Source organism: Macaca fascicularis, chromosome 4 (genome assembly GCF_037993035.2).
Source record: "Macaca fascicularis isolate 582-1 chromosome 4, T2T-MFA8v1.1".
NCBI classification, from domain to species: Eukaryota; Metazoa; Chordata; class Mammalia; order Primates; family Cercopithecidae; genus Macaca; species Macaca fascicularis.
The window spans coordinates 164,173,514-164,245,602 of record NC_088378.1 but is presented as its reverse complement, the minus strand read 5'-3'; the positions used below and the strand labels follow the sequence as shown (position 1 = coordinate 164,245,602).

The 72,089-nt window shown below is 36.7% G+C and overlaps 2 long non-coding RNA genes across 2 annotated transcripts; both read left to right on the top strand.

Moving 5' to 3' along the window:
- The first annotated feature begins 32,414 nt into the window (after positions 1–32,414).
- Positions 32,415–34,011, top strand: LOC141410233 (uncharacterized). Its single transcript, XR_012434497.1, has 2 exons — positions 32,415–32,604; positions 32,947–34,011. It is a non-coding gene; the product is annotated as an uncharacterized lncRNA (long non-coding RNA).
- Positions 34,012–47,070: 13,059 nt separating this feature from the next.
- LOC141410234 (uncharacterized) lies at positions 47,071–54,484 on the top strand. The gene is made up of 3 exons (XR_012434498.1): positions 47,071–47,189; positions 47,432–47,532; positions 54,351–54,484. It is a non-coding gene; the product is annotated as an uncharacterized lncRNA (long non-coding RNA).
- The last annotated feature ends 17,605 nt before the right edge of the window (positions 54,485–72,089 follow it).

The window sequence follows — 72,089 nt, the reverse complement described above, 5'->3', positions numbered from 1 at the left end:
GTCAGTTGTCCCTTTAAGCCAATGAAATTCCACCACAGGGAGATGCCTCTCTGTGCTCCCAGATGCTTGCACTGTGTGTTCGTTCATCAACACAGAGCTCTTCATTTTGCCATTTCATATGACATCAATGGGGAAACCACAAGTCATTTAACTGTTAATGTAGCTGCCGTAGCATTTCAAGTACAGACCACACATTATTATTATGTATATACTAAATCAACCAATATTGATCTATTCTGGAGCATGTATGGACAGAACATCATGCAGACACTGGGGAAAGTACAAAAGAAGATCTTAAAGTCTACTGTGTCCCCTAGGAACCTATGCATGCTCTGCATTCATACCCTATCTTGGCTCCTAAGACTCTTAGGGAAATTACAACTTAAAATTGAGATTTGAATACTTGGTTCTACCTGTCCTTTCTCTCCAACATATGACACCATTTTCCATTGCCAAACAGAAGCAGAGCGCTGAGGTCATTAACTTCAATCGTATCTAAATCGCACAGTCTGATAAATCACAGGGCCCAGTTTTTTTGCCTCATATGTTCATTAAAGGTATGACCACAAGGCGATGTTTAGAAGAGTGGCAGGAATGAGTTTCTTTTCTTTCTCTTTCTTTTTTTTTAAATTTCTTTGCAAAATTGCTATATATATAGTTGGATTCAATTTTATATATAATGGGCAGCTGAGGCTTATCACAGGAATGCAAGGTTGATGAAACCTTTGAAAATTAATTTATGTAATTGACCATGACAGACTTAAAGAAATAAAATGAAAAACAAAACATATGACCATTTTGATAGATGCAGAACAAGTGTTTGACAAAATCTAATATACATTTCTCATGAAAACTCTATGACTAGAGGACAACTTTTTCAATTTGATCAAGGGCATCTACAGCTAACATTAAGCTTCTAGGTAATTAGTTAACATGTTTCCCTAAAATCAGGAAGAAAGCAAGGATGTCTGCTCCCACTACTTCTATTCGACATAAAGCTGGAGGTTCTAGTCATGCAGTACAGCAAAGAGAAGATATAAAAGACGCCTAGTTTGGAAAGAAAAAAAAAACTGTCTCTATTCACAGTTGATATAATCATCTATCTTAGGAATCTACATAAAAATATTAGAACTAATAAGTGTATGTATAAGATCAATATTCAAAAATCAATTGTATTTCTTTTTTTTTTTTTTTGAAGTTGCATCTCTATTTATTACTTTGCACACTATCACAGACCTTTTTTCTCAGTTCATTACAAGCAAGTAGCTTGTTCCCACTCGCACTGAAAGGGAGAAAAATTAGACTCCACCTCTTTAAAAATTTTTTTTAAATTGTATTTTAAGTTCTGGGATACATGTGCAGAACGTGCAGGATTTTTGCATAGGTATACACATGCCTTGGTGGTTTGCTGCACTCTGATCAAAAGGAGAAAATGAGGCTTTATAAGACCTTTCACTTTGTAAACAGATATGTACATGATGCAGTTTACTGACCTCCTCCATGACTGCTGCTCTGTATAGATTTCCACTGATCACAAAGGGAAAAAATAGACTTCCTGTTTGGAAAGCTACTTTAGCTATTGTAAAAGTGTGGTCCGACTACGCAAAAATTAGAAACACCAGAGGATGAGTTTCCTGAGCAGTAAGGAGGAGAGGCTTTTCTTGTCTCATGCATCTTATAGCACATCTAACTTCAGGATGAGCTGTGGCTGCAACCACTGGAGAGGTGCAGAAATCAATCTCGTAATCAGCTCTTCCTTCTAATGCCTGCACAAGCCCTACTCATAACAGTCTGCATAGCCATCCTCTACCCTTACTTTCCTCTCAACACCCACCCCTTATACTTGTCCAGAGTCTCTGGGCATCACTGGGAGAGGGCTTTGGCCTGGGGGACCGCAGCTAGAAGGATTTCCGTGAAAGCAATGCTATGTTCTATACTGATGCTTAAGAAGAGACAATGGTCTAGAAATAAGGGCCTGGAAAAGTAAATAATGAAGTTCAAGAATAGCATACTCACGTATGAGGCAGTTTGTGAGTCTGACATGACACATTAGGTAAATGAAATTTGCATGAGTTTAGATTGTTTTCTTTGTTAATTTAAGTTGCTGGTGGATGGCCAGCAATTACGTAGAAGTGTTAGGCAGAGGGCAAGCTAGTTCAGGAAGTTTCTGTGGCAGGTGATTTGTAATAGACTGAACATTTGTGTTCCCCCCAAATTCACAGGTTGAAATCCTAACTCCCAGTGTGATGGCACTAGGAGGTGGGGCCTCTGGGAGATGACTAGGTCATGAGGACGGATTCCTCATGAATGAATATAATGCCCTTATTATAAAAGGGGCCACAGAGAGCTTCCTTTCACCATGGGAGGACATAGGAGGAGGATGTCATCTATGAACCAGGAAGCCCTCCCCAGACACTGGATCTTCAGGTGCCTTGATCTTGGACTTCTTAGCCTCCAAGACGGTGAGAAATGAATGTTGTGGTTTAACCTATCTACTCTGTGGTATTTTTGTCATAGCAACCCAAACGAAGTAAGACAGAGATATTTTTTAGAGACAGGGTCTCTCTATGTTCCCCAGACTCATCTTGAATCAAACTCCTGGTCTTAAGATGCTTTCACTGCAGCCTGTTGAGTAGCTGGCAATGTAGATGAGTGTCTGCAACATCATTTAAGATCAAATATTTACTGATTATTTTTTTAATAAACACTTGAATGGAGTTTAATTGGTGCCATACTCTGTCATAAAAACAAAAAATATTAACTAATAACTCTAGGGGTTTGGTTCTGTTACTGTCCCTGTACTATACAGGGAGGAAACTGATAAAATCAAGAGGTTGAGTGACTTTGCTCAGGCCCGTGACCAAAAAGTTGCAGGGCAGGGTCTGCACTAGGCAGGCTGCTACCCTCCTGGTGCCCTGAAGCACTGTGTGCTGCACCTCAAGAAGGGTCACTTAACCAAAAATTAGGGGACAGGTTTTGCCTTCAATGAGAACAGAGACAACTTCTCCAAAGACTAGCGATTTTGGGAGCATTAGCTCAGCTTTGGGCTTGGGAGTGGAAAAAAGGATGGAATCCTAAAAGAGAAATCTCAAGCATCGGATTTAGAAGGGGAAGGGTGAAAAGAGATGTGGCTGAAAAGGGAGCCCACTAATGGAGTGACATGATTCAGAGAACCCATCACTGATGGAATTTGTAGAAAACTGGAGTCCCTGGCATTGTGACCTTGGGCTGACCTAAAGGTGGCTCTCGTGGGAGAGGCACTGCAAGGCAAGTGGAATTACAGGGTAAAACATTTTAAGCCAAAAAAGCAAAATTTGGGGGGGAGGAAAAAGGCAGCCCTGAATGACCTAGAAGAAAAGGTGTGGGGCAGGAGCTGATGGGAGGCTCTAGGATTCTTACTGTAGCAGGCTCCCTCAGGCACCCTTCGCTGCCACCACCTCCTTTTTCCCTATCCCTGCTCCTCTCCGGCCTCATATGTTCAAACCACTCATGTAGCTACTGCAGCTCCTCCCTGGGGCAACTCCCCTGCAAATACTCCTCCAACCCCCATGACTTCTCCCATCCACACAGCCTAAACTTAGCTTCATGCCCCAATGGTTACTTTTCAGACAAATAGAGTCATGCGTCACCTGACAGCAGGGATACGTTCTGAGGGACATGTCAGGCGATTCCATCATTGTGTGAACATGAACACCATAGAGTGTACTCACACAGACCTGGATTATGTAGCCTACTGCACACCCAGGCTATGTGGTAGAGCTACAAACTGTAGCTCTCCTAGGCTACAAACCTGTACAGCATGTGGCTGTTCTGAATATTGCAAGAAATTGTAACACAATGGCAAGGATTTATGTATCTAACATAGAAAATCTACAGTAAAAACACAGCATATAATTTTATGGGACCACACTATCTTGTTTGTGGTTAGTCATTGACCGAAATGTTATGTTATGAATGTATATGGATACTTAAGTGCGCCTTTTCTAATTTCTTAGGAAGGCAAGAATTAAATTTAATTCAGTGAATATAAAAGAACAATTCTATGGCAGTTAGATTCATAAATAATAACAAAATAGCAATGTCATTTACATTATCGTTCTTATTGTTATTAATAGATAACTTCACTAATACTTGCTAAAAAGAGTCAGACACGTCACAGTTAATCTTTACAATAACCCTGGGTAATAGGCACACTTCCTATATTTAAATGAGGATACTAAAACTTAAGGAGTTTAAATAATTTGCCAAGGGTGGTAAGTAGGCGAGCTGGATTTGAACTCAGACTTATCATTACAAAGCCTTTGGTCTCAACCCCTAGGTTATATCAGTTCAGATATAAATTTAAACTGGGACTCACAAGGGTACATATATGCAGGAGATATATGTAGTTAGGTGAAATTGTTAATTATTTCTACTTATATGAACCTAGTTTTTACCATTGATAAAATGGAGATGAGAATTACCTAGCTCATCGGGTTTAAGCTAAACACTGTTAATGAAAATGCCTTATAAACTATTAAGTGTAAATAATTACAAAATGCTCCTCCAATGGATTGATAATGGCTGTGGGAGGCAGACATGCACATATGTATCCTTACACATACATGAGGTTACAGCTTGCTTGAGTGACTGGGCAAGCCATATGTAACCAGTCAGTGAGTACACTGAAAATCCATGTGCCATTCATATATCATAGGGACTATCGTAGAGACAGCAAACAACAGAAAAAATTGTCCATGAAGTGTCAGATTAAGAATGAACAGCTAATGAACTGGAGGAAAAGTCAAGAGGGAACAAACTTACAGAAAGTTTCCTAACCATCTAGTTTAATGAACTCACCAAAACGTTGAAAAGAAAGTGGCAACTGAATTAACTACTTCATAAGAAAACATTTGAGACATATTTTGAATTCTTATCAGATTTAATGAATGTGAAACCCTGGGATCTCATAGTTTTCTTGCTAGCAGTTGACATTAACGAACTTTGGACAACTCAAGGCATCACTAAATAATTTGCCTTTTCCTCCAATGTAGAAAACTTTTAGATGAGTCCATTTTAATTCAAACTTTGTGTATCCAGTGCTTTTTGTTTATTTATTTAGATTTCCAGGGTCAAACTTCTACCACTGAAAGTAAAAACATGTAACATCCAATAAGACCTTTAATAAAGATAATTCCTATTTATACCTTTAGTGTTTTGGAGCAGAATTTGAAGTTTCTAGTCAGCATATTTCAGAGACCTCTCACTAAAGATGGTTTACCTGTGTCCAGCTCAACACCTCTGCAAGTAAATCACTCACCAATAAACTTGACTTCCCGGACTGAAGGCTGTAGGGAATGGGTTACAGGCGATGTGAGGCCACAACAGCAAATGTCGTGGATGTTTGCTTGTTGCAGCTTGCCAAGCTGACCCAAATCCAGTGGAGCCTTTGCTGTCCTGCTAACCATTTTTCCTTGCCACTTTCCTCTCCTCTCCCCTTTTTTTGGATAGTGTACAATGTCTCTCAAAGCAAAAGTTAGTACTCAAATTGTTTTCTGCCAAATCCAGTAAATCTAACAAATTTTGACTGATGCCTGCTAAGTACAAATGGTAAGAGCAGCATGTGAATCTGAAGATTTTCAAAAAGGGATTCTGCAATTAGCATGTGGTCCTGTATTCTTCCAGCAGGTAGTAAAAAAGAGAAACATCTAACAGTAGGGTTTACATCTCAACAAATATCAAGCAGACCTAAACTATGCATTAGGATCTTGGCTTCCGTTTATGTCTGGGGGTGATCTTGTAAGTTTCCTTCCTGGGCATGGAAGAGAAAAATGCTTCTCTTCCCAGGGAGACATGAAGGCCCCAGTGACGGCGGCATTGCCAGGGGCTGGCTGTGAGGCAGGCAGGAGCCAGCCCTCATTTGGTGCACACTGTCTATGTGCACAATGCTGCAGGAACATGCAGTGAATAGACAGGGAAGGACAGATTTGCAAGCTGCATGTGGAACTTTATGCCTTGTAATTCTGAACTGTGCCTCTTTGATTCTTAAAATCCCCTTCTGAAAATATGGTGAGTCACTGCCTCTGACCGTGGCCTGTCTGCTGCTACACTGTGAAACTGTTTGAATATTGGAGGAGCAGAGGAATACGTGCCATGTTGGTTTTAATTAAATTTTGAAAAAGGCTCAACCATATCCTGCTTTTTCCTTCCATCAGGGATTCTACAATTATTAAATTAGGCTGGTGGTGTCTACTTTCAGAATCATGAATTTTTACCAGCAGATAATTTCTCTTTTTATTGTTGGATATTTTCTTGGTGCATTTTACGGCTCTCATCTTTGGCAGAGCTAATCTGGTTTTCGTCAGCCACAGTTCTGCTTGTTAATCCATTTATGGATTTTTACATAGTTTCTCCTTGGATGGTAAGTGTATTACCTCCAAGGATTCCTTTCAAGGCACTTAGTAGAACTTGCTCCTCTTTTCCTCTGTCCATAGTGTGTGTTCATATCATCCCTGCCATGCTAGCCGTTTGAACATTTCATTTCAGGGCCTGGCTGGAATGCTGTTAGAGGAACGTATTCATAAAGCGGGCGTATTTCTAAAAAGCTTTGTATAAGTTGATTTACCTATATTTTTTAAATGAATGTTTTTATTTGTCTAGAAATTTACCCAAGCATTTATAGATCTTTTTTTCTATGTCTGGTACACTGCTAAGCACAGTGAGGGATACAAACAAATACACACACTCACCTCCCCCCTCACACACACATACCCTCAAACTGAAAAATATAATACCATTTTTGAATTCTACTGAATGTTGAAAAGAGAATTCACCTCAATCCTTTTCAAATCCCTCCAAGAAACGGAAGCAGAGGAAATATTCCTAACTCTTCGTATTAGGCCACTACCCTGATACCAAAGCCAGACAAACATCACAAGAAAAGAAACTACTGCCTATATCCCTTATGAATAGAGATGCAAAAAAGTTCAACAATAGTGAGCAAACTGATTTTAACAGCATATTAAAAGGATTACACAACGTGTGCAAGTAGGATTTCTCCTAGGAATGTGTGGGTGGTTCCACACACAAACATCCACCAAGGTAACATACCAAAGTAATAGAATGGAGGGAAAGAAATGTGTGATCATCTTAATTGATGCAGGAAAAGCATCTGATAAAATATAACACTGTTTCATGATTAAAAAAACCTAAACATGGTAAAGGGCATTAATAAAAAACCCACAGCCAACTTCCTACTTACTGATGAAAGATGGAAAGCGGTGCCCCCATGATCAGGAATGAAACAAAGATGTCTGCTGTCACCACTTCTATTCAATGTTGTACTAGAAGTTCTAACCAGAGAAATTAGGAAAGAAAAAAATAGAGGCCATTCATTCGAAAGGAAGAAGTAAAACTATCCCTATCCACAGATGATATGATCTTACAGAAAATTCGAATGAATTCACCAATAAAACTATTTAGATAATAAATAAAATCAAAAAAGTCTCAGGATACAAGACTAATGTATAAAAAATCAGTTGTGTTTCTTTACACTAGCAATGACCCATCAAAAATAAACTTCAGCACATTCCGTTTACAATATCTTCAAAAGAGTAAAGTGTTCAGAAACAAATTTAACCAAATAAGTACAAAATTTGCCCACCGAAAACTCTAAAATATTATTGAAAGAAATTAAGGGAGACAAAAATAACTATAAATAGATCCTGTGTTAATGGAATAAAAGACTTCATATCATTAAGGTGGTAGTACTTCCCAAATTGATCTATAGAGTCAGTGTAATCCCAGTCAAAATGACAACATTGCAAGGAACCCCAAATATCCAAAACAATCTTGAAAAAGAACAAAGTTGGCTCACAGTTCTTAATTTCAAAACTCAATACAAAGCTATAGTAATAAAAACAGCATTGTATAGGGATAAGGATAGAAATGCAGATAAATGGAAGAGACTTGTGAGTCCATAAGTAAACCATACATTTAAGGCCACTTAAGTTTTTTACATGGAAGCCAAGATTATTCAATGGGAAATAATAGTCTCTTCAACAAATGGTGCTGGGACAACTGGACATCCACATGCCGAAGAATGAATTTAGATTCTTACCTTATAGCACATACAAAAATTAACTCAAAATAGATCAATGGCTTAAATATAAGAGCTAAAATTATAAAAGCCTTAGAAGAAAGCATAAGGGTACATCTTTATTACCTTGGATTTGGCGATGGTCCTTAGATAATAACACTAAAAGTACAAACAATAACAAAAATATATAAACTGGACTTCATCAAAATTAAAATATTTTGTGCATCAAGTGACATTTTCAATCAAGTGGAAAGATAGCCAACGGGATGACCAAAAACATTTGCAAATTATATATCTGATAAGGACCTATCATCCAGAATATATAAATAGCTTTTAGAATTCAATAACAAAAAGGCAAATGATCCAGTTAAAAATGGGCAAAGGGCTTGAAAAGCTATTTCTTCAAAGAAGATAAGAATATCCAAAAAGCACAGGAAAAATGCTCAACATCGTTAGTCATTAGAGAAATGCAAATCAATACCATCATCAGATACCACATCACACCCACTAGGATGACTAGGGTGAAAACACTTCAAAAGTGTTGTCAATGATGTGGAGAAATTTGGACCCTCATATGTTGTTGGTGGGAAGGTAAAATGATGCAGCTGCAGTAGAAAAGGTTTTGGTGAGTCCTCGAAAAGTTAGACACAGTATTACTGTACGACACAAAAATTCCATTCCCAGGTATATACCTAAGAAGGTTGAAAACATATATTCAACCAAAAATATGTGTACATACATTGATAGCAGCACTATTTACAAGACCCCAAAGGTGGGAATGATATCCAGGATCTAATGAATGGATAAACAAAAAAATGATAGATTCATACAAGAAAATATTATTCAACCATAAAAATGAATGTGCCGCAACATGGATGACTCTTCAACACATGTTAAGCGAGAGAAGCCAGACAGAAACAACACATGTTGCATAATTCCATTTAGCTGAAACTTCTAGAAAGTAAATCCATATATACATAAAGTAGATTAGTGGTTGGCAGCGGCAAAGAGGAGGGGAAAAGGTGGAGTGACTGGTTAATGGTTATGGGATTTTCTTTAGGGAAGATGAAAATGTTACAGAACTCGATAGTGGTAGTGGTTACACAACATTATGACTGTATTAACAGCCGTAAATTGTACTCTTTAAAATGGTGAAGTTGTATTATGTGAATTTTACCTTAATAAAAAGATTATAAAAAGCATACCATTTCCAAGTAGTTCTAAACCTAGCTGAGATGGAACTAACATTCATGAAAAATCAAGTAGAGGCAGTTCTCAGCACAGCAGTGTGAAACCATAAAATTGTTATGCAAGCTGAAATCATGCAAAGAGAGCTAACAATCAGTAGAAAAAGTTAATGGTGCTCTTGCTTAAAAATTTGTTAAAACATTAAGAAATTTTATAGTGCAATCAGAAATGACAATAATGACATTACAACTGATCGTGTAGAAATACAAAAGAGACTACGTTGAACAATGCTGGGAACAAAAGTTGGAAAATTTAGAGGAGATATGTATAAATTCCTGGAAACACACAACCTTCCAAGATTGAATCAGGAAGAGGTTGAAACCCTGAATAAACCAGTATTGAGTTCTGAAATCGAATCAGTAATAAAAACCTACCAATCAAAAAAGCCCTGGACCAGATGAATTCACAGCCAAATTCTACCAGATATACAAAGAGGAACCCATACCAATCCTACTGAAACTCTTCCAAAAAATCGAGGGATGAGGGAGCTGGCTCCTTCCTAACTCATTCCATGAAGCCTGATACCAAAATCTGGCAGAGACGCAATGAAAAAAGAAAACTTCAGGCCAACATCCCTGATGAACGCTGATGCAAAAAAACTTCCACAAAATACTAGCAAACCATATTCAGCAGCATATCAAAAAGTTAATTCACTGCAATCAAGTAGGCTTTATTCCTTGGATGCAAGGTTGGGATTGGTTCAGCATATACAAATCAATAAATAATGTGATTCACTACATAAGCAGAATTAAAAACAAAAAACATATGATCATCTCAATACATGCAGAAAAAAGCTTTTGAGAAAATACAACACTCCTTCATGATAAAAATCCTTAACAGACAAAGAGTCATCTACGACTTAAGTGCCATCTGTGACAAACCCACAGCAAACATCATACTGAATGGACAAAAGCTGAAACCATTCCCCTTGAAAACTGGAACAAGACAAAAATGTCCACGCTATCCACTCATATTCAACATAATACTGGAAGTCCTAGCCAGAGCAATTGGGAAAGAGAAATAAATAAAAGGCAGCTAAATAGGAAAAGAAGAAGTCAAACTATCTCTCTTCACTGATGATATGATTCCACACCTAGAAAACCCTAAAGACTCCACTAAAAGGCTCCTAGAACTGATAAATGTCTTTAATAAAGTTTGAGGATGAAAATCAATGCACAAAAATTAGTAGCATTTGTATACAGCAATAACGTCCAGGCTGAGAGTCAAATTAAGAACACAATTCCATTTACAATAGACACAAAGAAAATGAAATGCCTAGGTATACAGCTAACCAAGGAGGTGAAAGATCTCTACAAGGAAAACTAGATAACATCACTTGAGGGAATTGGAGATGACACAAATAAATAAATAAATAAATTCCATGATCACGAGTTGGAAGACTCAATATCATTAAAATGGCCATATTTCCCAAAGCAGTTTACAGATTCAACATTAGTTCTATCAAACTACCAACATTATTTTTCACAGACCTAGAAAAAATTAGTCTAAAATTCATACAGAACCACAAAAGAGCCCAAATAGCCAAAGCAGTTTTAAGCAAAAAGAAAGAAGCTAGAACATCACACTACCTGACTTCAAACTATACTGTAAGCCTACAGTAATCAAAACAGCATGTTACTGGTACAAAAGAGACACATGGATCCAATGGAACGGAATACAAAACTCAGAAATAAAGCTGCACATCTACAACCATCTGATCTTCAATAAGGCTGACAAAAACAAGCAATGGGGAAAGGACTCTCTACTCAATAAATCATACTGGAATAACTAGCTAGCCATATGCAAAATGAAACTGGACCTTGCCTCTCACCATATACAAAAATATACTCAACATGGGTTAAAGATTTAAATGTAAGACCCAAAACTATAAAAATCCTAGAAAACACCCTAGGAAATACCGTTCTCAATTTTGGCCTTGGTAAAGAATTTTTGGCTAAGTCTCCAAAAGCAATTGGAACAAAAACAAAAATTGACAAGTGGGAGCTAATTAAACTAGAGAACTTCTGCACAGCAAAAGAAATGATCAACAGAGTAAACAGAGAATCTACAGAATGGGAGAAAATATTTACAAACTATTCATCCAGCAAAGGTCTAATATCCAGGATCTAAAAGCAGCTTAAGAATTCAACAAGCAAAAACTAAATAACCTCATTAAAAAATGGACAAAGGACATGAACAGAAACTTCTCAAAAGAAGACATTTGAATGGCCAACAGACATATGAAAAAATGCTCATCATTACTAATCATCAGAGAAATGCAAATCAAAACCACATTGAGATACCATCTTACGCCAGTCAAAATGGCTATTACTAAAAAGTTAAAAAAAAAAAAAAAAGGGTGCTGATAAGGCTGTGGAGAAAAGGGGATGCTTATATACTGTTGATGGGAATGTAAATTAGTTCAACCACTGTGGAAAGCAATTTGGAGACTTCTCAAAGAGCTTGAAACAGAGCTACCATTCAACCCAGCAATCCCATTGGAAAAGAAATTATCCTGCCAAAAAGGCAAATGTATTCACATGTATTTTGCTGTGCAATTCACAAAAGCAAAGACATGGAATCAACCTAGGCATCCATCAATGGTGGATTAGAAAAAGAAAATGTGGTATGTATGCACCATGGAATACTATGCAGCCATAAAGAAGAATAAACTCATGTCCTTTGAAGTAACATGGATGGAGCTGGAAGTCATAATCCTAAAATTAATACGGGAACAGAAAACCAAATATTGCACATTCACACATATGAGTGGAAGTTAAATATTGAGCACATGTGGAAACAAATATGGAAACAATAGACACTGTGGACTAATAGAGAGGGGAGGGAGTGAGTAGACGTGGGTTGGAAAACTGCCTATTGGGTACCATGTTTGCTACCTGGGTGACAGGATCCATACCCCAAACCCTAGTGTCACACAATATACCATGTAACTAACCTGTATATGTACACCCTGAATCTAAAATAAAAGTTGAAATTAAAAAAAAAATCATTGTGTTGTTGATTATCAGTGTAAAAGCATTTGCAAATGAAATAAAAATAGTAAAACTAATATTTATTTACTTACTGTGGTATAATTTAAATATTAAAACCACTAAGAATTAAAGATTTTTAATCAAAAATGTATCTACAGTTGCTTGAACAGTGTTTGCCTTTGTTCTTTTTGTATAGCTTCTGCTATGGAGAACTTATGTTCTCTACGCCTTTGCAAATTTTCATGCTCTTTTCTCAGTTTGGATCAGCTTCTGACGTTTTATCCTTTGCATTTTCAATGCCATGAATTATCTGTGAAGTTGTTTTCTTTTGTTTTGTTTTGTCAGCATGTTCATCCTTTTCATAACAACCACATTCGTCTTTGGTCAGTAAATTTGCCTTCACTAAGTTCCTCTGGCTGCACATCTAGAATCTCAAGAAGAGTGGCAGCATCAACATTCCATGGTCAGCTATTTCTTCTAGGACTCTGTTACATCTGATCCTACTTTCATTTTCAGTATTACCACTTTTCATTTTTTGTTACATTGTCACCTAGGTTGACTAATTTTCTCTTTGGATAATCTACATTTGTAAAATGTTACTTGGGTTGATTGGTGAGAGATTAAGAGTCAACACAGCTACCCACCTTGCTGTCTCTATGTGAACTGGTAACAGAGGCACAGTGACCAATTCCCAACAGAATCTGGAGGAAGTGACATGGTTGCTCACTGATCGTTATGTAGATCTTTGACTGTAAACTTGAACTAGAGTTAGCAGCGTGGTTTTTCTTTGTGCAATTACTCACAGTTAATATGCCATGGTAGCTAAAATTTGAACCGTGTTGTTGGGGAAATTGATGTTATTTAACTAAATCAAGATAATTGTAATTTCTGCAAATTGAAGCTATGCAAAATTATGCAGTATGGAGTAACACTGAAACAGAATTTTAGAGATTGTATTAACTAACTTGTAAATGATGAATTGGATTTATTTAGGATTAAAGCATTTCTCATAGAACAACTGAATTAACAAAGGCATTGAGGAAGGAAGAAACATGAGGTGAGTGGGTTGGTGAGCAGATTTACCTGAATATGAAAGAGAAAGTGCACTCTTACCAGTCGATGAACAAGAAAAGGTGGATTGTGGCAAGACTTAAAATGTAAAATTGGCAAACATTCTACTAAATTATTTTGAGAACTTTGAACAGGAAAAGCATCCTACTAAAATGAAAATCCATGCATAAATGCTTAATGGAAGCAGAAAACTTGAGTTTTTACCTACCTTGAATGTGTTCCCTACGAAGCAAGTATTGGAAACTTAAGCCCTAACGCAACAGTGTTGGGAGGAGTTTAGGTGAAGTGGAACTCTCGTGAGTAGATTAATGTCATTATAAAAGGGCTTGAGGCTACAATTTAGATCTCTTTCTCTTACCTTCTCTTTGTCCTTCTTTCATGGGATGACATAGAAGGAACTTGTGAGATGCTGGCCCCTTGATCTTGGACTTCTCAGCCTCTTGAACTGTGAGGCAGTAAATACCTGTTCAGTGTAAATTATTCAGTCTCAGGCATTCTGCTATAGCATCGCAGAATGGTTGAAGACAACTTTATTGCTCATCTCCATTTCTAATCTTTGGATTTTTGGCAAGTCATGGCCATGAGTTTCCTCATGCAAAATGAAGGTACTCTTATTTAGTCCAAATGGCTGTGTGTGAAGGTTCTTGAAAGCTGAGAAAAACCTTCTGACAGTGTCTATTCTTCAACCAATATTTACTATGTGCCTGCTTTGAGATAGGAACGGGGCTAGTCATTTATGTCACAGAGATGATAGGGAATCATCTCACACGTTGTGAGGGCTGGAGAATGGGAGGAGTGAATCCACATCGAAACACAAAAATTACCAAACAATCTGGCAGGTGCTATTAAAGGGGTCATTGTAAATAGTTGAAGAGAAAGTAATTATGATAAAATATCACAGCATTTACAAAGAATTCTTTGGTAGCTCTTTACAGAATAAGTTAAAGAGGGAGGGATGTCTAGTGTTAGGAAAGAGTTTGTAGCTCTATGTGCTGATCTCAGGTCTGGAGTCAAACCCTTGAAATGAGGCACGGAAGTGGGCTGAAAGAAAATTTGTAACTGAAAAGGTCAAGATACCGGAAGTCCAGAGAGTTCCATGGATCATTACATACACAGTAAAATTCCCAAGAACAATGGCAAGACCAATCCTCATTTTAAAAGATATATCACATGTAGAAATTAGTTCTTGCTAATTAAGAGGACTGCCTTCAATCCTTGAGTAGTGATCCTAGCCTGAAAGATAGATTTCACTAGGCAGCAGGTGTGTTCATCACCTGCAGTGCGCTGTGTCAGTGCTTCTCAAACTCTAACACGCAGAGACCACCTGGAGTCTTGTTAACATGCAGATGATGATGAAGTCATTCTGGAGTGGGTCTTGGGGTTCTACATAGCTAAAAATCTCACAGGCAATGGCCATGTTGCTAGTCCAACAGCTTGGCTGCACGGTTGCAAGGTGCTTTGTTTCTCAGTGGTACTTGCAAGTTTAATAACTTCTCAAAGTCCAGTAAAGTGCTGAAAACAATGTTTTACAATCTTTGTAGTAATTATAATGGAAATAAAATAAACTAAAATACTTTTCATTTATTATTTTCTAATAATAAACCAGATATAAGAATCTTAGTTTCTTAAAATGTTTAAAATTATTCTGTTCCTCTGTTATTTTATTTTTTTTATTTTTAAGACAGAGTCTTGTTCTGTCTCCCAGACTGAAGTGCAGTGTTGCAATCTTGGCTTACTGTAACCTCTGCTTCCAGGGTTCAAGTGATTTTCCCACCTCAGCCTCCCGAGTAGCTGGGATTACAGGCATGAGCCACCATGCTCAGCTAATTTTTGTATTTTTAGTAGAGACAGGGTTTCCCCATGTTGGCCAGGCTGGTCTCAAACTTCTGACCTCAAGTGATCCACCCACCTCAACCTCCCGAAGTGCTGCGATTACAGGCTCGAGCCACAATGCTGGCCTATTTTTTTTTTTCATTACAAATATGGAGATAGTGGTTTCTTATACTCAGTTCGCTAACAATCTTTATTGAATATCAATAAAAGGGATAGTTGCAGTGTAACAGGCTACTAATACATGATTTCCCTTTTCTTGTAATAACTTAATTTGCCAGAGCATTTGAAGTAACAGACAAAAAAAGTTATAGGTAGTAAATTGAGTAAATTTAACTTTAAAATGATGAAAATAAACAAAAAGAGAATACTTAAAATTTTTAGTCTTGTAAGAAATTGGTTCTTACTAGAACTGTTGGGGTGGAATAATGAGCCACCTAGCATTCAAAAAACACTTCCATGCATCTTAAATGCAATCTTGACCCTGAAAGTGATTTTATGAATCACCTGATTTTCATATTATTAGATGCATGTAGACTAATATAAATAGAATATCAGTAGTAAGAGTGAAGTGCTATAAAAATTCAAAAGACGGAGCTGATCAATTCATTTGAAGAAATCAAAAAGCAATATGTGAGCAAGGTTACTTTAGAAATAGACCTCAAACGATGGGAACAATTTTCTTACGATATTTCAAAAGGTCTTTATAAACTCATGACTTTTTAATAAATTCAGTGTGTTGCAACACTTTTTAGATATTACCCTTTTTGGCAAGCAGAGCCCAATCTTTGGCAAGTGGGAATTTTTCCAGTTGCTTCCATTCCCTGCTAATGGGACCCTAGTAATCTCTCACAGCTTTGTTGCTCTCTGATCAAGATGTCTGGTCTGTGTTCATCTCAAATATTTCTTGTCCTAGACTTGGAATCATCATGGCAACATGCCAAAAATTTTTTTTTTTTCAAATTTAGATAGTCAAGGAAAGCTTTGAAAGGCAGAGGAAAGAACATAAGTAAATAGTGAAGATGTTTATAAATATGATTGGTTGAGGTAGGGAAATGCTTCTGTGAGTCTGGTTGTAATTGGAGTAAGGAGGTGGAGAGTAGGCGATTGAAGGCAGAGTATAAGGATGGGAAATTGGTTCTAAACATTGTTGGCAATAATGAATTATCTTATAATTGTTGTCTAACTTTTTTAAACACATGGAAGACTTGATTGCAATTAAGTTTTAGCAAGGAAGATTTAAAGATAGTGTGTTTGATGAGAAGATGTTGCAAATAAATCAATTACAGATTATTGCAACAAATTTGAAAGTTACCAAAAATTGCAGGAGAACTGGGCAAGATTGGTTAGATGCATGAGATTTTTTAGAGGTAAAAGACACAATATTTGGCTACTTGGTAAAAATTAGTAGTCAAAAATACTAATGAAACTTTGGAGTCTGAGAAAATAGTTTTCAATGGACTTTTGAAAGACCAGGAAGAATAACTGGACTTGTGGGGACACTTTCATTTGGAAGATATTAAGGTAGGTAGGCATCCAAATGTTAATGGCCAAAGGCCAATGGGAGACTTAAGTCTGAAGCTGAAGAGGGAAAAGAGAGGGAGGTTTGGTAGTTTTTGATATTGAGACTGCAACAAATCCATAGAACAGCATATTAATTTGAGAGATTATACACAAAGAGACAAAGATGGCTTATTAGATAATCTTGCATAATCCTTATCATTTAAGGGGAAGAAAGACTATGAGGTATTGCTGAACAGGACTAAATGAGAGATTTCATAGAGTTAGAAACAATCAAAATGGTTTGGTAACATGCAAACTAAGAAGAGAGGTTCTCGAGGATGAACCAGTACTCAATTGAAAGGTTGAATAAAAGAGGAAATTGGGAAACAATAAATCTTATGTTGCAATTATGCACTTATTAACTCAATAAAGGATGTGATATGGATAGAATACCTTAATCATGGGACTGACCACTGACCAGAAACTCTGTACCTGAGTTAACAGAGTTAAGATGTTGAAGCTGGAAATACTTGTAGCCAAACAGGACCTGAGAGATGATGCATCTGGAATGGTTTATCATAGGGGAGCCGTTAACTAGGATGAGAAGCGCCCAAAGGCCAGATTCAGGATGCTAACAGGTGGCCAAGAGCTATAGACAAGGCAGACACAAGCAGATTCCCAGGACATGGAATGAATAAGCTAAACCATGTCCAGAGTGGAGAGAGATCATGACACGGCTGGATATTCTTTAGTCATCCTTGGGTGCCACTTTTCAATAGGAGCTTGAGGTTCTTAAGCACAGTTTGGAAGTGATGGAGAGGTAGTCAGCTGAGCAGATGAGAAACTAGAATTAGAAGAACAGGTAGTTTTGCAAGATTTTTTTTTTTTTTTCAGTGAAGGAAAGGAAGAAATATAGACCTTAGGATGAAGTAGTTTCAAGGAAAGACTTTTACATTTGGTTACAGGAGAATTGAGCATATTTGTAGGCAGAGGAAAAGGATTCTGGAAAGCAGAGGGGATATGAGGATGGAAGTAGGAGGAAGTAAGTATCAAAAGAGACAGAAGAAAAAACAGACAACAGAAAAATATAGGCCAAACCAATTAAATTTTCCAAATATTTGGCCCATTTTCTCATATGGTTTTCAAGATGCTCTGGCGTTCGTTATCACACAGGACCTGATTAATGAGTAGTCTCAAGTTTATTTAAGTCTATTGGGTTGGCAGCTGGCTTGGATTCTAGGTAACATACAGGAAGATTTTTATTTACAAAGCTGGCACCACTTCTTCTTTATTCTGAGGGAAGGCATGTGGGCTGGTTGTACCACAGTGATGCTGGATTTGCAATGAGGCAACAGTAATTTCTCAACTCAATTTTCCTTTAGACCATGGCCATGCATTTGTCATATAGTTGCCAGAAAATGTTGGTACACTCCATAGCTATGGAAGAGAGAAAGGGGAACTGTCCTTGTGAGAGGCTGAGTATGAACACCGATCTTAGGAGCAAGATGTCTTAACCACCAGGCCGTTTCTCATTGGGAAATGGGAAGGTATATTTTCAGGATCACACTTTAATGACTCTTGAATATATCAGGTAGAATGATTATTTAGCTAGTACATAATTTCCAGTTAAACTAATTAATTAAATGTCATACTCATTTCTATGAATCATATATCCTGCAGGCAACTGTTCAGATCATTCCTCTTGACATTGGATTTTAACTTAACCACTCGAGAAATGGCCGTCTCCAATCAGGTTGCAATATTTACCTATCCAGTTAGAATGGATAGTTTATCTGGCGAGAATAAACATACTATTGAAAAACAATTTCACAAACAACAGTTATCTCTTTCCCCTAAATTTGACTTTCTATATACAAGATGTTTCCATTCTGAATTTGTGAGAGAGGAAAACTCTTTTTATTTTATTTGTTTTTCCACCAGCTTGATGAGATGTATTTCATGTGCATCCTGGTGTCAGAAATTACTCATTCGAAAAATAGCAGTTGTATATGTTCACTCTAGCAAGTGTATAAAATCCATTGAGGAAGGCGGAGACCTCAGACACCTTTTAAACTATCTGGTGATCTATAGGAACTCACTAAGGATACAAAAATAAAAGATTGAATAGGGTAGTCTTCTTCTTTCACTCACTTTGCTCATTTCTCTTCAGTCAGTTGGAGCTGAAGCTGCTAGTGGGGTTAATTCCCTGACTGTTCTGTCAAATGTTAGGCTCCAGTACACATACTTGTGTATATATGAACAACTGTTTTTTAATAACCTGCCAAGAAGCTATAATCTTCCATTGCGGTCCCCTGGGATTTAATTAGAATGGTTTTCCACAGCCTGACATGTTTATGGGGCATAGGTAAAGAGACAGTTCATAAAACTGTCAATTTCCTGAGAAATTAAAGAAAAATTGGGCTGCTTAGTGCTTTGGCAATTCTGTGCTGCTGATACCAGCATTGCAAGCAATGAAATCAAGGGAAACATAACAAGATACTGATGCATTAGATATGGGCGGGTTAAAAATAATGTACAAGGGCATTTGTCAATTTGAATGCATAAAGAAGAAAGTGGAGAAAGTAAACCATAAACTGGAGTAGCTTGACTTTGGGGTGTTTGAGAACGAAGTGAACATTGAACAATAGTTCATTTGCATCTGGAAGATTTATAATTTTTCTTCTTAATAGACAAGATCAAGAAATGAATTCTAAGGAGGATGTAGTCTCCCTAGGGGAATGATAATGTGATGAGCAGTGCCTTCATTTGGGAGTTCTTCATTTAAACTGTTTTTGCCTCCTTTAGGTAAGTAAAAGTTATTAATCTTACATAGACTCTGTCTAAAGAGAACCAAGTCTGTCGAAACAAACGAGCCCAATGTAAACTGGTCAGGCCTCTCTTTGCATTCTACCTTTAATAAATGTGTCTACTCTCTTTCACTCGTCCTTCTCTGTGGCAGCTACTCATGATCATGGCACTGAATTTGCTTAGGTACTGCACCCAGCCTGCCGTAGGAAACAGAGCGATGTGACATCAAGCATGATCTTGAGTATTAGGCACAGCCGAGGAGTGTTCTTAGGGTTACTGGGGCAAGACTAATATTCAAGGAAGGACTGCTTTATCTCAGGGACTGTACTGGGCAATCTTTTTGTGCAATAGAATTCTCTCAACGACCTTCTGAAGTAAGTATGATTTATCTCATTTTACATATGAGTGAAAGGACATATAGAAATGTTAAGCAGTCTATCCAAGATCATTCAACCAGTAAAAGGGAAGCAGAGCTAGGATCAAAGAATCATTATCTATGCTTTCTTTTCATAATATTAGATTGTCTTTTAAAAAGATAGTCATAAAATGATGGAATATGTACAAAATATGTAAATTTGGAGAAGAGGAAGTCCAAAACATTGAATGTTGCCAAAATAGCAGTGATGTGAGAAGCAATGACCATCCTGTATGTTCTAAAAGTGCCCAGGATGGCAGATGGCTGGAGCGGGTCTCCTGGAGATGAGTGACAACGTTATGCTATCATTCAGGACAGGGCTAGAGCTGGTAAATAGCAGGGATTACGTGCTGGAGGGTAGGGTTCTCATCTTGTTCATAAGGCCTTTCATCCCTACCACTTAAGTAGTCCAATTCATGTCCTGTGAGTTTTAGTCATCTATACCTCTATTCATTTACTAATTTAATGTCGTTTTCCAGGCATGGTGCAAGGAACTTGGGCTCAGAATGAACTAAGACACAGTGGAAGGTAATAGACTTTAGAGTTGGATGAACTTGGGGTCAACATTCTGACTCTGCCACTTAATAGCCATATGACCTTGGCTATTACTTGACCTTGATGTTACCCAGTTTTATCACAGGAAAAATGGGGAGAAAAATACTTATTTCAAAGTTGGATTGATATAAAAAGTATTCATTTTATCTTTTTTCTTTTTATTCAAGATCTCATAAATTAATGGTACATGTAGACATAGTAGAAATCAAAAATGAGATTTTATTATCAATCAATATGAGAAGAATTAATGGATTATTTTGGGGATGTTGAGGAAGTCTTTGCAAAAGTCAACTATTTGAACAGCATAAAAAGATATTTGAACAGCATAAAAGGAATATTTTCAGATGGATACAAAAGAGGAAGGCAGTTTTTAGGTATTCAAGGGAATGTGGGCCATCCATGTTCTTGAAACACGGTGTGTGTGTGTGTGTGTGTGTGTGTGCAGATGTGGACCTGTGTGAGTTAAACAGAAGTGGTAAAATCGAAAAGCATCAGAAGTTGAAGATAGGTTGACTCTCAAGAATAAAAGTTGTTATTACACCAACATTTTTTTTCTACTGGAATGGGAAGCCACGAAAAGAATTTTGATCAATAAAGTTAGAAGAAAAGATTTGTATAACTTAAACAAGTATTTCTTTCTTTCTTTCTTTCTTTCTTTTTTTTTTTTTTTTTGTCAAAGTCTCTTCTGCCCAGGCTGGAGTGCAGTGGCACCATCTTGGCTCATTGCAACTTCCACCTCCCAGCTTCAAGTGATTCTCCTGCTTCAGCCTCCCAAGTAGCTGGGATTATAGGCATGTTCCACCACACTTGGCTGATTTTTGTATTTTTAGTAGAGATGGGCTTTCACATGTTGGCCAGGCTGGACTTGAGCTCTTGACCTCAAGTGATCTGCCCACCTCAGCCTCCCAAAGTATTGGGATTTCAGGCATGAGCCACCGCTCCTCCTCAACAATATTTCTAATTGATGATAATAGTTTAGTTCTAAGCCACTTAACTTACATGTTGATGTCATTGACTCTGTAGGTAAAGAAAGCTATTAATTTCAAATATGAGAAACATGTAAACAGTGCTAGCAAAAGATATAAAACTGATAGGGTAATTTAATTAATCTCTGAGTTACTTCCAATGACAGAGTCCCATTGAATTTTATAAAGAATAAATTTGGGTGAAAATGATTTGTCGAATAATATACCCTATAGCAGAAAGTAGCCTTGGTTTAAAAAAAATTAGAGGTTTATACCAAACAGGGACAGCATAAATTGACAAAATCCATAGTATAGCAACCATGGTCTAGCAACACAATTTTGCATGACTTCCTAGAAGACTGTCAACATTGGAAATTATCTCCAGAGTTAAATGCCTCAAAGTTATAGTCTATGTAAAGTCATAATTAATGCAATGTTATACTCACAATTTTGCAATGATACAAACACTTTATCATCCTATAGCTTGTTTCCTCTAAGGATCTAAAGTGATTCATAATCATTAACTAGTTAAAATTCTTACATCATCCCAAGATAAACTAAATGGTTTATTCAAAACTCAATACTGTCCATAAAGTAAGTTTAATCTGCATTTTAAACTATTGGATAATAAGTAAGTGGTGGTGAGAGGGAAAATAAAATGCATTTATTTGGGATTGATCGAAAGTATTATATTAACTTATTTTTTCAATATGTACTGAGAATATATGTGATTGTTTATATGTGCCATTTCCAGCAAGTATGACAGAGCATTTCAGAGTTGTACGGACTGAAGGACAGGTGATTCCATGGAATAGTAACTCTGTATATTAGGTGCTGTTAGGAGGTCACCTATCTACATTTAACAAAGAATCAAATTCTTTAAGAAATGTTTTGGTTTCGATAGGTGATATGAAGATAGAGACAAAAACAGTCCTTGTAATGGTCCCCCTGAAAAGAAGAATTTGATTCTGGATGTACGAGTGTATTATATTTACTATTCCACAAGTGACTCATTAGCAGATCTATGTTCTAGTGTATTTTATTATTATATTGTAATACATGGCCAAAAGTGAATTAGTCTTTATAACTTACTTTGGCACATAAATAATGTAAAAGCATGTGTTCAAAGAATGTTACTATTGAGTTCATGTCAAACAGAAATTTATTCTCCCCTGCAGAAAAGTTGTCTAGCTTGTTAGAATTATTTAAGAAAAAAGGCAAACCTTGGGAAAATTTTAAACTGCTTATACTGCTTATATCTTTTTTGTTTGTTTGTTTGTTTTGAGATGGAGTCTCTCTCTGTCGCCCAAGCTGGAGTGCAGTGGTGAGATCTCAGTTCACTTACTGCAACCTCTGCCTCAGGGGTTCAAATGATCCTCCTGCCTCAGCCTCCCAAGTAGCTGGGGTTACAGGCATGCACCACCACGCCCAGCTAATTTTTACATTTTTAGTAGAGACAGGTTTTCGTCATGTTGGTCTTGAACTCCTGATTGCAAGAGATCCACCCACCTTGGCCTCCCAAAAGTGCTGAGATTACAGGCATGAACCACTACGCCCCGCCTAAACTGCTTATATCTTTTAATTTATTTTGAAATGACAAATTTCAAAGCACACAGTTTTTGCTTATTCTAATCTGTAGTTTTTAAGTTATCTATGCACTATAACTGGTAAAGCATGGAACTTAGTATGTACACAATAAGTAATACTGTTCTTATTATTCTGTAGCCATTGATTTATTATGATAAATTTATACAAAATAAACCTATAATATGATAAATATACTTCTGCTTTGCCCTATTAATGTTTTGTTGGTTTGCTTTATATTCTGTCTTAAAGATGAAATAATGGAACCCACTTTGCCTGTGGAATTTCAGTTGTATCCCTTTTCTTACTCCTCCATTTATAACCTTTCAAATTCTTTTTTCCCAAAGAACGTAGCATTTATTTTCATTATGTACTCTTTTGTCTCCCTCAACATTTTGTTGATTCTTTTTCTCCCAAAGTTTTAAAAATCATTATCATTACTCCGAGGAAAAACATAAAATGTCATTAGATACAGAATTTGTGTGATTTGTCTTTTTTATGCCTTAAATCATCAGAGGGAGAATACTCCAGCAGCCTAGGGCATTATGGTTTTGTTTCTTGCTAGATTATTTAACTTCTTGTGTCTTTATCATTTTTTAAGTTACTGCAACACTTACTGGTTTTTTATACATTCAAAAAATAAAAGTAACTAAACATCCGATCTCTCTCTCTCTCTTTCTATACATATATATACACACACAGTTATATGATATATAAGTTTATATATGGTACATAGTGAAAGTGAAGAATGAACATTTATAGGCAGAAACAGAATAAAAGAGGAAAGAATGGAAGTCAAAAAGAGATGTGCTAAAGGTCACCAAAGTAATATAGAGAATTCATTCAGATCAAAGAAAGTTGGGAGTTATTTGACAGTGTTTAATATGAAGCAGCTGCACGGGAGAGTCTTCTGTAATAATTTATTCTTCTTTTGACTTGCAGAGTACTGAGCTGTCTCCGAAGAATTCAGATTATTGAATGTAACCACCCTTTTCTGATTTCCTTCGTCAATTTGATTCAGGAGATGTGATGCAATGTGATGTGTCAATGTTTGTATGATCGAAGTGTCAGTCTCTATAAGTACTCTGCTCCGTGATCCTGGGGTGAAGTGCTACAAAACACATTTTTGGCTGAGCAGAAATGGTGTTGCCTTTCCTGTGCTTCCCACAGCTGTTGTAGATGGAAAGCAATGAATTCAGAATTCTCAAGTCGGCCAGGCCATCTTCTCAGTGAGCTTTGCCTCAGGCACCCTAGATATTACCACATGAGAGCTATATTTCATCTGTTCTTAAATTTTTACAGTTAAAGGACCACATTTGAGGGTTGAAATCCCTGCCACACAACCAACCTTACCACCTTCTACTACTCATAAGAAAAATCCATCAGAATTTACTAGAATTTATTGCAAGAATGACCTTCTGTTTCATGAGTTGACAATGATATGAAGCCTGGTTTTATCAACTATCCAAGTAAAGTAGTGACTTCAAGTCTTTAATAGCACACAAGAATCATTAAGAAGTCAACTATGGAACCTCTAATTGTGAAAAACTGATTCTCAGACTATATTTTACCACATATTGTGAGAAATAGAGAAAAAAAGTTAACAATGAAAGTAATTACTGGCCTTCAAATTCATTATTAACAGCAAGTCTGAAATTGAAAACGTACTGGTTCTGTTCTCTGTCATTGACATGAGAGAATATGGTAGAAGTAAGTGGAGGAAGAGACTTGGAGGCCATCTGCTCAGGCCCTCTAATTTTTTTTCAGAAGCAAAGTTGTGAAGTTAATTGCTCAAGGCCTTCAAGATCCCCACATTCCGTCCTTTCTGTAGAACATACATGTGTCGATATCTTCAGATATCTTCACATATTTTTCTTTCCACGTCTCCCATTTCAAAGAAGTGTTCCTTCTCAGGTGTAAAGAGTGAGACTAATTGCCCTGTCTTTTCCCGCTAACTCAGCTCTTCCTGAAACAAGTACTTTTACTCCTTTTTGTAACTTTTCTTCTGCTTGCCATAAAAGGAAATCAAGTTGCATACCATTCAAATCTCCCAATCAGCTCAGTGATCTTTGGAAATATTTTTTTCACATTTTCTTATAGAAAATTTCATATATAGTATGTACGAAATAGAGGCTGTGAAATGATAAGGTCCCATTTATACAACACTCAACTTCAACAGTTTCTAACTCATAGTCAATCTTGTTTCATCAATACTTCCACTTACTGCCATTCTGTCAGATAATTTTGAAACAAATATCAGATATTATATCATTCTCTAGTATTTATCACTAAAATATAAGAGCTATTTTATTAAACATAAGAGTAATGTTGGGGCCTGGTGTGTTGGCCCACGCCTGTAATCCCAGCGTTTTGGGAATTTGAGGCAGGGAGATCACTTGAGGTCAGGAGTTCGAGATGAGCCTGGCTAATATGGTGAAACTCTGTCTCTACTAAAAATCCAAAAATTAGCTAGGCATGGTGGTGTGCGCCTGTGGTCCCAGCTACTTGGAGGCTGAGGTGGGAGGATGGTTTGAGCCCAGGAGGTGGAGGTTGCAGTGAGCTGAAATCGTACCACTGCACTCCAGCCTGAGCGACAGAACTAGACTCTGTCTAAAATTAAAAAAAAAGTAACATCATTATCACATGTAAAAATTAACAATGATGCTTTAATACCATCAAATATCTAGTCAGTGTTTATATCTTCTCAATTGTCTCAGATAATTTGTTAAGAGTGTTGAATCAAGATTCAAATAAGACCATCCTTTGCCATCAGTTGATGTATCTCTTAAGTCTCCTCTCTCCTTCTGCAATTTATTTGTCAAAAATCTGTGTCATTTATTGTGTGGGTTCCCTACAGTCTGGATTTTGCTGGTTGTATTCTGTGAACTCTGTACTTCCTGTGCTTTTATAGCTGAATCTAGAGGCTGGATTATATTTGCTGTTTTTAGCAAGAACTATTTTTAGAGAGGGTCTCATATTTCAGTTAGTAGGTGAATAATGTCTGGTTATTTCTCTTGTGATATTGGAGTGAGTTGCCCAGATCCAGTGGCAACAACTGTGGGTAGAGCCAGTGAGAGTGGCCTGTTCTGGGTGCAGGCAATAAGGGTGCTTTGCCTAATCTGAATCCTAAAGAGAATTTTAAAACAATATTGAAACTAACTGAAACTTGGTATACTTTTTATTATTACTAAGGTTGCCAACTCTAAATGATGTCTCTGAAAAAAAAATCTTCTATTGGACTAAGTTCTAAATAATTGCTTGGTTACTGCTCAGTTTTAATAATATGTATCTTGGCTTCAATTTCACACATTTTTATTACTTATTCTTTAATAAACATGCTATTCTACATAGAAGTAAATTCAGAGAAGTTCAGTTACACAGTTGGCCTCACACACGAGAATTGGGCTAAATGTTTTAATTTTGAGAATAAGTTCGCAAAACTTTGGATTCATTAGAGCTTGTGCTGGATATAGTCTGTGTCTCCAACCTGTCTGGTGCTACATCGTCCTGTGCTTAATTCTAAATCAATAATGATATCAGAGTCATTGTAAAGAGGAATACACAGAACACAAGTTACTTTAATTCCATCAATTCTGTCATTTTGTGAAATCACTTGAAGTTATTTGTTCTTAAATGTTAAAAGATTGAAACAAAATATGAATCGAAAGGTGTAATAGCTTTGTTTGGTAAATGCAAATTTTAGTTCATATGTAAAATCTTATTGTATTTGATTTACATGTTTAACATGGAAATTTATTCTTATATTAATTGGAATACTAAAAATATGTATGAACAGGAAGGCGGGATCAATGCTTGAGTCTTTCTCTTTATTTAATAGTTTTCAAACTAATTGGTTGGTTCCATATCATCATCCTCCAGAGATATCCAACTAGTTTTAGTTTTATTGTTAAGAACACATTTATTTATTTAAATATATCTAATGCCTTTTGCAACACCTTAAGCCAATTGCAGTCAGATTTAATTATTATCCTATCAATGCCTCAGAGTCTCTATATAGGAGTCTGTCCAAGTTAGCTCCTGAGTCTTCTTGACACACCCTTAAAAGTCTTTGGTAGCTTTCTTTCTCTTTAATGTACAAAATATTTCAGGCTCACTTTGCACATTTCTTGCTCTAGGCTTGGCATCAGTCATTTCTCAGAAGAAAACTGAATTCTTTTAGTGCAAAACAGTGTTGGGCACTAATGGTGCTTGTTGCTGGGTAATAGTTTCTAGGCATTTTCAGTACATTGTGCCAGGTAAACAATTCGAAGGTAAAATGCATAATAAGTTTATACTGATCTTTCCTAATCAAACTCAGGACTTCAGAATTTTTGCCTGCCCTCATTTAATATTATATCTGGAAGTCAAAATGAAAATTCCAGTTCTCAATAATGCCAACATAGTTAATTGATGTATTACATAATCCATGTGTAACAGTCTCAGAATAGCAATACCAATACTACCACTGATACTATACTTAGCAAAACCGGATTTTTTTTCATGGTTATATTTGTCCATGGGGTCTCTCTCACTAGGGATGTATAATCATACACTATGTTTTAAAGTCACTTGAAAAAAATCCCCCTTTTTCTAATGGTGTCAATTTGACACATATTTAAATTAACTTATTTTATTTGGCTTTGGATATTACAAGTTATTTTTTAACATTTAATTTTGGTTTATGATTATGTGAACTATTTACCTATGTACATGGTTCCAAAATAAATTCTACAAAGCAAGGTATATTCAGAGAAGTCTAGCTTCTACCCCTGTACCTTTCTATGCCTGTTGCCACTACCTTTCATCTTTCGATGTCCTTTTAAAGGAATTCTGGTTTGTCCTGTCATTTTCAATGTAAGAAAATATTGGTTTATGCTTTCATTTCAACATACAAAATATAAAGGATAGCATATGAAACACAGTTTTCTGTTCCTTGGATATGCTTCTTAAGGTCTCTCATTGTATCAGGTCATTAATATCTACTTTGAGACCTTTAGTCTGTACTAAATGAAACTGTGGATGACATGCTTACTACCGTAGGCACACATGGATTGTTGATTTTTCTTTCTCTCTGAAATCGATCAATCCAGATACTTCCTGCATCTGAAAGACCTCCTGCGCTAAAATAGCTCTGCGTCACACTTCCAAATTTTGTGAAAGTTTGCCAACTGAATTTTCAGCCTCAGTCTTTCTCACTAATGCTACATCTTACAGTTGGTGAGAAACAATCACATTTTCCTAAAAACTTAGTTAAGAACATAAAAAGATATTAAATTCATCTTAGCGTGGTGTTGTAGTGTATTTGGGTTTGCCTGAACATTTTTATGTACAAAATGTGGTAAAATATCTTTGAACATCAGATCCCACTTTTAACATAAGGTATTCATAGGAGCAGAGACCCCAAATTGGGCTTCCCAAACTTCTTAAGACTTTGGGTTACCCAAACATCTGAAGACTTAAAACTTTTAAGTGAGAAGTTGAAATGGGAGATGTGAGGCATTCTCATTATTGGTGGATCTTAGAACTACCAAATGGATATAAGGATATATTCACTTATGTACTTTGGTTCACACATTTTCCAAAATCATGGGGTGGGTGGAAGTATAGATAATTTTTAAAAAATATCTTGCTGGGCGTGTCTAGGATATATTGTCTCTTAATCAGTCTCTTCTCCTTTTTGGCAGAGATAAAAAGACTTTGCTCTTCTCAACTCCTTTTGACAGCACAGGGGAACACGTGACATGATATTTACTCCACATCTGATAGCCTGTCACTTTACAAAACAATATTTGAGGCTGGGTACAGTGGCTCATCCCTGTAATCCCAGCACTTTGGAAGTCCAAGGTGAGTGGATCACCTGAGGTCAGGAGTTTGAGACCAGCCTGGTCAACATGGTGAAACCCTGTCTCTACTAAAAACATAAAAGTTAGCCAGGCATGGTGGTGTGCACCTGTAGTCTCAGTTACCAGGAAGGCTGAGGCACGAGAATTGGTTAAACCCAGGAGGCAGAGGTTGCAGTGAGCCCAGATGGCGCCACCGCACTCCAGCCTGGGTGACCCAGTGAGACTCTGTCTCAACAAACAAACAAACAAACAACGATGTTTGAGTACAACTCTAGGCCAAAGACCACCTATTCTTGGTAATGACAACTGTCTAATAATTGTTCAGTTGGTACCAACGGTGCTCAGAGAGGGCATGGTGTGATGACATGCACTTCATGCCCAAGTAACTAAATTTGTCAACATATTCAATGCTTACAGGACACAGGACTGGGCTGTGACCCTTGGCAAGCCTCCCAAGCTATTCAGTGATGTTAGACAACCCACTTACCCTCTCTGAAATTTACTTTTCTTATCTGTAATATGCAGCTATTGTACGGCTAAGTCAGATTTCTTCCAACCCTAAAATTCTGCAACTATTGGTCTAGCATGAGCCTAACTAACATCAGTGAATGATGATATAAGTGTAAACTGTAATAAAATCCTCATTTTTCTCACAAAATCACTTTGATTTCAGATTTGTAAGTGTTTTTCTGTTTGGAAAGGGACTTTAGAGGTGGGGTGTACAGATACTCATATTTTTTAGCCTAGTGTGTTGGAGAGAAGGAACTATTAAACTATTAAGAAGGAGGTTGCAGCAAGTTGAACAACTTAGATTTTTTAGATTGAGTTATAGATTTGAAAACTCTGGTGCTCTTAAATATTCAGATCCATGAAGTTACTCTTTCACATGGGGACAATGAAACTTTCTGAAATCACATGGAAAATATTGTACAGAAAGGCAAAAACCAGAAGCTTTTATTGAGCAGTTACGTGCTGCATACTTTCAAATGAATTCACTCATTTAAACCTTACAGAAACTCTGTGTTATGTATTACTATTGTTGTTTCTAATGTCAGACTCAGTTATGTTAGTTACTTCTCCCAACATCACACAGCTTCTAAGGAATTAGGCACTGACTGGACTTCAAAGGGTTGTTAGAAGTTAATATGTTAAAGGAGCTTAGTAGAGTATTCAGTACCTACTATGCACTATAACTTGACCTATTCTCCTCCTCCTCCTCTTCCTCCTCCTCCCTCTCCTGCCACTATTGTCATTGTCTTCTGTCCCCCTCCTCTTCCCTTTCCCTTTCCTCTTCCCCTTTCCCCTCCCCTTCCCCCTCCCCCTTCCTCCTCCCCTTCCTCTTCCTCTTCCTCTTCTTCTTCTTCTTCTTCTTCCTCTTCTTCTCCTTTCTTCCCCAGAAGTTCATTGTATTTACCTGGTGAGAGTACAGTGATCTCAGGTTTGCAGGCTGAGTTGCCTGCATTTAAATACACACACTGCCGTCTAGGTGAAAGGCAGAGTGCAAACTGCTTTATCTATGCAATCTGTAAAAAACTTAAACAACATGTGGCATATGCTGTGTATACAGTAAATATAAACTCTTACTTTTAATATAGTTCTTTTACATATTGATTCTGCAGAAATAATTCTTCAAAAGGTACTATTCATGGTGCTATTATAAATAGGCTAGAGAGTACAGTAGATGCTAGAGTAGAAGATATTGATAACACTCATTTTATTGGTTGTATTATTTGGTATAATGGAGTACAAAATGATTTCTCCTGTTGTCTTCATGCTTAGAGACCTGAAGTCAGTTTAAGTCAGTCTGCTTTTTAAAAGTAATTCTTCTGACATCTAGTTTTGATGGTGATTTTTAAAAGGTCAATTCTAAATAAGGTCTGTTTTTTTTCTCAGCAAATGCTTATTTTTCTACTTTGAAGTCAGGAGATACATAGTTGAAATATGATACCCTTAATCTCTTAATTTGTAGACTTCCACCTACCCATTCATTTTATTGTTGCCTCACCAAGCACTCAGAATTGTATTACACAGTGGAAAGAAAATCAACCTTGGAATAACACATCTCGTATTGAAGTGACATTCTGCCACTTGTTACCTGTGTGATCTTGGAAAATTTACTTAATTCCTCTGAGCCTCAACATTCTCAAGTGAGCAATTAGATGCCTCACTTCAGTTTGGCCGACCGGTCCACAAATGTAGCCAGGGCAACAAATCTGTTTTCTTCCCAGAATATGGTGCAAGCATTGCCACGCACAAAGTGTGTCTGGACAGGTGTTTAGCTGCATGTGTTTTGCCCCATGCTTTTGTCCTGTCTAAAATAAGAATGTCTAAGACTATAGAGCTGGAAATGGTCTTAGACCTCATCCTGTCCAAGTTTCCTCTTTAACAGATGAGAAAATTTGGGTCCAGACAGGGTAAAAGAGACATGCCTCAAAATCGAATCAGTTAAACTATAATGCATCATATTGTTTGTGCCTTTATTTTTCCCTTTATCCTTTCCTTCCTATTTCACAATAAAAATGAGCACCCTCACTTATCTGTCTTTAGAAAATTACCTTTCTCTGACATTCAATATTCAGGAAAGGTATATATTTTTTGTAATCCACTTTTTTCTTCTTACAGCATATCTTGGGATATTGAAAATACCCCATTTTTGCAAATAAATCTATAAATTTAAAGAAGTGTCAATCTAAATATCCAAAATATACTTTATGGAACTTTGTAAGTCAATTATAAAGATGAGGCGAGGGAAAGAAACTATAGTAATGCGCAAGAAAAATTTTAAAGGAGGAGTGAAGGAGAACTTTTTCTACAGATATCAAAATGTAATATAAAACTATAGTAAATCAAATTATGTGGTTTTTGGCACTAGCATAGAATAATAGATCAATAGAACAGACTAGATTCCAGGGAAAAAAAACTACGACTGTAATAAAAATAGCATTTTAAGTCAGTGGGAAGTCATTTAATAAATGATATTGGGATAATTGGATATATACATAGATAAGAAAGAATGAAACTAAAATTGGTCTTATGCATATGTAATGAATATTGCAATCTCATGTGCTTTTAAAATACCCTGTGGAGTGTGTGTGTGTGTGTGTGTGTGTGTGTGTGTGTGCGCGCGCGTGTGTATAAAATGTCAGGGAAGGAAATCATTAGAGTGAAGGAAAGAGGTTAAGATAATTTTTTATTTTTTGACTCTTTGTAAGTCTTTTTTTTAAATATTTTTAATTTTCCTATACCTTTTGTGATTATAAAATAAAGATTTCAAGCACAAAAATCACTTCATTACATTGCACATTTTCTTAAAAATTTCAGCAACCTGTATATGTGCGTGCATATGTTATAAACCAAACCGTAATTTGAATTAAAGTGGGGTAACTACACTTCATTGGAATTAGAGGGCTTCCTTTCAAAAATGTGAGCATCATTCCCTGGTCGCCCCAGTTCTTAGGTTTAGAATTTGGTGCATCTGGTTTTCTTTAATTTTACTTATTTCTATTAACCCTTAAAATCTAGGTGCCATGATGGAGATTAACCACGTCATGCTGACTTCTAAAAGATCCGGTTTATCCTGGACCCCATTACCTGCTTCTGCTTAAGCTTTTGTTGAGGAAATTTTTCTGCAGCTGAAATGAAGTTTGAAGGCTTTGAAGAACAGTGATTTCCATGTGACCTAGTGTAGCTTGGAAGAATGAAGTTCTGATTTGTAAGTAGAATCATTTCCTATTGTGGTAGACTAGTAAACTTGGAATAACAACAAGTATATGTTAAATAAATATAATTAAACAATAGTAAACATTAAATTTAGAGACTATTTTTAATGCTCCATTTGTATGAACTCACTTAATCCTCACAATAGCTATGAGGTTGTTTCATTCATGAGGAAACTACAGCACAGAGAGGTTGGTAACTTGCCTGAATTCACAGAGTTAATAAGGATTGGTACCAGGACTGACGTTCAGGTCATCTTGTTCCTAAGCCTGTTCCCTAATCACAGCCAATTATGCAATGAATATTCTTTTTTTTTTTTTTTTTTTTTTTTTTTTAGCTCACTGCAAGCTCCGCCTCCTGGGTTCACGCCATTCTCTTGCCTCAGCCTCCCGAGTAGCTGGGACTACAGGTGCCCACCACCACGCCCAGCTAATTTTTTGAAGTTTTAGTAGAGACAGGGTTTCACCATGTTAGCCAGGATGGTCTCGATCTCCTGATGTCGTGATCCACCCGCCTTGGCCCCCCAAAGTGCTGGGCTTACAGGCATGAGCCACCGCGCCTGGCAACAATGAATATTCTTATGTACGTTTTCTTACATTCACATGTACAAGGTTTTTCCAAGTGTGGCATTCTTGGCTGTAGGTTATACACATCTTCAGCTTTACTATATATTGACAATTTATTCTCTTTCTCTATGTCCTAACACTTTTAAGCAACTTTTAATATTGGTCAGTCGAATGAGTGTGAAGAGTTAGATCATTGTGTTTTAAATATTCATTTCATTTATAACTAGAGAGTTTGAAATGTTTGCACTGGGTTTGGTCCATAGATTTGTAAGTTTTTTTAATTCTGAATACGAAATCATATTTTCTGTATAAATATCCCTGGACACTTTGTTCTGTTTCTCTGCTCTGTTTCCCTAGCCATGCCGTAATACACATTGTCATAGTTACATGAGTTTTTCCTCTTTTACCTCCTCTTCCTCCTCCTCCTCGTCCTTCTAAAACATTGTGTATCTGATAGGATGAATCCCTTACCCTTTTTACCTTCAAAATAGAATTGATCATTTGTAGCCTTTTAGCTCTTTCATATAAACATAAAGATAAGGTTGTCAAGCTCTAGGAAAAAATTCTGTTGCATTGAATATGTGAATTAATTTAGGAAATTAGTTATGCTGATTCTATCTAGCCTGCTCTTTCTGAAAATGGTGGTAGTAAAATTAGTTGCTGAAGCTTTAATGGTTAATGAATCTTACTGGTTTTTCTGTGACTGGTTGCTAAAATGGATTAACAGTTTCTAAAGTACTTATGAGCATGACCTCTATCATATGTCAAGTGCTATGGCTAAAGTCTTACAAAATTTATTGTTGTTGGTGTTGTTTTAATAAATATTGAGATATTTCTAGATTGTGTTTTTTATTGATGTGATTGTTGCTATTTCACTGAAGTAATATAGATGTTAGAGATATATGGAGTCACATTTGTACACTGATAACCACCATTTGTTAGCCAAGCCTGAGTGTTTGGGATTCTTTAATGACTTATTTGGCTCTAATTCATAAAGCTTAGGGTGATTGTGAGTCCAGGCCCTGCTGAGCTGGGGCCAAGTGTTGCAATGAATGTTCCAAGCACTTGATGGTGTTGAATGATTCCAACTTAGAGACTGGAATGGAATTTTAGTATATCTATTTTAAATTTCTTCATGTTTAATATACAATCTAAAATTGTGACAGTTCAGTCAGATAGTCTCAGATAAACAAGTTTAAATAACCAAACAAAAATCTCTGGAGGAGTTTATATATCTTGGCTCTGCTGCCTTCAAAATCCTTGTGAATAAGAAACCAAATTCTGAGGTTGATACTTTTTCTTTAGAGTTATGAACATCCCGTTGTCAGAAAAACAGAGGTTACCACATATATTTCAATTGTTAATATTATACATATCACCACTTTTTCTTTAGTTAATCTTGGACCACGCTTCCTGAAACAGCCTCTCCCACATGCCAAGTATTGTATTTGACCTTTTCACGTCAATTATCTACTTTGTTCTTCACAGCAATCTTGTAGACTACGTATCGATTCCAAATTTACAGATGGACAAATATGGTTGAGAGGGGTTTCCTAAAGTATTATAGCTAGAAACAGCAAAGTTGGGTTTCAAACATGGTGCTATCAAATTCAGGTCTGTATTATTTTCTATCACCCCATTCGTTCTCCCAGTGTCTGGCAATTGAATAAGAAAAAATAAAAATGATAAATCTATACTTTATTTTTGAATAGGTGCTAACTCCTAAAATTCAAAAGAGTTCTTTCTTTAATTCCAGCAGTGATGGCCCAACTTGATACTGACTATTCTGCTGATTTTGTTAATTTGCTCAGAAGCCTAAATTATCTGCTAATAAAAGATATTGCACAACTGGACATTCCTAATGTTAGTTACATCTGGAGGTGATCTCACTAAACATTACAGATTTGGCTGTGTGTCTTGGGGGCTTTCTGAAATCCTAACTTTTTGCATCCTTGCCCTACAGGCACAGTTCATACGCTCTAAGTACATAGCCAGATTAGCCATAGCCATGACAAACAGGAACCTTTCCATTTAGGTTTTTCTCTATATTTTATTTGAACTTTGGAAACAGAAGGAAATAGATTTGAAAATAAGATATTTTGGGGGTAGAATTGTCCTAGTTTCTATATTAAATGTTAAAATAACTAAAGACTGTAGACCCAAGAGATTTAAAAGTGTTGTTTAATTTTCTAGTAGTAGAAGAAATGATTAACAGACCAACACTCTTTCAAAAGTTGATATAACACTTACATGAAAGAACCAGAGAAAAGATCAGAAAGGATGGCGCCAGTTCAAGGGGCTTAAAGAACAAACTCTCTTTTCATGTAGAAACTTTTCAGTGGTTGACTATAAGGAATGACAGCAAAGAAACAGAAGACAAATCCATGCTGACATGTTCTGCTGCTCCTGCATCCAACTACAGAGGCCAAAGTCTTAGGGTGACTTTAAGGCAAATTATGGTCCAATTGTGCAATTCCATTTTCACTTGAAAAGTAAAAACTGATACAGTGTCAATATTCTTGTCCTAAGACATCTTCTTTACAGTGATAAAAGAACTGTATTGGGTATCGGTGGCATTAGTGCTAATCCGGACCATCTCTGGCTCACTATGTTACACAGGCAAGCCTATGCCTTAGATCTTCTGTAGTACCTGAGTTGAGGACTACTAGTGAAACTGCCTTATAGTTCAAAAAATATCTCTATACTGGATCTCTAAGGTTTTTTTCCAACTCTAAACCTTTGTGAATCTCAGCCTGACTGGGTGCTAGGGTAGGATTAACAAGAAGTTAATAACCCTAGCTAGTAGTGTCAAATTGTAAAATTATAAAACATCTCTATGAAATGAACTTTATGCAATAGTACATATCTCACAAAACACTAGAAAGTATAATTGGTTGTCTTTATCCAGAAACAAAGGACAAATTAGATAGACTAGAAAGATTCAGACTCATATGCCAAACACTAGCTAAGTTCAACTTCTGCTTCTTTCACACAAATACTGTATGACCTTAGAGGAACCATTTAATGTTTCTTCGTTTCCTGTCTGTAAATTGAAGGGACTATGTTATGTGATTTAAATTCTTCAGCATCTAAAAGCCGAAACACTTCTCAATTATTTTATATGAAATGCAGATCAATTTTGGGAAGCATATTATGGGTAGCTGATAATATAGGGGAAAGATCTAACTATATTGGAGGAAACCAAGAAATACCTAGCATTATAATTAAAGCAAGTTGCCACATAAGTTCTCATATACTTGGGCACAACTCTTCAAGCCCTCCTCAGCCTGCAAACATAGATCTTAAATTCTTAAGATTATAATAGATATCTGTAAAATCAATTTGTTCAAGAGCTTTTCAATTTTATTGTTTAATTTGCTGGGACATTTTGGATAGCTATAGTTCACATGGAAGTTATTTAAAATCATAGGGTAGGCCCTTTTCAGGCTGACATAATTTATCTGTAGCTCTGCTTAGAAGCTGGGATGTGGATGATATGACTTCTATAGGCTCCTGCATGTCCTAGGAATATATGGGTAACTGGTTTTAGCAGTGCTTGAACAGCACATGGTTTCAGTATAGAGTAGGCAGAACTTGACCCCAGAAAAACAGACATAAATTTTTATTTTTAAAAAATAAGAGCACTTGAAGAAAGCCTGAAATAAATCCAGAGTTACTATCAACAAAGTGGAGGGAGTCTTACTCATCACAGAGAAAAGTCAGGCTCATTAAAGAAGGTAATTATTACCTCTGACATACAGAACTGTGTGCTGCTTTAAATTAAGGTTCTTAACGAGGCATTTCATTGTATGTCCTTAACTGAAGGATTTAAGGAGGCCAACTGTCTTCCACAGTCAGTGGGAATGGGTGTTCTACGTTCATGAGCTTTACTGGTAGAGAATATTTCAGGAAAGAATAGTTCAGGAATTTAAATACACCAATGTTCACACAATTTCTGAACAGGTTGCTGGTGTGCTGAAAGCCCACCCAAGCTATGTGCTTAAAAATTTAAACTTTGCCACATACTAATGATATGCTAATGAATTTTCATGTTAGACAGATGACGAGAGCATGGTCTCTGTCCTTTTTCTGTTAATGTAATGAATGAACTTTGATAAGCAGTTTTAAGAGGAAGTTGTAAACAGGTTGTAAATGTTTACATGTTTCCGTCATTTTTGTTCGTTTATTTCACCTCCCTTGCTCAACAAATTTCTTTTTATTCTTTCTGTATTGCATTGTTTATAGAATTTAAATATGCTCTCGTGCTCTTGCCAGATGAGAATTTGTCTTGATCAGCAAGAAGCCACTTTATCTCTCAAAGCATCCTTTTATCAAAAAGTCTATAAAATTTTTATTGAGTACCAATATCAACTTCTCATGATGCTCATATACATAAACGTGTTATGTTTCGAGGAAAATAAATTGCTTTTCAGTGAATACATTTCTTTAAAAAGACATATTTTACAGCTCTGCTTTTCCAAATTTGAAAATATCTCACCAAACCACAGTGCTATTATAAGAAATGAAATGCGGGTGTTGCTCAAATATAAAGTTTGCATTCTGACTCTTTTTCCAAGCCTATAGCTAAACTCTGGAAAGCCTATAGCCCATTAACATGATTTCCCCAAGGATTTTCACCTGTTCCATCTAAGAGTAAGTGATAGTAGAGCAATTTTGTAACCTCATTTTCTCTATCTATCAGAAGAGCAGCAATGTCTACCAAGCACCCGAGAGACATGCTAGTCCAACGTAGAATCTATGATCTGTACCTACTGTAGAGAAAAGAAGTCTAAATCTTTCTAAACTTTCTTATACGAGAGCGTTTGAGTGTGACCCATAATATTACCACCTGATTAAAATCCATTTCCAGTTAAATTACAAAGTCCTAGTGTTAATCACGCGCATCTCACCATGGGACTTTCAAGGTGGGTTCATATCCTTGGTAAGCGCTCAAATGTTCTCTAAGGTCAAATATCCTGTGACAGGAACCATTATGTCAGTGTTTGACACTGACCTAGCTTTAGTCAGTTCCATCATGATGTCATGCTTAAATATGTTTAGTCTGTTTTTTAAATAAATACATCATTTTCTGATTCTGTTACATGCTATCGTTCCAATCTTGACAATTGGTACGGTCTTTATTCTTCCCTGCTTTTTTCTGCCTTGTTTACAGATCACAGAAGAGATGTCCTACTTTGGGCCATTTTAATTAATCCGGTTTCTCCTTATGTATTTCACATGATTTAAAATAAAAATTCTTCAAGATACAAAATTTCTATTAAAATTTTATATCTATAAAATTTCTATTAGACTTTTAAATTCTCAGGGAATTTGGAGTTAAATATTTAAGATAAAAATATTCAGAATCTTTTGTGAATATAAAGGAAATAAATCTTTTGTATGTTACATGTAATATACATGTTTTACTATAGTGCATATTATATATATTTAATATAAATATATTTTATATTTATATATTACTATAGTGCACATTATATATTTCTTACTATAGTACACATTATATATAAAACATATAATTTTTTACTATATATTACTTATATATTTTATATATATAATGTGCACTATAGTAAAATATGTATACTGCATATAATGCACAAAGTAAATATTTAAGATTTTTATCAAAAAGTTTAATTCTACTAATATGTCATCTATTTATTTAAAATGATTCAGTACATTAGTCAAAGGCCAGATCTTCATGTCTCAATTCTATGTAGGTAGTCAGACACCACAAAGCCCAGAGAAAACATGCTTCAGATATGTTTTTTTAAGAATATTCCATTTAAAGCTGGGTACAGTAACTCATACTTGTAATCCTAGCACTTTGGGAGGCTGAAGTGGGAGGATCCCTTGAGCCCAGGAGTTCAAGACCAGCCTGGGCAACACAGTGAGGTCTGGTCTCTTCAAAATACGTATATTGCATTTAAATACATATTCATAATTATTTCATTAAATTGCAATATTCAATCCCTGAAAGATATTACAGGTTCTCTCATTTTCCCCACAGCTCTTCATACCTAAATCATGTACCTTAAAGCATGTATAGGTCACTTTTCTCATCTGTGAGTTGAAAGGGTTATAGGACACATGTTGTTGTCGTATTTGGGGATTATTGAGAGAATTCCCTGGACAATGTCTATTGATAGTCATGGTTATCATGTAAAAGCTCATAGTTCATGAGGCTCTAGACTTATTCTAATCCTGATTTTATAGATGAGAATATAGAAGTTCTACAGTTTAAGCTCAACTCAAAGTGAATATCCAATTTATCAATAATTTAAATAAAAGAAGAAAAGCATATGGTTTGAATTTCATGATCCTTCACCTTCTGATTTTTTTTGCAATAAAATAACTCTAGAATTATGAACAAATGTAAATAATTTGATACAATCTAGTGTGTTCTTTCAAAACAGAAATTCCTACAGTTATTAAACATACTAGTGAAAGCTCGTTGTCACAGTTTTTGATGTTTGCACTTGGACTTAGAGGCAAACATACCGCTATAAACTTCAAGACTCTACAAGTCCTTAATATGAACTGTTTCTAAGGACGTTTTGACAACTAAGTTGTAGAGATATTACATAAAAAACAAAAACAAAAACAAAAACAAAACACTTTAGCATTAGTGTTTAAGGGATCTTTTAAAAGCTTTCATTTTACACTTTTGTTACCCCCCAAGTACAAGCTTATGGCTGCTCATGTGAAGTTTGAGACAAGACAAAGTAAACTCTCAAATCACCTTCCAATGTAACTGTACTTATTTTGGGCAATAGCTATGCACCTCTATTCTTAGCAGAGTCAGCTGAAGCTAATGGCTCTTCTGCTCTGAATCTTACCTTTCAGGACATCATTGACAATCACATCACAACCATCTTCAGATCCCCTACTCTCCTCAAGCATATTCAATTTCCATCACTGCGAAAACCAAATGAAATTCTATTACTTAATATTGCCCCCTCATGACTATCATGGACACCATATCTTTTTCTTTTTTTTATTGCCAAATTCATAAATATTCCATAACTCATTGATTTATCCATTCATTCATTCCTAGATTCAACCACTTATTAAGAATGTTAATTGGACATCCGACACTGTGCTTGGGCAGTGGGGAAAATCTTTTGGCTGCAGCTGTCCCTGCCATCAAGACACATAGCGCAGTGCTCAGCACGTAGTAAATGATTAATAAATAGGAATTCTCCCACCTGCCCCCCATTCCGTTTTCTCTCCACATTCACCATTTTCCTTCCTTGTTTATTTAAATTTATCAGCCATTTTTTTTTCTCTGTGTAAATAGCACATATGCAAAATGTGGACAGGTAAAAAAAAATTCATCATTGTAATCATACAATCTTAATTACAACCTTTATTTTTTATCATTCTTTCCAGGAGTTGTTTTTGGTGCATATATATTTTCATGTTGCAGCTTTATATTAATATCATGGTTGCTTATGCTAATGCATAATTGCTTTATCCTGTCCCAAAATCCAAACAACAGAGAAAAGTGTAAGTAATAGAGTAAAAATGAAATGCAATCCTATCATCCTAAGATATCATCTCAACCTTTCAGTGGTTGTGAATTTATTTATTTTCCTATGCACATATATGTAATTTCATAAGGACTGAATATTGTTTAGTGTTCAAATATTTAAAAATTATGCCTGTAATATCTGAAGACACTGTAAATATAAAACTTTCAGGGAATCAACCCTATATTGAGATAAGTCAAAGTTCCTCCCATTGGGTTGCCATCTAGTTTGATGTGCTCTTTTAAGTCGTTTTCAACAAAATTATAGCTAGAAGTAAATATTTAAATATATTATTTTAACAACACAATTGGGTTAGTACTAAATGTATTTTTCTGTAGCCCACTTAATATAACAATGTATTTTCAACATAGTGCAATATTAATGCATTTAGATTAACCTCATTAAATGTATTCATTTTAAAATTTTTAGCTAAATAATAAATATAAATACGCTTAAAAGCACCAACTACTATAAGACTTGAAAATAAAAATAGCAGTTGTTGGTCTCATCCCTCTCTAACTTACTCCTCAGAAATTCTTTTGGACATTTCTTCTGGCATGAAAATCTGTTTTGAAAAATAACATGCATGCACTCGTATTTCTAGACTTTATTTTGTAAGTTGTTTATTGGTTTCTTACAACAGAAGAATAAAATTTATCTTTTCTAAGGAATTCTCTAAGCCTCCTCATCTTCTTTCACCTGCCTGCCCTCTCGATTTCAATTACAAGTTTTGTATTAAATCACTAGTCCCTGTTTACAGTCTAACAACTAGATGCATATTGTTCATAGTTAAGTAATGCAGAGTACTACAGTTCCATTTCCTTTCTTATATTCTTCGGGGGTTAATAATTATCTTACTTTGTGTTGTTTTCTTATATTCCCTGTGTATTTATTACTGATTTATCTTCAGATTCTTTGACAACACTATAGCATCCTTATTGATATGGTAAAGTTTAGTATTAAGATATTCACCTGTAAGCTTTCAAGATATTTCTTCTCTGGGAGTCTAGACCTTGAAATTGTTAAAAAATGTATTTAGTGGCTACTATGGCAGATTTCTCGCATGCATATATTGCATAGTGGTGAGGTCTGGGCTTTTAGTGCACCCATCACCTAAATAGTGAGCACTGTACCCACTGGGTCATTTTTCAACCTTCATCCCCCTCCTGCTCTCCCATGTTTCAGAGTCAGCATCTACTATTCCCTTCTGTATGTTCATGTGTGCCCAATGTTTAGCTCCCATGTATAAGTGAGGACATGCAATGTTTGACTTTGTGTTTTTGAATAATTTCAGTTAGGATAATGGCTTCCAGTGCCATCCATGTTGCTGCATAAGACATGGTTTCATTCTTTTTAAGGCTGAGAAGTATAGTGTTTTGTTTTGATATAAGGTCTCACTCTGTCACCCAGGCTGTAGCCTCAACCTCCTGGGCTCAGGTGATTCTCACACCTCAACCTGCCAAGTAGCTGAGACTACAGGCACACACCACCACACCTGGCTAATTTTTAAATTTTTTTGTAGAGATGGGGTCTCCCTATATTGCCCAGGCTGGCCTTGAAATCCTGGACTCGAACGATCCTCCAGCTTTGGTCTCCCAAAATGCTAGGATTACAGGTGTGAGCCACCATGCCTGACTGAAGTATGTATGTATATATGTATGTATTTATTATTATTATTATTATTATTATTATTATTATTGACGGGATCTCGCTCTTTTGCCCAGGCTTGGAGTGCAGTGGGACAATCAGTTCACTGCAGCTTCAACCTTCCAGGCTCAAGCAATCTTCCTACCTCAGCCACCCAAGTATTTGGGTGGCTCATACCATCATACTTGAATAATTTTCGTATTTTTATTTTTGTAGAAACAGAGCTTTGCGGTGTTACCCGTGCTAGTCCCAAACTCCTGAATTCAAGCAATCTACCAACCTCAGCCTCCCAAAGTGAGGGGATAACATAACAGGCGTGAGCCACTACACCCAGCCTGAAGTATGGATTTTCAATGACATGTTTTGGTAGAGTTCTTTCATTCAATGAGTTGGATGTTTCTTGGGCCCTTCAATATGGTAAGAAATGCTTTGGGTCATTTTTAATTCTGCGATGTTTATTTCTGTTATTTGTTTGAGGGATTTCTTTCTTCTGAGTTTGTTGTTCTGTCTGTAGCTCCTAAATTGATTCTTTTGTATCCAATTTTTCATTTTCATATATTTCATATATTTTTATCTTCTGAGTTTTCTTCTATTGTATCTTCTAGTCCTTAAGTAGAATTTTTGATTTCTCTTGTATTAGTTGGTAATTTCTGAGAGTAATTGTTTTCTGAATATTCCTTTTATTTAATGGTATTCTTCTTGGTTTCATGACTCTTCTCTTACTTTCTTATTTATTTTTCGAGGTTATCAGTTCCAGGGTTGTTTTGTTGTTCTTTCGCATGTGCTCATTTGTGTTTTTAGCTTTCAATTCCTCTCTTAATGGTCTCATTTTCTCTGAGTTCCTTTTCCATCTCCTTTGATCTTTGTCTTCCATGTTGGAGACTTTAAAACATGTTGTATGATTCTGGCTCTCCGTTCATATTCCAAAATGGTACAGTGATACACTAAAAGAAAGTCTTGGGCAAGTAAGTGGGCGTGATTTGTTGACCATGTAGAAACTCAGCCTTTTGGTTGGAGGCTTCCAAATGCCAGTTGATATAGGTATTTTCTCCTAGACTGGGAAATTTTCCTGGGGTAAACTGTCCGATCTCTTGCCCGTGAGAGCAGGGGGAAATGGTAAGGAAGACAGTTTAAACGTAGTCTATCTGGCTGTTAGGGCTCAGGGTACACCAGAGGGTGAGTACGTAGGAGGTGGGGGGACTTTTAGTTGATTAAGAAAGAGAGTTAATTCTCTCTCTTTCTGGTGCTTCACTCTTATGTTCAAATGTGTCTGATGCCTGTGAGCCCAGAGCTTCTCTGGTTCAAAGTATTTCCATAGTAAACGTCCCATCTCCTGTAGGGTAGCAGAAATGTTGTTCCTTATCAGATAGGAGAGAGCATTTGGAATGTACAGGTTTTTTTTAAGTTTTATTTTGTGTTTAGTTGATACATAATGATTGTACACACTTTTTGGGTACAGTGTGATGTTTTGATACATGTATGCATTGCATAAGGATCACATTATCCTTGCATAAGGATATCCATCATCTCTAATCATTTCTTTGTGGTGAGAACATTAAAAATCCTCTCTTCTAGCTACTTTGAAATACACAATACATTTTCGTTAACTACAGTCACCTTCCTGTGTAATAGAACAGCAGACGTTATTCCTCCTAGCTAACTGTAACTTTATACTAGTTCACCAACCTCTCCCCATGCCACATCCGTCATCCCCTCCCCAGCCTCTGGTAATAACTGTTCTACTCTCTACTTCTATGAACAACTCATTTAGATTCTCCATATGAGTGAGATCATGGGGTATTATCAATTCCCCTTTTATCATTCCTATCCTATGTCCTTGCCTTTATATGTACCCACTGCCTCTAATTTTTGAGATATTCTGGAATTGCTTAGTGAAAATAGGCTTGCTTAACTCGCTTCTCGTTTGGCCCTGCATAGAGTAGAGAGGCTGATACCGAAGCTTGCTATCATATAGCTATCAACTTTCCATTTTCCTGAGTAGTCTTGAAATCTTTCATCTGCTACCATTTTTTCTTCAATACTTTCTAATTTTGTAATGTTTTCTTTTTTCCTTTAATTTAATTTTGTAATGTTTTCCTTTTTCCTTTAATCCCTTTACTGTCATTTTAATGAAATTTCACAAGAGAACAAAGATAAATATCTGCATTCACTTTGACTAATTAAATAATTCAGTTCCATTACTTTCTTTAATATTAATGATGCCATCTTTCTCCAAATCATTGCTTATTTACCACATTGATCTTTGATTTTTTTTTTTTTTTTTTTTGAGACCGAATCTAGCTCTGTTGGCCAGTCTGGAGTGCAATGGCATGATCTCAGCTCACTGCAGCCTCTCTGCCTCACAGGCTCAAACAATTCTCCTGCCTCAGCCTCTTGAGTAACTGGAAGTACAGGCATGTGCCACCATGTGTGGCTAATTTTTGTATTTTTAGTGGAGATGGGGTTTTACCATGTTGGTCAAGCTGGTCTCAAACTCCTGAGCTCAAGTGATTCATCCACCTTGGCCTCCCAAATTGCTGGGATTTCAGGTGTGAGCCACCATGCCCAGTCTGATCCTTGATTTTTCCATGACACTTGGCATTACTTACGATTTACCTCTGGGTTGCATGACACTATAGCTTCCCAATTCGTATTCTATGTCTATTTGTTCCTGAACTTAGATTTCTGTTTGAATGTCTATTCTCCAATATGGAAATTTTCAAAGACCATGTTTATATCTTTCTCAATTCCAAAGGTTTGAATGAGATAACATATGTTAGTCACTTATTGTGCTGTGTAGCATAAAACCATAAACAATCTTGGAAATTACTTCACATAATCTTTTACTTATCCTTATCATGATACTTACAAACTGAATTGTAATTTCATTGAGGTTGGGATTGAAGTTTAATTTGCCTCTGTGTGTTTAACACCTAGAACCATGATCCATATGTGTATATATAAAAGCATATTATATGCATTGGCTGTTTGTAGAGGGAAGCAAAAAGAACAAGAAGAGACACAAGAAGAAAGGAATTGATGTCATTTGTAAAAATGTATAAATTAACCACGTAACATAAAAATAATCAGGATGATTTATTTGGCTTGCTAACGATTTAAAATAATAAGAAAACACATATTTTGGGAGAAAATATCGTCAGAGTTTTTATAGAAACCTATAGAGAGAAATGGAAAGTTTCATTCAGATTCATGGCTTTTACACCTTGTTAGCCTCACTGCTGTAATTAGTTTTAATCTCCTAGATTGTATAGCACAACTTATGCCAGTAATGCCAAAAATACACACACACACACACACCATAAAAACATGTAAATGTAACTAAAACCTACCAGAAATCATACATCTTGTTCAGAAGTGTTTCATTAAGTCAAATGCGTGAAAAATAGGTAATTATATAAAATTTATCTTTTTAAAATAGAATTGAAATGACTGATAGAAGAGAATACAAAGGGACCCTCCCCACATTGATTGTCCCCATCTCCCGGCTTTTACCCAGAGATAGTCGTAGAATTAGTCCTTTAGGGCAGGAATGGGAAGGCCAGGCTCGTCCATGTGAGGAGAGAGCAGGTAAGTTGTGGGGTTTTTGAGGGGAATCTACTGTTTCATTTTAAAAATGTCAACATAAAACAAACAAACAAAGACTATATAGGGGACATTTCACATTTTATCTACACCTACCTAAAGCATTTGAGGATTATTGTCCAGAACTTGCTGTATGAATATTCTTTAGTTATTTCTTTTCCATGTATCCTTTTTCTTTGAGGTTTTCCTCAAGAGCAGAATGCTTCTAAGTTGCTAGACAAATTCTTGATGGCTTAGTAAAGCCACCAGTCAGTATGTTTCCTGTCTCCCTACTAGGAGCAGTTTGAACATCTCTGTCCAATTTCTGGAATAAAACATCTGAGAAATGACAGTTCACAGTATCTGTTAAAACAAATAAATTCTCTGTCCAATTCCTGGAATAAAACATCTGAGAAATGACAGTTCACAGTATCTGTTAAAACAAATAAATTTACAGGAATACTTAAAGTTCATACAATGTGAGATTTACTTCCGGAAACAAGTCATACCCACTCATTCCTCAGTTAACCAACCAGACACAGCCCTGGTGACGGCTTTCTGAGGCTGACACAATGGAGGCTTCTCCAATAGCTCTAAAATTGTTGCATGGAAAACATTTGGCAGCCTCAAAGAGCGGTCTTGTTGACCCCAACTGTATCATTTTACAATCATTTTTCATCAAAATCATTCTTGGTCTGTCTTATGCCCAAGCAGTTATTTCTCTTAGCAACATCATAGTATGGACGGATTTGCTATGGGATAGGTCCTGAATATTCTTGCTATTTTTCTGATTTCACTTTGAAAAGAAGTCCTAGAATAAATTCAACCCTGCTCTTTCAAATAGCTTCCTCAGAAATATATATATAAATAATCTTTTAAGTCTGCTTTTCTCTGCACATGGCCCTCTACACAACATCCACAGATACAGCAGAGACATAGACGAACGATGGGTGTAACCAAGAACAGAGAGGTATGTATACCAATTTCCATAAATATCAATGTATCAAATTTTATAGATCGATTAGGAAGCATGGGCTCCAAGGTAGGCATTATCTTTGGCCTGTTGATTGTCCACTGGCAAAGTCTGTAATTTTGAAGTTGTATTAACAACAACAGGTTGTTGCATCATCTAACACAAATGAATGCATCCGTTTAGAATATACAGGAGAAGACCATATATTTCTGAGGAAGGGGCTCGGAGCACTCTCTCCTGGGGAATTCAACTTCATATCAGTGAGGTAAAGTGGATGTAAGAAAAATGCTGTGTGTGTGGAGAGCATTAAGAAAGGTCATATATTTCAAAAAAGAATATTGTTTACAAGGAGTGTTAATAGGTTTCAGGGGAAATGTTAATTTTTTTTCCTGGATGAAATAGCTACTGTAAGTTTTTAATGGTTAATCATTCATTCTTGAATTTTTATATTAAGCATTTCATATTACTTTATTGACTTAACTTTTATGCTCTTCTTCATTTTGACAGTAAAGAATGACCAGGCAACACTCTTTGAAAATTGGAGACCATTTGCAGCTGCTCTCTGTTGAGGAAAGTGAATAATAGGGTGCCCTCAAGGAATTGCAAAGGTATCACTCAACAGAAACTTTTGTGTCTGAAGAAAACTAGATCATTTTATCATGGTAGGCATGCTGATATGTTTGCTTTAATAAAATGCCATATTTCTGCCTTTAATCTCTTGTCAACCCGCTATTAAAAAGCCCCAAAGTGCATGCGTGCAGCACATGTAAACACTTGTGGTTTTGAGGTTACCACAAAACATACTAATAAAGCATGTAATTTGTGTTTTGTGCACAGACTGTAATAATTTATTGAGTGGTACAGAGAAGCTAGAAAAGGATTTTCTCTAACTTTTGCCAGCAAGTCAATTTAATTTTAGTGCTCTATGCAGAAGTACATGTATACACATGTTCTTGTGATGACATCATGTTTAAAAAGCATTAGGAAGCCTGCATAACAAAATGGGACAAAATATAAATTCATTTTGCACATACTGAGGACATTCTACCAAGCATGCTAATGTTCCTCCTATAAGCTGAGCAGCTGGGAGGTGTGGCGTATATTCTTCCACAAAGGATTGTGTGTGTGTGTGTGTGTGTGTGTGCGTGCACGTGTGTGTGTGCATGTTTGTGTGTGTGTTGAGCACTGACAATACATTAGCAGAACATAGATCAAGTAAATTCAAGTAAATTAAGACGTATCATAATAGCAAGAACTTTGATGAACTTTATCAACATTATCCCCAGTCCCCCTGGGGCAGGAGGGCAGAGAACAATGTTGTTCCTTCTTTTATGTGGAATAACAAAATGCACAATGGTTGGATCACTTCTAGAGGATCCTCGAAGAGCTCATTGCCGGACTACAGCTTCCACCATGATTGTTTGGGTAGCCAATTTATCTGTTTACGTAAGATCCTTACAGGTAGAAGCTGTCAGGTTGTACACCACTTAGCTTTGTTCTCTCACTTCTTCCCTTGTGAGGTTCCTTGCACACAACAAATCATCCACACAGAAACATAATTTGAAAGGAAAAGGCCTTGAGCTTATGGAAGAAATACACACAGTTTCTGGAAAATTCTGTGAAATTCCGTAGTTGGAAAATAATTCTGTGAAATTCTGTGCTTCATTTTCTCAAACAAAAAACACATTCAGTTTAGAAATAATGTCTGTGCCCAGAAGAAATGGGTATTAGATACTCAGAATGTGTTTATTCCAAGAAGATGCAAGATTTCTCTCCTGGAAAACAATTCACCACTCTCTATGCTTCTTTTTCTTTCTGAGGAGGCTTATTTATACACATATCAGTTTTCAATGCACAGACAGATCTTTGTGGTTCACAACCTTTTACATTCGAGGGCTAATTAAAATGAATCCTTTGTGCCATCTCTCAGATACAATTCACTCTTCCATGTTGTTCATTGACTGAGATCTAATAAACCAGTTCCAATTCATAACTAGGGATTATTGAACTTTCTGTGACCATTGGCTATCATAGAGGCATTGTGAAAATCTCTAAGGAGACAAGTGCCCAGCAGCCTGGCCCAGAGGGTCCTCTTACTTGAAGTAGAACTCAAGTTGCACCCAATTTTGTAAGGCTGATCCAACCAAGAAAAGAGTTTTCTGCAAGAGATTAAGCCAATTCTCCAGACCTCTAAGGAGGAAATCAAGATCCTTGTGGCTGTTTGATCACTTCTGTGATTTGAATGTCTCCATGGTTTAATCATTTGCTTACATAATGAAGACATTAACAGAGAGAAGAGATGAGGGTAGGGGAAGAGAGAGAAGGGAAAGTGAAAAATAAGAAGGAAAAGGAAAAGAAAAAAAGAAAATAAAGAAAGAAAGAAGAGAAAAAGAAAGAAAGAAAAGAAAAAGAAAGAAAGAAAGAAAAGAAAGAAAGAAAGAAAGAAAAGAAAAGAAAAGAAAGAGAAAGGAAAGAAAGAAAGAGAAAGGAAAGAAGGGATGGAGGCAGGAGAGGTGGGAAGAGAGGAGAGGCGAGGAGAGGAGAGGAAGAAAGCAAAAAACAAAGAAATTGGTCAGAAAACCAGGTATCATTAAAATGTTGATCTTGCACATGTTGGCTGGTACTAGTTTTCTAGTATCAGAGGTACTGGAGTCAATGCTAATTTTAAAAAGCCAGGAACCAACATTTTCAAACTGTTAAAACTTATGATTTGGAAGACTTTTTCATTGGCATAAAACGTAACAGGTATAAAAAGTAGAGATTAGCTATTTAAGTAGCTAGGTTAAAAGAAGCTTAATCAGGGCTCTTTTGCTTAGTAGCCTTTTTAATATTTATCTGTGGGTTTCTCAGCCCCACATGGATGCCAAATCATCTTTCATGATCAAATTTAACTGATCAAATTTCTTTTAACATACACACAAAGATGGGAGTAGGGTAGGGGCACAAATAAATACAAAAAATTCAGAGTCAAAACAAAGTTAGTTCCCAGGATCCTGTTTTAAATCTGTAACTCTGTAAGGTTGCAAATGTTCATGCATATCAAACTCACTTTATTTTATTTGGATGTGGTAATCAAAACATTTGTTGAAACGTTTTAGATAAAGATGGGCAGGTTTGAAGAATAATGGTAAATGTGAATCAATTTAGAACACCAGGATAGACTATATTTTAAGCTAAACTTACTTACATATTAAATAAGCACCCATTACTAGCTTTTGTAATGCTTTCATCTTTGTTAAACAAAATGTCATACCTAAAGGTTATAATTTCTATTTAAAGAGATTAATGCAAAATGATTATGTAATTGCAGTAGAAACCATTGATATCAAAACACACAGTATTCACATCACAGGACACAATCCAGCTTGTAACCCACTAAATATACTCTACATAAATGTAAGATCTGTGACAACCATTTTTTTTTCCTCAATAAGAAGACTGACGGAAAGACAATAGTACTTTTTCAAAAAATTGTCCCCCTAAGCTTATGTGTACATATTTCCTTATAATGAGTTCTAGAACTAACTGAAGAGTGAAAATCCCAGAGTTAAGAAAGTCATAAGTTCAGGCTCCCATGAGTTTGGGTAATGACAGTGATTTGTTAATGGTTTACACTAATCATTGATCTTTTATAAGAATTTCTAAGTTCAATATTTTAAGATCACAGCTTTCCACAATTTAAGCTTAAGGAGATGTAAAATATTTACATATAGATTCAGATAAATCTGGAATAGATCTTGTTGACTGTGACCTCTGAAATACAATTACTAGCTGTATTTTTTAGAATGTTATAATTTGCACTTGTTCAACTTCGGTGCATACCTTTCATATTCGAGGTAATCATTAATTCTGAATGAGCATTAAAAATAATCCTAGGGTCTGTCAGACTTTGAGCCTAACTAGTTCAAAGTATCAGTAAATTGAAATGCAAAACCTCCTAAATTCTGATATTGAGAAAACTTCATGAATTCGTACATTAATTCAGTCAGTCATCCATGTGGACTTGGTAGGTTCTACACAAATATAGGCTGAATGGAAGAATGAATGAATGAATAAACTTCTATGTGTCTAGTGCATAGCTCTCATATGTGAAATGGTCACTAACTCTGAGTGAGCATGAAACAAAAACATTCTAGTTGCTGGTGATCGTGTAGTAAGCATGACAGATTAAATTTCTTATCCTCATGGAGCTTACATTCTAACGATGAAATTTCATCAAAAATATTTACTCATTTCAAATCAAACACCAAGGCAATTGGGCCAATATTCTTCTCTTATTTTCTTTTAAAACTCTCATGGTTTTCTTTCCTTTTTACCAGGAACAAGCTGCGGATGGCTTGAGATTAGTATCTGCGCAGGTGCCATTCTCACAGTGCGTGCCGTGAGAATGTTGTGGATGTGTGCTGCTACTCGGGCACTCACACTTGTCCATGCTGTTTCTTAGGGGGGCATCTTGCCTGTAAGATCAGAAAAAGGAATTTCTACTTAGTATTAAGAAATTGAAACCAAAGTAGAAAATATTCATCCATTGCTTTCCCCAAACCATTCTTCTGCCTAGAAATGTCAACAACTTAACCACATGCAAATGCCCATTTGTGGACAAATGTGTACAAAAGGCATTTGGGGTTCCTCTCTTTGAGACTAGATTAAAGCTGGCCATATAGATAGAGAAGAAAACAGTTTTTCTCTGTAGCATCATACTGCTGCTTTGTATATTTTCTGATAGAGTAGCATCAGGTCCTCTGGCTGCTTTATTGAAATCCTATTTGACTTTTCTAACAAAGAAATTTGGTGTGCAAAACTCTAGTTAGAGATTTCAGTGACTTGTATCACCAAGAGGAGGACCATCAGCATGTAGTGAAGGTCCAGGCTTCAGACATGGGAGGCACACTGAGGAGTAGCTTTATTTGCAAGAGGTATTAGGAATCTTCCTAACAAAGTTCACCTTCGGGATGGGAGAAATCAAAGCACAGACCATAGATCCAAGAAAAATGGCTTCTGATCAGAAAGGGTGATCTGAGATTAGGGGAAGTTGTGTCATCAATATCATCCCCTGGTCCAGCCCTGTGAAATCACAGCTGAGTGGTAGAGAAATATCTATGAAAAAAATAGTAAAACAGAAACAAATGTTTCTGTCTGGCAGAAAGGCAGCTGCATGGCTGTCAAGGCCATGTAGAGGGGACATCACATGTGCATGGTGGCAGCAGGATGTCCCCAGGTAACAGAAAGTCATAGGTGGTTCATCAGAGGCCCCAAAGAACCAGCCCCCTACTTGTAGTTGTCAGTGACTGTGGTAGGACTGGCTGTAGATAGTTTCTGGTTACACAAGATTGGTGTGGGAACAGCACGACCACAAGAAAAATCTGGGTTGACAGCCCCAGGGAGTTGGAGCAGAATATTAACAATAGTAGTCAGTATCTGAGTGCTGCCCATGTGCTTGAAAATGTTCTAGGTGATTTACCTTTATTAGCTCCTATAATTCCCAAAACGACCTCGAGTTAGGTCTTTCTATTATTCCTATTTTATAGACAAAGCAATGGAGTCACAGAGAGGTTAAGTAACTTGCCCAACGTCACACAGCAAAAAGTGGCAGAGCCATAGTTTTAATCTGGGTAGAAAATGAAAATAGATAATGCGTATTCCTAGGATTTGAGAAATGTTTGAGGTGAGGGGGAATGAGCATCAGGGGGTACTGAAACGGACTGGAAGAGTGTGAACCCTGGTGGGTTTTTGTTGTTGTTGTTGTTGTTGTTGTTTTTAGTCCTAAGTTAGTGGCATGAAAGCACTGCCCTGGAAGCGATGGAGCAGCAAGTGCTCTACCCACATGGAACTCTTTGGGACCTGCACTTCAATTAGCCCCAAGAGGAAAAGGAGAGAAGAACAAACAGGTCTGAAGCTCCCACTGAGCATCAGGCACTGGCCCAGGCGTGTTCCAGGGACCTTTTCATCTCTATTTCATAGTTTAGGAAACAAACTCAGAGAAGCCAAGCAAATTTCCAGTTTTCACACTTGTAAAGTTGCAGAAACGGGATGCAAATGCAGGTCTGACAAAATCCAAAAGTCATACTTTTCTCAGAGTATCACATTGCTTCTTCTCGAGACACACACTAATGGGGAAAGGGAGGGTGTGGATCAGGTACTGTGCTTATTATCTGGCTGACAAAATTATCTGTATACCAAACCCCCGTGAAACACAGTTTATCTGTATAACAAGCCTACACATGTACCCCCGAACCTAAAAGTTTAAAAAATCTTAAGATGAAAACATGAAATTATCCATAGAACATATTAAATTGGAATGTCACTTGAATTAAACATTGCTCAGGATGTAATTTATTGAGATTTTATTCCTCTATTTATTATATAATTACAAGGAATGAAAATCATGAGCAGTGTTTCAAAGCATTCATCTATTAACCAGAAGGTTTTAACCAAATGCATCTCTGGTTTTAATCAGGCCAAGGTCAAAGGTTAAATAAATTAACTTGCCCATATGCTTAGGAAGCACTTTGAAAACAAGACCATAACTTTTTTTTTTTTTTTTTAAGGCAGAGTCTCACTCTTGTTGCCCAGGCTGGAGTGTAATAGTGTGATCTCAGCTCACTGCAACCTCCTCCTCCCAGGTTCAAGCAATTCTCCTGCCTCAGTCTCCTGAGTAGTTGGGATTACAGGCATGAGCCACCAGGCCCAGCTAATTTTTGTATTTTTGTAGAGACAGGGTTTCACCATGTTGGCCAGGCTGGTCTCGAACTCCTGACCTCAGGTGATCCACCTGCCTCGGACTCCCAAAGTGTTGGGATTACAGGCATGAGCCACCGTGCCCAGCCAACCATAACTATTCTGTAGAAACTGGTAGAGTTAGTCAAAACCACTCATGCACAAAGCATACTATCAGATTCGCTCACAGTGAGTTTCCTAAATGTTTATATTAATTAAATGGTCTGATGCTGCTATAAAATGTTTCTCTTCTTCTGTCTTTCTTAGCCTCCATACCATGCTAGATGTCAGCTAGGAGAGCTCAGAGGGCAGTCCCTGATTTTAATGAGTTGTATTCTGAAAGTAGTTTAGAAATGGAATTCATTGTTTCAGAAAATAATTGTTATAAACATAGGTAAATATGAAGCTAGTTCACTTAATTTATCTGACAGATTAAGTGGGCATAGCAGAAGGATTCTGAGGAAGTTGAGAAGATAAATTTGGTTTCATGAGAACAGGGTTTTGAATCTCTGAGAGAAGGAACATTGCTCCTCTTTCCTAAATCATATATTATAAGCCTCATTTGTGAGTAACAGGATTATTAGCAGTCCCTCTCTAGCTCTTCTTGTGTGCCAGACACAGTTCTAAATCTCTGTTTTTATTCATTCTGCAGCCGCACCAGATCAATCTGGTTCAATTTTTATGTAACAAAGTTGTAAATTTTTTTCAGCTGCCATGGACCCCCAAGTTGAAGTCGTATAACCTCAGCGTGCCCAAATGAACCAAGCACACAACCACAGGGGGAACCTAAGTGTTCCAATGGGAGAGCTGGAAGAAGGGGGACCAATTTAAGAAGTGCACACCATGTGGCAGGATCCAGGATCCAATCAGATTGAGCCCTGGGGTCACCCCAAGGCAGGATCCAGTTGGATCGTGCCTCCTGGCATCACCTACTGCAAGATCCAATCAGATCCACCCAGTCCCCAGCCCAAGGATACAGATTTGAGTATTTCCTCCTGTTTCCTTGCCAGTTGACTTGCAATAAAGTTGTTTTCTTTTTTGTTCCCTCTAAAGTTGGTGCTGTGGTATTGGCCTCTATGAACATTGGGTAGGAAGCTCACTGATTGCTTCGTAGCAATTCCTACAACCATTTTCTGAGGTAAGGACTGTAATTGTTCCCATTTTACCAAAGAGAAAGAGGAGACACAGAGAGGTTAAGGGATTTGCCCAAGATCACACAGCTGGTAAATGGAACCAACTCGACTCACATCAGGAGAGGAAGGTATTCAACAGGCAGACACCCTGAACTCACGGCTTTTAGCATATTGTGACCATCCTCGATGAAGGGAAAAGGCGAGATTAAGAAGCATCTCTCTGTGACGATCCAGAGGACTATCTGAATAAGTGCTGGAGGGATGACATGTTTACTGTCCAATGCTCAGAGTTTCTAAGAAACTTCAAATGGTAAGGTAGTAACAACCTCAGGAGAAAGCCAAAAAGCGTAAGTCTTCATTGTGAACTTCAGCCTACAAAGATCATAAACACTCAGCCATACATTGCTGGGCACAAATGTGCTATGGCATCATGACTTTGTAATACATTTCTGTAAACATATGTTAAATGTTCTGTTTCTCTTCCCTCCGCTAGAACTTTAAGGCTACCCTTTCCTGTTACGTTTCTATAAAAACTCAAAGGTAGATTCTTATCTTTCACCAGGGAGACTTTTGGGTATACAAATAATAGTCACAGCCATGTGTGTTTGATTTATTGCTCAGGCCATGGTAGTGTTGTGTATGGCCATTGGTGTTCAAGGTTTAAGTGTTGCATGCTTCCTAGTGGGACTATATTTTGAGTACACTTCTTGCAATTCTTTTTTTTTTCTTCTTTTCCATATTTAATCTCAGATGATACCGTAAAAGTAACCAGCTGCAGAAACAGAAGAATGTCCCAAGTCCTATGGAGGGGATAACCTGAAAAGGCTGATAGGATCTTTTTAGTCGCAGCGGAGCAAGGCCGGAGGGCAGGGTTTGGTTTGGTGTATGCTAACCAGAGTGCTTTCCTTTCATTTTCCACCAGTCAGTCCTGTGACGTGGAGTACGCAGTGTGCTGAAATGGGAGAAACTGTCTTTTTGATGGGTCTTATGTGTGAGCGAGACTGGTTTGCTTAATTACAAAAACGTGATGATGCCAGAGATCTGATAAACTATCCAGAGATTGAAAATCAGGTTTTGGGCATATCTATTTCCTCCGATGCCTTTAATTCCGTTGGAGCAACATGGTATAGATAGGTTAATCTGGAAATGCCTCTAGGCAAATTCAGTCCTTTTCTTAGTTTCTTCCAAATACTAGGATCATTTTATACCCATGGATTATTTGTGCAATACTTTTCCTCGGTAAGTTAGTTAATGAAAGTAAAACCTCTGGAGAAACTACACTTATATCTTGTTTCTATATTGATCCATTTAATATCTTTTTCCTCTCCTTTTTGGGAACTTAATCCAGTAGACGGTGTTTTTGTCTGTGACAGCATGGTTAAAATAAATCTCAATTTGAGGGGAGGGCAACTCCGCGGTAACGACTTGTGTGATTTAGAAGCGGCATCAAACATTCTGCCTCTGTTCCTCTATTTGCAAAAAGAATCATTCTTGTGGCCCTTGTGGGAAAGAGGGCAATGTGTTATACATCCATGATAAAATGTACTTGCCCAGTACCTCCCCATTTCTCTGCTAACTCTATTTATTCATTATTTCAATAAATATATATATTTTTGTATTCCAATCATGTACCAAGCCCTGTGCTAGGTATTGAAGGTATGGCATTCTGTATTTTTTCAGGTAAGATAGGCAGATACATAGAGCAAATAATAAACTGTTAGGTGTCTTTGTAGGAAAAGCACAGGGGACCTTAGAAGCACGTGGCGGAATTTCATTTAGCAACATAGAAAAGGAAGGGTGGTAAGAAATGAGGCTGGAGAGGGTCTGAAATGCTATGGCTGGGGGAAGACTTCAAAGAGTGGAACAGGAAAGAGGGACTTAATCATATGTACAGTTTAGAATGCTACCTCTGGGTCCAATGTGGAGAATGGTCGGGAGGAGATGGATAGCTTTAGGGTGCTTAATAATGATTTTTGTTGAATAGTATACCCTTCAAAGCCTAAAAACATCAAAAATCCTACCAATCCCCACATAAGTCATTGGAAATGGATTCTTACCCTACTTCATTTTTTATAAACTTTTTAGGAAGTGCCTATTTTAGGGTTTTTATATTATCCATGACGGCAATCAGGAAAGATTCTCCAGTGAGAATCACTCTTCCATAGGCTTATCTAGAATTATTTTTTATCATCATCATCATCATCATCATCATCATCATCATCATTGTCATAGTCTAGCATAGATAGTCCCATAAATAGGAGAGTTGCCTTTTGGAGAAGATCAGCCTTGGTGACACAATGCTCAGCAAGTTTAGTTATAGCTCCTCCCCTTTTACTCCTATTCATTTAAATATTTGGAAGGGCAGCTGAAAACGGCAGTTTTAGAAGACCCCTCCTCCAAGTCTCGCACAATTGGAAAGATTTCTCTTAGTTATCTTGCCTTTGCCAGCTGCTTTGTTTCCTACTGCCTTATATATACCACATGTTTTGATACAGTGTATTGCTGGTTCGTTAGGTGTCTGCTGGAATCCATGTACTCTCTTTGTCTTTCTTTAATTTAAGTCTGGCCCCAATCATATCATGCTATTTTAATTGTTTGGAGGTGCCAGCTCCTGGCTGGGCAGCTCCAGGCCTCACTCCCATCCATCCTTGATAAATGAGGAAACAAAAAAACCAAAGAGGCTGGTGTAATAAGACTTGAAGAAAATGCCCGTTCCTTACCCTTTTTTTTTTTCTATGTCAGCCTAAGCTGTTGGTGTTCTCTGATCCTCCTTTTTCCCGAGACAGAAGTGAAGGAAACAGAATCAGATTGTGAACATTCAAAAACAATACAAACAGAATACATTTAATAGAAAGAAAACAAATTCCTCACAGAAAATTAACTGTCTCTGAAACTTTCTAGAAATTGTCATAAAGAATTTGGTTATTAACAGTAACATTTATTTAAGAAATGTAATTTTAAGGTTTTTTTAAAAAAATGAGTATGGGTTTATTTTATTTAAGGCCTTGTATGTGCTTCAGGAAAAATGATTTTGTAACTTAAAGCCATGTAAAGTATAAATTAAAATACTGACTTTTTTATTGTTTTATTTACTTTCTTAGCCTGAATAACTATGTATGTATCTATCTATACACATACATATATAATATATAGATATACATGTATATGAGTGTGTATATATATATAACTGAGTAACTTTCTACATCTATCTAGATAGTTAGCTATTATATAATACACTGATGACTACTAATAAAATCCTGAGGTTTAAAATAGAAGTTCTAGGACAGTTTCATATATATTCATTCATTGACTTACAACATAAGGGACTAAGAGCTTTCTAAACAAAGGAACACATTTGTGGAATTTAAATATTCTACTTACTTGTTTTACATAACTATTTTACATGTATACGGTCCCTGAGGTATTAGGAAACGTGAAGATTATTTAGTATAACATCACCAGATGGATGAATACCTCTATAACAGTCATAAGAAGAGGTCATCTCACTTTTCTGTACATACCTCATGATGTAAAATGTGCCATCTCTCTTGAAAGTAGATATATTTTCAGGCAAAATAATTATCAGACAGTCCTTTCTTACAATGAGCCAATGTCTTCGTTTCTGCAATGTTCTCCTGCTTCATTCTCTTTTTGCCCTCCAAGAGTCTCAGAGAATGAAACGAATCTCTCTTTCACCTGACAATGCTTCAGATATTTAGAGACAGCTATTATAGTCTGGTCTTTTTCCATCACTTATTAAACATCCTCAAATTTTTTTTTTTTTTTTTTTTTTTTTTTTTTTTTTTTTTTTTTGAGACGGAGTCTCGCTGTGTCTCCCAGGCTGGAGTGCAGTGGCGTGATCCATCCTCAAAATTTTTAACTGTTATTTGGAATTTTGTTTGTTAAAGACTTGTCAAATCCCCACATCCAGACCCGAACACAATGCTGCTGACCAGGACAGGGCAGACTTACCAGCCACCTTCATGAACTTTTAAATAACAAAAGAAGTTTTGTTCTTCATCTTCTCTAACAAACTTGCAGAAGAAGGTGGGTGTTTGATTGACAGGTATCTTTACAACCTTTTGTGATTGTCTTTTGATTTTTGACTAAGATTTGCATTGAAAGTGTATATGATAAAATATATACAAAAAAGAAATGAAATCAGAAATAACATCAGGCTTTCGTTTAAAAACACAAATTATTGCTCTAATTAAAGAGTTTCTCATTGGAGCTTTGTTCTTTTAGGCTATCAAATGGAAAGTAGAAAAATGTGAACTGTACCTCACATTAAAATAAAAATGTAGGACAAATTAAGTTTAACAGCGTTTAATTGAGCAAAGAATAATTCGTGAATTGGACAGCCCATGGACCAACCAGAATAGGTTGAGAGTGACTTCAGTGTCATCCCACCGTTGGAGATGATTTATGGACACACACAAAAAAGATGCACAGAACATGGAAGTGAGGTACAGAAATAGCTGGATCGGTTTCAGCTCCACGTTTGTCTTATTTGAAAAGGGTTGATCAGCTGGCTGCTCGTAATTGGTTGAAAATCTGTCATTGGCACTAGAATATGTCACAGTCTGTTTACACATCCAGTTATTTTACACTTCACTATGTACAAAAAACCTTTAGGAAGAACTTAAAATATGTAAGAAGGCAGCTTTAGGCTACATTTAATTTAACATTCATGAAGTAAGAATTTTATAATTATTTTTTGCTACAGTTTTGCTGTTTCATATTTCATCTCCGAATATATTTTGTTATCATTTGAATTTAATTCATCTGGTAATCAGCAGTTGTAAAAACATGAACATTGTTTTCTTCTGGAACACAGTAGAATTCATTTCTCAAGTTAAGATGTGCGTTTGAAACTCTGAGTTGTATTATGTCTAACCCAGCAAACCGGCCTTACTAATTTTAAATAGTGATAGAGTTTCTTGCTGTTCCTAAACTCACAGCTGAGTATTTGGTTTTTAATTGTCTTTCTCATTTATTTCTTCATCCTCTTTCAGGGCCTCCTTTCGCTTTCAGGATTTGTCAACCTCTTGCTTAATTGTTTCAAATTACATTCTAGTAAATGCAGCACAAATCTAACTTAAAGGAAACGAGAAAGCTCTTCATCTTATCTCACCTTTGGGAATGCAATGTCGTGCTGTCTTTCTGGTTTATACCTAACTTCTACAAAGCAGAACAAAGAAAAGAGGGGTTAATGAGGGAGGATATCTATAATAGGTAGACCTAGAGATAGAAAAGTAAGTGTGCAAAGAATATTTGTGTGCATTAGGTAAATTAGTAGTAAGAAAATAGATTTATTAAATTGTACAATCATATGTTTTAGGGGTTTTGTACACAGAGTGTGGCAAAATTATACACAGACCAGTTGTAAAAAATAAACAGATAACACAATCTACAGTATCTTTTCAGTGAAAAGATCATTGAGTATATTTTCACAAATATATGTATCTGTGAGTATATATAAAAATATAAAAATAGACATTTTCGTATGTATTTTTGTCATTTGTTTTGTGTTTCCACTAAGCTTTTGAAAGACTATGTTATTAATTGCAAATACAATCACTTCCTGTGCAAAGAAACTTCATGTTAGTTACATGAGTTTGAAACAGCTCCCCTATCCCTTTTAAATTTCCATTTTCTCCTTTTCATACTTGAGCATCCTTCTTAGATAAAGAATGTATAGTTTTACTCCTTGCACTTACTCATTAAGATTTAAGAGTGATGGAGTTTCATATTTCTTATTGTTAAATCAAAAAAAACAAGTAAAAATTTGTTTACATCCAGGCTTAATAAGTTATAGGGGAATATAAAATTTATTTATACAAACAAACAATGTCATATGGATCATATATGAGCATCATGTACCCTTGATATGATATATTGAAGGACACATCACTTCTGTTGCATTCTTGCCAAAAACACACAGTCTTAATGTGACCATCAGTTAAACCCAAGTGGACAGACATTCTAGAAAAGAGCAGATCGGTGGTCTTCAAAACACTCTGTTAAAGTCATAGAAAATATCAGAGACTGAAGGAGACTAAGGAACTGTGACAACTAAATGCAATGTGACATCCTGGATGGGATCCTGGGACTGAAAAAAGATAATCAAGGAAAAAGTAGCAAGATCAGAATAAAGTCTGTAATTCAGAGAATAGTGTAGTACCCATGTTAAGTGCTTGGCTTCAGTAATTATTTTCATGGTTATAGAGAAGGTTAACATCAGGGAAAGCTAGATAAAGGTATAGGAGAACTCTCTTTTACGGGTTGTAGTACAGGTACTAGTTTCATAACTTATTTATAACTCAATGTATGAAATAGAATATTGAAAATATTAAATAAAATGTATTTGAAACAGAATAAAATAAAATATTTTAAAACTATAGTCTTCCTCCTTCCTGAGAGTTCAGTAGGGGCATGCTAGTCCAGTACACATTTATTTTTCCTCTTTATTTTATTCAAATTTGAAGTTTGTGTTTATTTCATATCAACAGAGAGTAGCATCGAATCCTAACTTAAATTTAAAAGGGAGCTTAAAACCAAACAATTTAATCTCTTTATACACAATGGCACTCATCTGAAAATAATGCATATAGAAGAGAAAATATTTCATAGTCAGCCCATGGAAGTCTGTGACTAGCTGAGACCAGCACTCAGAAACCCTTACACTCAATGTAGTTCTTTTCCATACCACTCTGACTCCAGACTCAAGATTGTTACTAGCAGCATTTCTGATTTTATGATTTACCATAGGCATTTTTAAATGACGACGGATGACTTTAAATGATTTAAGACCTACTTCATGCCCACGATCTAGTCAGAGCCAGTTTTGTTTTGTTTTGTTTTGTTTTCCATAAATGTGTTCCCTGGCTTGTGTTGCTAAATGAAATTCAAAACTAGTGATATACAAATAGCTTTATCAAAGGCAAACGTCGTTTCATTTATTAGTGGTCACCAGTGGCCCATAAACAAAGTACAATCTATTGAATAAAACAGATTGCTTTTTTGATTCTATTGATTGTTTCTTTGAATTTTCTGAGGATAATTTAGTAACAAAAGCCTTTCTCCACTATTACTTCTAATACATGTATTTACTCACGTATTTTTCTTTTGCTTACACAGAGAAAATGAAATAATTAAAGCAGTTTTTCAATGTTTCTGCAATTTGTACTTAGATCTTGTGAGGCAAACCTGTGGATCAGTTATTTCTTTGCACATATACTGTGCCTGTGTGTGCTTTTCTTCTTCAACTTGAAAGACAGGGCTTTTGTCTCTTTTACAGAATCGAAAGCAAAAACTCAAAGATCCTTAATGCTTCTGATGTGGATCTGAACAAATGACTAAGCTGCTAAGTAGCAAGACTACCCATATCATAGTAGTTTCATATTATATTTAAATAGCCATGTTCTTTTTTTTTTTTTTTTTTTTTTTTTTGGCAGAGTCTCGCTCTGTCACCCAGGCTGGAGTGCAGTGGTGTGATCTTGGCTCACTTCAACCTCCACCTCCCAGGTTCAAGCAATTATCCTGCCTCAGCCTCCCAGGTAGCTGGGACTACAGGTACATGCCAACATGCCTGGCTAATTTTTTGTGTTTCTAGTAGAGATGGGATCTCACTGTGTTAGCCAGGATGGTCTCCATCTCCTGACCTGTGATCCACCCGCCTCGACCTCCCAAAGTGCTGGGATTACAGGTGTGAGTCACCGCTCCTGGTCAAATAGCCATGTTCTTTAACATTTAATGTCTTGCTAATGTTAACAGTCATGTTTACAGTCTTGAACAGGCGTAAGCCACTGCTCCCAGCCAAATAGCCATGTTAACAGTCATGTCTACAGTCTTGAACTGAAGTGGAAAGGAAGTAGTTATTATGTATTAGTCATGGCTGTTAACAAAATGTAATAACATAATTCCTCTCCTTGAGTCTTATTGATTATTTAAGTATTATTTTTGCAACTTCTTTGAATCTATAAGAGTTTCAAAATCAAAAGACTAGAAACAAAACCAAAAGAGAATGCTCCACATCTTAAAATGAGCACAATTTGGAAAAAGGTGAGTAGCCCTTGGGACATTCAGAGGGTGTTATAATTCGTTTTCATGCTGCTGATAAAGACATACCCAAGACTAGGCAATTTATTAAGGAAAGGGGTTTAATGGACTTACAGTTCCACATGTCTGGGGAGGTCTCACAATCATGGTGGGAGGCAAGGAGGAGCAAGTCATGTCTTACAAGGATGACAGCAAGCAAAGAGAAAGAGCTTGTGCAGGAAAACTCCCATTTTTTAAAACCGTTAGATTTCATGAGAATCATTCACTATCAGGAGAAAAGTGCAGGAAAGACCCACCCCATAATTCAATCACGTCCCACCGGATTTTTCCCACAACATATGGGAATTGTGGTAACTGTAGTTCAAGATGATATTTGGGTAGGGACACAGCCAAACCATATCAGGAGATATTGGTAGATCCTTCGGCCTCCTCCTGACTCCCCCTTGAGCACAGTGTCAGAAATTCCAGCAGCTGCACATGGGCCTCAGGCCAGCATCTTTTCTGAAGAATATGGGTATATCAGAGATGTGCCCCGAGGACTCATGTCCTCAAAACACCCTGTTTGTTGATAGATTGGTAGCTGTAATGGTGACCAGGCACAATTCCTTGCCTACATTTTCTATTAATTTAAAGGAATGCTATTTTTTTTTTTTGTTTGTTTGTTCTTTTCTTCTTTCTTGGGCAGGCTAACCTTTCTCCCCTCATTTTCAAAAATAATGGGACAACATATGACATTCATCTTACTGGACAATGTAATGAACTTCAGGAGATAAACTGTTTGCTGGTCAGGATTTCCAGGATGGCACAAATTCAATTTTATATTTAAATTTGAGAAGAAAAACAATAATTTTCAATACCCATTACTCAGAAAGCAAGTAAAGTTATCTTACAAACATAACTGTTAGCTCAACAAAGAAAAGCCTGAGAGGTACTCAGATAATTCATAGTTGAAATAGTGGATAATCCTATAATTGCTACTTCTCAGAAGAGCTCTGCGTGTATGTGGAAAAAAGGCGTTATTTAAATCATGGAACATTACCCATCAAAGCTGCTTCTGTCGATGTTTAGTTGCTTTAAAACATATATTTTTTTAAATAAGATAAGACTTGGGACAGAGATTTCAGCCGAAGCTATGAAGGAAGGAAAGCAAAATAAACTCTGTAATTCTAAATTCATTCTTTTCTATCACAAAAGAAGCAGCTTTATGAACAATGGCCCTTTGTGATGAGTTCTGATACAAGAGAGATGTAACAGGAGGTCACTGTATTGCATTGCCTCTGTCTCTTCATCATTTTCTCTGCCTCCATGCATCGCCTCTGTCTCTTCATTGTTTTGTCTGCCTCCTATATGGGCCTCTTTTCATGGATCTGCCTCATGGCCAAAGACAAACACATAAAGTGCAAATTCTGTTAATATTATGCTATTCTCCTCCTTAAGATCCCTCCACACCACACACACACACACACACACACACACACACACATTTAATTTTAAGGCTCTTAATATGAAATATAAGCCATTGACTAAATATCTTCTCTAATTTCGCACATTATTTCCTTCAAACTTGGTGCTCTATTAATCCAAATTTATACTGTTGCTCTTTGAACCCGCCATATTGTTTCCACACTGCTGTGAACTGGGCATGCTCTTCACTCTCTCTGGATTCCATTTCTCCCCCAACACATACATATATTTTTCTACTACCTTTTACTTTGGCTAACATGTACTGGTGAGCCATCCCTGAAACCTCATGGGTTCTCCAGTGTCCCTAGTGCATTTATATCAAAGCCCTTACACTAAAGAGTAAGAATTACCTGCTGAATCAAAATCACCCCTGGAGGCTGAAGGACCTTCCAGGGCAAAGGCATCTTATCCACATTTTTTAACACCCCAGACACAGCAAACACTCAATGAATGAAATGAATCTTTCCATATCTCCTTCCTTACTCTTTATTAACTCAAAATCAGTCCTTCGAACCCCCAGAATTTTTAGAAATGAAAGAATTTTTATTATATTTATATTCTAGAGTTGCCCCCAAAACTCTTGGGATGTTACTTATGTGATCTTTATGATGGTCTTTTAGGCAGTAATTACGTTTAGGAACTAATTTATGTAAGGCTTATTGTCACAGCAAACTTTAAATTTTCCATTAAGACTATAGGTTCTTAGCCCATAAGGTATCTGTGGTATTTATAAAACTCCCAAAGTTGCTTACCAGAATTTTGGGGTAGGTGCATTTTCTGGAAGGAGAGCCAACAGCTTTCTTGAGGTAGTTCAAGTAGTTTGGAAAGAAAACAGAAAAAAGAAGAGTGAAATTACTGAATAGGAATGAAGGGCGTATGTTTAGGAAATGCAGGAAGGAAAGGAGAAAATATGTTTTAAAAGTGTAAAATGCTATTGAAAAAAGAAAATGGATAGGGCCACAGACAAATCTTACTGAATCAAACTTTGTCTAGGGCTAACTTAGATACAGGATGATACTTAGCCTCTCTTTTGGGGAACACACAGTGTCTGAGTATAAATATATTCCTCTTTTTCTCACTAGAGTGAGAAAGACTAATAGAAAAACTGATATGAAATGTAGAAGCTCAATGTCTTGGCCAGTATTTTTTTTCTAAGTCACAATATTCATTGGGTATTGATGAAGAGAGAGATACAGGATATCCGTAACATATTCATATTTGATTAAAATGATCAATGGGCAAAATTATGTCTAGCAGAAAGATATTTTATTTAAAAGGAGCTGAAATTAAAATATAAATAGCTTTGTTTTCCCTGTCAGGCAAAATGTTTACAGTCAGGGTAGAGACAAAATTTTTTAGTCTCCCAGTCATGTGACCGTGCTGTCTATGAGCCCTCTGGGTGTGACCGGTGAAGATGCCTACTCTGGGAAGCTTGATCTCAGATCTGATGGATATTTTTGCTGTGGAAGAACCAGTTATAGGACTTCCAGTTCCAGAGAAAAGGGGAGAAGTGAAAAAATTCAAGATTCATCTTAATTAATCTTTATTAATTATAAAACAAAGTGACTATAAATGAAGGGCAATTTCAACTCATTATTGGAAAAAAAGTCAACAGATCTCCAAGATTCCAACTTTAGGAAAGAAAAGCACAACATTTACAAATAAAAACCAAACCATTTATTCAGCCCCAAAGCTGCATTGCAAGCCTCCTTTCAGGTTGTTCACCATGCCTCCTTGTTTGGTTGAATGCAGGTCGAAGACTTCTGACCACAGGATTTAATTTACTAGATTCACATATGTGTCAGTCATCCAAGTCAAGAGGACATGTAGAAGTATTTTTAGGAAACATTCACATGGTGAGCACCTTAATTTGCTGTCTTCTAGAAGATCAAGAAAGGCAGCAAGTGTTAGTGAACAATCCAATTTTACATGCATTTTTATTACAATATGTTTCATAAAAACCTTGCTGAGTGGTTATATCTTTTTTTGTTTGAGATAGCATTTCACTCTTGTTGCCCAGGCTGAAGTGCAATGGCACTATCTCGGCTCACCACAACCTCCGCCTCCCGGGTTCAAGCGATTCTCTTGCTTCAGCCTCTCGAGCAGCTGGGGTTACAGGCATGCACCACCACCCCCAGCTAATTTTGTCTTTTTAGTAGAGACGGCGTTTCTCCGTGTTGCTCAGGCTGGTCTCAAACTCCTGACCTCAGGTGATCTGCTCACCTTGGGAGTGGTTATATCTTGTTAGTGATGGTCCTTCATCTCAAATCCCTGGAGGGTTCTTTATTCAAGAACAGAGCATGTAGGCACCCCTGGGTACTATTTAGGAGAAATGACTGCATGATCATCTATGCCCACATCAGTTCAAGTTAAAATATTTTATGATGCTGTCAAAATTTGGTCAATAGCAAATAACTTATTGCCATAGTCTATTGTAATAACAAGTAAGCATTTGTCAATAACAATGCAAAGAATAGGTTATCCTCTCTGAGTTTCTGTGTGGGTGAAGCTAAACCAAATGTCTACAAAGAGAAGAAGAGAAGAGGATATTCTAGGATTAAATCTGGTTATGGCAGGCCTTTGATATCTCCGTCAATGGGAAGATTCATGCTCTTAAATAACAGAGAAAGAGAGCTTTGAGGAACGAAGAAAAAATAAGTATCTGAGTGAAGATTTTCTCAAATAGGGCATGGGAGATCTTTAAGAATCCTCAGGTAGAGAATGCATATGAAATATCTTACTGAATAATTTAATATTTATTGTACACATGATGCTTCACACTGAGGTTATCTTTACAGTGTTAATTTTTATGAAAACTGTAACATTTTTGCATTCCTAATTGTTAGGGTTAAAGGATCATTTTGCAAAGACTCAGAAGCTCTAAGTTTGATCTCCATGCATGTTGTTGCTACTTTGATCTCCTCACCTTGTGATGGTCCAGAAAGAAAACCTTTGCATCTCAGCCACAGCAGGACTGTGAGAAATGGACAGGATATTTACATGTGCTTGCCTCTAAATGTCAAATCCATTAGGCAGTACTAGCTTCTGAGACTCAACAGAGCACCCCAAGGCATTAATGCCCTGAAGCATGATCAGATCATAAAGTCAGAGAGTTAGAATGACATTTGGGACCATCTAATCCCACACGTCTTCCTAAAATAAAACGCTTCACGCAAACCCCTGTGCTCACACGGCATACAGCCTCCAGGAGTGGTACTGTCTTCTCTCTGGGGCAGATAGTCTCATTAGAATCCCGAATGCAACACTTAGCCAATGTGCTAAGTGTTGGAAAGATCTTCTTTCTTTCGGTGCTGGTTCTGAGCGTAATTACATCTATTTTTCTCCTTTGCAGCCCTTCAAGAAAGCTATAACCTCTTCCTGAAATTTCCTTCTAGTTCTCTTTATAATGGCTCTTTATTTAGTGTGGTTTCCAGTCACTTTCTCATCTTGCTGACCCTTCTCTGAACAGGATTCTGTTTTTTTTCTGGTACTTCTTTACATCCGGAGTCTCAGTTTCCAAATGAATTTTGACCTTTGATAGCTAAGGGCCATTATCTTTATTTAGCCAAGCATTGTAATTATCTTAGTACAACATAAATTTGCCTTATCTCATAATTAGTTATAAATGGCATAGATGTATGGGGTACTAGTGATGTGGATCTAGAAAGAGTGAGCCAGATCTCTATTTTTTTAAACAAAGACTGGAATATGGGGCATGTTGTCAGCACAGGAGCTCTAGAATAGAGACATTGACACAAACTCCACTAGGAGAAGCAGAGCTCATGGGTAAACGTGAACCTGGGAACAATACAGAGCTATTGTAGAAAAAAAATGGAGCATAGCCTCAGAGTCTAGCTGGCAAAAATCTTCATCGATTAAGAATATGATACTATTCGCAACAACAATCAGTTGCCATTGTTTTACTCTGTGCTAAGAGTTTACATACTTGTTTTGAATCCTATCCTTATAACTGGTCTAAAAGATAGCTATCATTAGCCTTCTTTTACAAATAAGAAAAGTGGAGCTCAGTGTAGCTAAGCACATGGACCAGGTCATAGCTAGGTGATGGTGAAGCTGGAACATAGTGGGGATGACCCGACTACAGGGTACATGCTGATAACTAAAGTGCACCAAGCCTGTTACATATAGCTTCCTCACCTTGGGATTAACCCAGTGATCTGGAGGCATCCCTGAGTATGAAAATAGAACTCAGTGGCCCAAAGGTTGTTACAAGGATAGATTATAAAGGGTTGGGACTGGTGAACCCTGAAATTTACTACTGGCCTGGAAGATAGTTTACTATTGTACTAGTCAGGGTGAGATTACTGGATGGAGAGGATAACACCGGGGCCCTGGAACAAGAAAAGCTATTGTATCACCATTTGCTCCCAATCTGCCAACAACTTAGAATGTTGGTTTCAGTAAAGAAGGTTAGGTTAACATCAAACATAAATTGGAAAATAAAATTATGTCAAAGGAAAGTCTTGATCCACGCAGAAGGAATTAAAAATACAAAGACCCTTTTAAAAATGTAATTGCTGAAACGTGACAACTCACCAGCCACTTTTTAAGCATATCCATTAGAATTATTATTACTATTATTCAAGCCAGCAGTTATTATGTATCTCCTGTTGTTCTAAGTGTTTTTCACATATTAATTTATTTAGTGCTTGTAATAACTCTGTGAAGTGAGTGCCATTATTATCTTCATGTAAAATGTGGGTACACTGAGGCACAGGTAGGTGAAGCAGCTTGTCAGATAGTGAGTTACAAGCTGGCACTTGGATCCAGGTGTCTTTAGAACCTCCCTTTTTTATTCATCCCTCCATTATGGACTCTCGTCTATTCCGCGTGGTAATACTATTCAATCTCCTGAGAGATATTCCTTTGGGAAAATGCTTCTGTGAGACACCGAGATAGGCCACCGCGAAGCTCTGGAGTTGAGCCCCTCCCCCCCGTCACCATATTCTTAGATATTTGAGCCCCTGGGGTCAATGTCAGAAGTTTGTCTAAGGATATGTCCTTTGCTTGGTTTGAGCCAGGCTGTTAATTATTCCCATAGGGATAGAAAAACCTTGGTTTGGGGCTTGTTCTTTTAAATCCCTCATGCAACACGTTATTTCCACTATTTAATAATATTTTAGTAAAAATACATTTTACTCATTTTTTCTCATCTTTTCTTCATGAAAAAAACAACTGATGCCTAAATGGTCTTGCATATCCCTCTGAGAATTCTATTCTATGGTAGTCACCAGTGTTACAGATTGAAAATTTTCATTGGCTTGGCCTCAATTTCCATTAAGAAAACAAAACAAAACAAAAAAACTTTCCCTGAAGTAGTTTATCCACTTATTTGGATGAATTATTTCAGGGGAAGTTTTTCTTTTTACATTTTTTATTATGTGAAGAGTATTTTAAATAATGATTATGGTGACATAATAATAATATTTCAGAGGAAAACAGCAGGTAACTAGTTTTGACTTTGGCCCCTTCGCTATTTTCTTTCCTCCTTGTCTCTGCCTGGGCCTATGTTTATTGAACTCCACAGAATGCCAAGACAGCATTTGTAAAGGGGGATTTATTTAACTCTGGGTGAGTTGTACAAATGCAATAATGTGGCCCAACTCTTGTTTAATTTTGAAGGCTCTCTCCTAGACAACATCGCTCATAATGGACGGTTCAAGCCAAATTATCCATTATTGTTCCCAAAGTTTACAATTAAACTATCGATCAAAACTGGCAGTGATTTCTCCAGCAGCCTGAGCTTAGAAGCAGCTGAATTACATCAGGACACAAGTGTGTGGAGCCAGAAGGTGACACAGACAAACAGATACCAGACAGACATTGGTACCTTCTACCAACCACCCTGGGATCCAGCCTTTGGTAATTTTCCTTGAGCCGAGAAGCCGGCTGCCACCCCAGCTATGTAGAGTGGGTCTGTGGTTTTAATAGCCAGAGGTGCCCGCAATTTGCGACCTCTATCCCTGGCTGTAAAAATTGGAGTTTAACAGGTTCGGCTCCATGGGGAACCAACCTCAGCTTTTAGGCTCCTTCAGACACTGCAGAATGCATCTTTTCTGGGGAATTCCACAATAAAATGACTGTTATTTATCATTACAAACCTCTTTATCATTTAGTCAATAAAAGGCCTCTCTCTCTCTCACTTTTTTTCCTGTGGCGTGCTCAGTCAGAAATCGGTATTAGTCTCTCCTGGCCTGAAGGCAGGAGATGTCAAAAGCTAAATCATGATCTACCCTGGCTTCCTGGCTAAATTGTGTATGAAGGCCTGAGGCAAAAAGGTACACATGCTCATTATTTGAAACTGAGATTCCCCCCCTTTCAGTTTTTCTTTCTTCTTCTCTTTCTTCTTTTTACATATTGAGACATATAATACATATGTGGCTCAGAAGACATCGGATCTAAAACACGACAAGAGCTTGATGTGTCCCCTTCATATATTTTCTGATCGAGAAATAAAAAGTGAATTGTAATCTTAAAAAAAGGACAGTGGACTTCACCTCTTGAACTTTGTACTCATGGTGAAGAACAAACAGTGTTGCTTATGACTGGGTGTCAGTAACAGATGCCTTCTGAAAGGAGTGCCAACCCCAAGAAAGGCAGATCGTTAGTTGAGCATGAATACTCTTATTTTTTACTTGCACGGAGTAAGAGGAATCCGTTCCTTTAGATCTGCAAATAACGTTTGCCTTGGGATTCCCTCACTTCATACAGTACTTCTGTGGTAGCTGCGTGGTGGGAGGTGCCAGTCACAAAAGGTCAGTAGGAATGCCGAGGTAACAATGTCTTTGGACGTAACGGATTTGGAAGTGGTTCCTGCAAAGCCAGCTCTCCTGATTATGGTCTGAAGCATCACATATCAACCAAAAGTAAAATTTGGTGGGTTTAGATGTCCTTTTCATTAAATTGTCAAGGGTATGCCCTCTCTCCTGATTTTCACATACGACAAAGAAACCATCTTCGGGGACACGAGTTTGTTCATTACTTCATTGTTTTTTTCAGTCAAGGCAGTCTGAGCTCATTCTAGGTGCCAGATACCGTGCCACCCAAGGGGACGGACCTTGTGAATAAGTAAAGATTATTGAGCATGAAGAAATTTGTCGGGAAAAGCTTTTAGTGATCCTAATTACAGAGATACATGTCCAATTGTTTCATTTCTAATGGGTCAATTTACAAAATAAGTAATAAAATTTCAGGGGACCTCTGTTGTTAAAACTTTGATATTTTCTCCGTGAATATCTTATTCCTGGAGGAGGTAACATTTAGAGGCATAGAAACCATATATATATATATATATATATATGATTATACTTTAAGTTCTAGGGTACTTGTGCACAATATGCAGATTTGTTACATATGTATACATGTGCCATGTTGGTGTGCTGCACCCATTAAGTCGTCATGTACATTAGGTATATCTCCTAATGCTGTCCCTCCCTACTCCCCCCACCCCATGACAGGCCCCAGTGTGCGATGTTCCCCTTCCTGTGTCCAAGTGTTCTCATTGTTCAGTTCCCACCTATGAGTGAGAAACCTATATTTTAGAGCTAAAAATAGAGAATATCTTGTTCCATACTCCTACTTAGAAATTAAGGCTTAAAGAAAGAAAACTAACACAAAACAACAACAACAAAAAAAAACCGTCTGAATATTTAACTAACAATTTTAGGAACTGAAACTTGGATTCCTGTCCATACATCGATCTCCTTTCTATATGATATGTTCAGTCTCATCCTTTTTTTGTATAGCCTTTACCAAGGATTGCTTGGCAA